Below are 72089 nucleotides of genomic sequence, written 5' to 3'. Positions count from 1 at the left end.
ATGTAGCTGCTCTTAAAATCCACACATGTTGGGTGATGTTGCTTCTTAGCTGGATAAGTGAATATAATTATTTACGTTACACCCTGCGCTTCTGTAAGCTAATGCGCCGATTCCTTTCGGCAATTCGCGTAGCTATCAGTACATTCACAACTTCGGCTGTGAAGTCGAATCTCCTTTCCCTCTCCCCATTTTCCCTCCCCCATTCCTACCTCACCTCCAGCTTTCTCCACCCTCCCCCCCCCACCTCCCTCCCCTTCCGTATATTTCGATATCTAGTTTCACTTTGCAGTGCTAATTTTGAATGCGATCAGTAACACCATACGTATCCATTCCTGTAATCATTTATTTTGGTTGGTGGCCTTAATTTACCTGTATAAATTACGCTTGACCCAGGAGGAAATTCAGTTTTGTTCGGAAGCTAGGTAACTAACGTAAGAGTAGTGTATTTCCCGTTCGTGGTCAGTAACCTACACGAAGTTGGTTTTATAACATTTTATGTCCCATTTTCATGCCCATGAAGCTATTTTTAAGGGTAATGTACTATTTCAAAATTCTGTCACAAATATCCTTTTACATTAAAATATAAATGTTTTATTACTAATATCGCTCTACATTCATTTTTTTAAAGTGAAAAGAATGGATTTTCACAATGGGAAAGATGATTTGCAACGAGTGTGAATATATGCTCTCTGTTGCGAGTACAGCGAATTGTTACCTTGAATTCAAAGACAAATGTACTTCTAATATTTATACGTTACGTTTCATTACCTCAGGTACTTGGTAATGGTTTTACATGAGGGTCGTTCAATAAGTAATACCCCACATTTTCTCATAACATATTTATTGTTAAGAGTCAGAATTTAACGACAATACACATGAACGTGTCTGGTCCATGTCCTATTTTTGTACATAGCCTCCATCACGTACTATGGCCGTACGCCAGCGTTGTGGAAAAGCATGTATTCCCTGCGGGTAAAAGCTCTTGTCCTGTAGGTGTAGCCACGTTTTCACTGCATTTCTGACACTCTCGTCACTTTCAGAGTGTGTTCCCCGTACAGAATCTTTAAGCGGCCCAAAGAGATGGAAGTGCGAGGATGCCAGGTCTGGACTGTAGGGTGGATGAGGCAATGATATCCAAACCAATTTGCGATGTGTTCCCGGGTCCTCACACTTGTGTGTAGGCATGTATGATCGTGTCTGGGCAAGATTTATGCTGGATTCTTGTCCGATTGAACACGTCTGAAACGGTTCTTGAGTTTATTCAGAGTCTTCACGTATGCCTCTGACTTGATGGTTGATCCTCTTGGCGTCACATCCACGAGAATGAGGCCATCACAATCCCAGAAGGCTATTATCATGACTTCTCCGGCTAAGTGGGTTGTCTCGAATTTCTTGTTTTGTGGTGAATGAAGATGATTTCACTCCAAGAACTACCTTTATGTTTCCGGCGATAACGTTTCGTGACAGAAAGGCCTCTCCGTCGGTCTCAGAACGCTCCAGCAATTCAGATGAAGTGGCCTTTCTTTGAATCTTGCGGTCCGTTATGAGCATTCGTGGAACCCATCGTGAGCACTTCTTTAATTATCAGAGACTTTCTATCACTGCAGACGCACTTCCAATGCTGACCGACAACTGTAGAGCCCATTGTCGAGTTGTGATGCTCCGGTCGCCAGGAAAAGTGTCATCCGCACGATTCAGCACGTCTGGAGCAATGGCTGTGAGAGGACGTCCCCAGAGTGGTTGATCATGCAACTCTGTTTCTGAATTTACTGAGGTTGTAGCTTTCTTTACCCATTGCCCATATGTACTCCTGTCAACTGCAGCAGCGCCATACACTGTGCACAAGCGTTTATGGGTGTTCAACATGGTTTCTTTTTCTGCACACAAGAATTCAATAACAGTACACTGATTGTAACGTGAGTCGTTTGTAGACACCATTTTGATGCTGTACTACGGCTCTGTCATTTGCTAGACCGGTTCGAAACTTCACCGGCGCACAGAACAAACATCAAACGTGAAGCACCAACAAGGAAGTTTGTCTGTGTGTATTAATGGCTTTTTTTTTAAAAAAATGGGGGGCATTACCCTCGTACATGGCCGTATATTTTTATTCGTCTTGAAGTTCGTTATCTTACTATGTTGTACTTGGTTGTCTTTTATTCACGACTGTATGGAAAGGTAAAATATTGACGATGCGGTTTTACCACTGTTTTATGTGTGACGTTACGTAATGGTTTAGTATCTAAATGTGGTTTCAATACTTCTGGGGTTTCTCATCTTGACACATCGTACTAGGTTGTCTGTAAAAACTGTGTATAACTGTGTTTATTGGTGTTTTGAAAAATTGTTTTCGCATCACTAGCTTCGTCGGGGCGTTCAAAAATTGTTTCATAGGTGTGTAAAGTATGGCGCTAGTATGATGACTTTCGTTGCATATTGTAGCTTAAACGACTTCTTGTAAAGATTTTTGCTGTATTTGAAATACGCATTTTGCAGTGCTTGTTATCGCACGTGGTTAATCACTCTATAAGAAACTGAAAAGAGGGAGGAAGAAAGGAAAATCATTAAATGATGTTGCTGCTAGACGGCGCAGTTCCGCTGAGCGCCCAAGTCTTCCTGTTACCTTCCACACTGCGATGTCTCCGTTAGGTGAATAAAGTTCGGCCTTGCATGAAATTTACAAGATGTAATTAACTGGAATGAATAAGCAGATAGCTGTCGTAATTGATGTTATTGGGTAGTTTAGTGTTATGTATTAATTGCCATCAGTTACCTTTGTGGTGTGCACTGTTTTGGCAATGTGCAAAGTTCTTACTATTTGGGTACTTACTGTTTGGTTTCTGTTTTCTACGATGGTTTGGAAATGAATTCAGGCTCTAAACTAGTCATCAAAGAATTTAAAAAAATATCGGATGGTTCTCTGCAAGTTATCCCAAATTTGGTCATTGAATTGAAATTATAAGATTTTCGTGAAACGACCACTGTATCTATCTATTGAGTTGAAGCTGGTTTTTGTTAAATTCGGTATTAATTTCTTTTGGGTAAAGTAGTCGTCAGAACTAGCCACTGAATTCAAACTGTTGCTCTTGTTGTAGTGCTTATTGCGTTTCAGGCAAATTCTAATTCTAAAATATTTACTAATGTAACCATAGGACCTAGACATTAAATTGAAATTTTGAAACAGTTCGTTAAATAGCCACTGCGGCTAACTCTGTGTTTGTTTTAACTGTGCCCAGTAATGGGGATCTGTTCTAATTTTCCTTTTAGTTTAAGTTGTTGAGAATAACACACTCAACCAAGCAGCCCTTCAACTGTCCATTCACTCACATTACTTGATCTTACCAGCCCCATACTCCAGGTCTGTTGTGGTACTGTTGCCAATAAATATTCAGTTTTTGTCAAGTAATTGTGAAGACCCAGCGTTCATGTTCCTCTTTTAATTTCCAGAGCATGTACTCAGCATCACCCTGGTCTTCTGCTACAATGACCTGATCCCCACGCTGTACAAGATTTCATCTGCTACAGGGACTCGCATGTCTTTACATTAGCTCTTTCTGGCTTTAAGTGCTAGCTTCATATAGATTTTAAATAGTGTCGCTTCTACAACACACCCTTGGCACAGCCTATTCGTAACAGGAAACTCAGGTGATACTGATTTCCCTACTTTGACAGCACTCACGTAGTCCATGTGGAACAGTTTAACTGCTTTGATGCAAGTAGTTGACACGTCACTGTCTTTCATGGTTCCACAAATTTGTTTCGTGGTCCAGTATTTAAAAAAATGGCTCTGAGCACTATGAGACTTAACATCTATGGTCATCAGTCCCCTAGAACTTAGAACTACTTAAACCTAACTAACCTAAGGACATCACACAACACCCAGTCATCACGATGCAGAGAAAATCCCTGACCCTCCAGTATTTCAGTCTTTCCGCACACCGATGAAGACTAAATGGGTATCTGTCCCCCTGGTAATTCTCTTATTGTCATTTTCTGTAATGTGAAGATTCCCTCAATACATGAGCGCTCTGATCTAAAACCATTCTGTTCTTCAGATATTTTTACCCCCGCCTACATCCTTTGTTTTCGGATATTCCGTATATTCGTGCTAGAAATGGCATCACAATTATCCCCCGGTAAGTTTAATAGTCCTGCGTACTACCCTTCTTACAGACTGAAATAACAACGGGCTTTTCCATTCTTTGGTTACCCGGTCGCCTTTCAAACAATTTTTATATAAATGCGACCAGATATCATACACAACCATAGGGGCTGCCTTTATTTATTTTTATGGAACCCGGACTCCATGATTTCCCATTTATCATGTGCTTCACAGCTTCCAAAATTATTGCGAGGTTATTTGTTGTTTACGTGAACGTACGTCTACTTCCATCAAATTTCACAGTCCTTGTATGAATTCTTTCCCTTCTGCTTGAGCAAGGCTAGGTGAACTTTACTAATAATTCATGCTAATTAGAATTATCAAAGCACAATCATTTTATCTTCAACCCTCATCGTCTTCACTATCTTACAAGTTCGGCTTGCACCAGTACTGCCACTTTCTTTCTATATCGTCTCTGGCTCGTTTTGAGCTTTAGTAATGGCCCTGACTGTTTACTTCCGTTTAGGTCCGTATGTTTTTCGGTCTTCAGGCCGAATACTCAGCCGTTTAATATTGATACTCTTCTTTATCTTCAATAAATTTCGCTCTATCCTCATTCCACCACAGATTCACCCTATGTTTTCCCAGTTATATTTTTTTCCGCAAAACTTCAAAGGCCACCTAATCCATCATTGATTAAACTTATTCTCTACAATATTATCTTTGCTGTGTGATGTCTTGGCTACCAGTGTATGTCGACAGCGGAAGTGTGTTGAATCCTCCTGCCGAATTAAATGGTTATACAGAATTTCCGAAGAATTCACTGTTGCCAACTCTTCACCTATTACTTCATTCCGTCTGAAGGGTACGGAAAATAGACACTTGAAACCCGTTAGTTATGGTATGGCCCATATTCAAAGGGCCCGTTAACCTTTCACGTCCTTTATAAACAGCCCCGTTTGTTTGCAGTGTTATCACATAGTCTTTTATTGATCTTAAGATACGAGTCCCATGTTCCCACGTGTACTGATGTAATGACTTCTTCCTGAACCATGAATTTATTACCCTCAGCCTATTCCCATTGCCATTTACCACATGTTTCCCATTCTGACCGACAATGAGGTCACTAGTTGTTCACCCATTATCTCATTTCAAGTTTTAATCTTTTTTCGATCACTTGATTCGCCAGTGATCCCGTCACGCATACAAAATGTCTTTTTCCACCGTCTTGGCTTCATCATTTGGTACATTCACTGCAATGATCAAGACTAAATGGCTTAATAATTCCACTTGCACTTGCACAATGCTTTCAAGAATCTCATGCTAGGGTTTTATATCTATCTTGCATTTATTTCCTAGTAGCTACGGAGATCCCATTTCTGGCACTTTCCTCGTTAAGGACCAGTGTAGACACGGATATAATCGTTCCATTCTTTCGTACCTTTGCCCTTTTTCTTCCGTTCAGTTAATGCTACAGTGTCCATATTGCACGCCTTTGCATCATTAAATACTTCCTCTTCTTTACTGACAACCCGTAGAGTACTCCACGTACCGATATGCCAAATTTAGTTTCCCAGAAAGACCAAACTGTTCATTCGAGGCTATTTAACGGGAGAAATTGCCTAGCAATTTTTTTTTAGGTAATGGATTGCAGACCCGACCCTCCAATGCACTTCCTGTACGAGGGAGTAATTTTCACTTATTATTTGCTTCTACTAGATCGTTTGTATTTCTATGCCTGGATAGGGTAAAACCCTCAACTATGTCCATCAGTATCTGGCGAAGGATCAGAAGGCTGAAGATTCGAATCAGCTCTTCCAACAATCCTGCTTCCACGTCCAAGGAGGCACGAGCCACGCGCTCTGTGGACAATTCATGACGTTCAGTTGTGGGTGATGACGTAACAGAACTGGGTGAAAGGCGAGCTCCTTGCGTCTTTAAATAACAAGAGCCTAACGGCATAGAGGAACCAGTTACCTCAAGGGATTAGGAGGATAAGCAACAGTCCAGTGTTCGAGAGGATTTCGTGAGGGGAGGACAGCCCGAAACCCGTTGCACAGAAAAGCGGACGGATACTGCTACCACGTAGTCTAAAAAAAGACGACTATTGGTTCTGCGTACTGCATTACTTTGAACGTATCGTTGAACACAGACCAGAGTCGTCAGTCTTCTGACTGGTTTCATGCGGCCAGCCACGAATTCCTCTCCTGTGCCCACCTCTTCATAGCAGAGTAGCACTTGCAACCTATATCCTTAACTATTTACTGAATGTATTCCTGTCTCTAATTTCCTTTACAGTTTCGGCCCTCTACAGCTCCATCTAATACCACGGAAGTCATTCCCTGATGTCTTAATAGATGTCCCATCATCCTGTCCCTTCTCCTTGTGAATGTTTCCCTCATATTCCTTTCCTCTCCGATCCTGCGAAGAACCTCCTCACTCCTTACCTTATCAAACCACCTAATTTTCAACGTTCGTCTGTAGCACCACATCTCAAATGCTTCGATTCTCTTCTCTTCCTGTTACCCAGAGTCCATGTTTCACAACCATGCAATGTCGTGGTCCAAACGTACATTTTCAAAAATTTCTTCCTCAAGTTAAGGCCTATGTTTCATACTACTAGATTTCTTTTGGACAGGAATGCCGTTTTCGACAGTGCTAGTCTGCTTTTGATGTCCTCCCTGCTCCGTCCGTTATTGATTATTTTACTATCTATTTATTATAATTCCTTTTCTTCATCTACTTCGTGACCATCAATCCTGATGTTAAGTTTCTGCTGTTCTCGTTTCTGCTACTTCTAATTAATTTCATCTTTCTTTAATTTGCTCTCAGTCCATACCATGAAGTCATTAGACCGTTCATTCCATTCAGCAGATCAAGATATTCTCCTTCACTTTCACTCACGATAGCAATGTCATCAGCGAATCGTATAGTTGATATCCTTTCACGTTGAATGTTAGCTCCACAAATAAACCTTTCATTTACTTCCATCAATGTATCTTCGATTTACATATTGAACGGTAGGGCCGAAAGACTACATCCCTGTCTTACATTCTTTCTAATCCGAGAACTTCGTTCTTGATCGTCCACTCTTATCGTTCCCTGTTGTTCCTGTACGTGTTGTATATTAACCGTCTCTCCTTATAGTTTACTCCTATTTTTCTAAGATTTTTTAACATACTGCACAATATTACATTGTCGAAAGATTTTTCCAGGTAGACAGATCCGATTAAGATGTATTGATTCTTTGTAGCTTTGCTTTCATTACCAACCGCAACGTCATAATTGCCTTTCTGGTGCCTTTACCTTTCCTAAAGGCAGATTGATAGTCATCTAATACATCCTCAGATTTCTTTTACATTCTTCTATGTATTATTCTTGTAAGTAACTTTGATGTATGAACTGTTAAGCTGATTGTACAATAACTCTCGCACTTGTCGCCTCTTGCAGTCTTCGAAATTGCGTGGATGATTTTTCTTTGAGAGTCAGAAGGTATGACGCCAGTCTCATACATTCTACACACCAATGTGATCAGTGTTTTGTCCCCACTTCCCACAATGATTTTAGAAATTCTGATGTAATAATATCTATCCCTTCTGCCTTATTTGATCTAAAGTCCTCCAAGACTCTCTATATATTGTGATTCTAATACTGAATCCCCTATCTCTTCTAAAGCGACTCCTGTTTCTTCTTCTATCAGATCAGACAAATATTGACCCTCATAGAGTCCTTCAATGTACTATTTCCACTTATCCGCTCTCTTCTCTGCACTTAGCAATGGAATTACGGTTGCGCTCTTAATATTACCACACTTGCTTTTACTTTCAGCGAAGGTTGTTTTGACTTCCCTATATGGCGAGTCAGTCCTCCAGACAATAATTTCTTTCTCGATTCTTTCACATTTTTAAAGCAGCCATTTCCTCTTAGCCTCCTAACTTTCCTATTTATTTACTTCATTCCCCAGCGACTTTTATTTCTGTAGTCCTCCAGACAATCATTTCTTTTTCGATTCTTTCACATTTTTAAAGCAGCCATTTCCTCTTAGCCTCCCTACATCCCTATTTATTTCATTCCACAGCGACTTTTATTTTTGTATTCCAGAATTTCTCTGGACATTATTGTAATATCTTCTTTTATCCATCAACCGAAGTATTTTTTCCTCTCACCAATGGTTTCTTCTTCTCAGTTACGTTTTTTGGATCTATGTTTTTCTTTCCGAATTTCGTGATTGTGTGTTTTAGAGACGTTCATTCCTCTTTCACTGTACTGCCTACTATTCCATTCCTTATTGCAGCATCTATATCCCAAGATAACTTCAAGCGTATCTCGTCATTCCTTAGTACTTCTGTATCCCATTTCTTTGCATATTGATTCTGCCTTACTCATCTATTAAACTTCAGCCTACTCTTAATCACTTGTACGTTGTGGTCTGAGTCTATATCTGCTCCTGCGTACTCCTCAATCCAGTATATGATTTCAGAGCCTCTGTCTGACCATGATATAATCTACCTGAAATATTCCCGTACTTCGGCCGTTTCCAAGCATACCTCCTCCTCTTGTGATTTTTGAACAGAGTTTTCGCTATTACTAGCTGAAATTTATTATACGACTCAGCCTTTCTCCTTTGTCTTTCATTGTCCCAAGCCCATATCCTTGTATGACCGTTTCTTCTACTCCTCCTACAAATGCATTCCAGACTCCATTATTATTAGATTTTAATCTCCCGTTACGTACTGTATTATCCTTTAAATATCCTCATATACTGTATTTGTTCATCTTCAGCATTCGATGCCGGTATGTATACTCAACTACAGTTGTCGGTGTTAGTTTGCTGTCGATTCCGATAAGAACAACACTATTACTCAACTGTTCACAGCAACACAGTCTCTTCCATACCTTATCATTTATAGTGGATTTGACGTCCGTATTAGCATTTCTTGCTGATGTGGATATTATCCTATACTCATCCGACCAGAAATAAGTGTCTTCTTTCCATTTCAATTCACTGACTCATGCTATACCTAAATTGAACCATTTCACTTCACTTTTCACCACATCAAAAATGGTTCAAATGGCTCTGAGCACTATGGGACTCAACTGCTGTGGTCATAAGTCCCCTAGAACTTAGAACTACTTAAACCTAACTAACCTAAGGACAGCACACAACACCCAGCCATCACGAGGCAGAGAAAATCCCTGACCCCGCCGGGAATCGAACCCGGGAACCCGGGCGTGGGAAGCGAGAACGCTACCGCACGACCACGAGATGCGGGCTTCACCACATCACTTTTAAATTTTTTAGCTTCCCGATCACATTCAAGTTTCTGACATTCCATCCCCTGACTCGTAGAACGTCATCCTTTCGTTGATTATTCAATCTTCTTCTCATGGTAACCTCTCCCTTGACAGTCTTCTCCCGGAGATCCAAATGGTTGACTACTGCGGAATCTTTTGCCAATGAAGAGATAATCACGGTTGTTTTTCAGTTAGAAATCACATGTCCTGTGGATACAATTCATGTGTCTTTATTGCAGTGGTTTCCATTGATCATAGCTAATTCTTCCACCATTTCGGGCAAATTTCCCACCACAAAGACAAGAAAGTGCCCTTAACCTTCTTTGACAAGGCCGCTGGCAGAATGAGGGTGACTTCTTATGCTTAAAGTTACCAGATGGCTTTCATTATATGATGGTGGGAGGAGTCATTGACACACAATATCTGGTTAATATAGACGTTAATCTGGTCAGCGGCCGTTGTATTACTGTGGCGTCAAAGCGTCTGCGCTGTATCACTGAAACGTTATACACTACTAGCCATTAAAATTGCTACACCACGAAGACGACGTGCTACAGACGCGAAATTTAACCGCCAAGAAGAAGATGCTGTGATATGCAAATGATTAGTTTTTCAGAGCATTCACACAAGGTTGGCACCGGTGGTGACACATACAACGTGCTGACACGATGAAAGTTTCCAAGCGATTTCTCATAAACAAACAGCAGTTGACCGGCGTTACCTGGTGAAACGTTGTTGTGATGCCTCGTTTAAGGAGGAGAAATGCTTATCATCACGTTTCCGATTTCGATAAAGGTCGAATTGTAGCCTATCACGATTGCGGTTTATCGTATCGCGACATTTCTGCTTGCGTTGGTCGAGATCCAATGACTATTAGCAGAATATCGAATCGGTGGGTTCACGAGGGTAATACGGAACGCCGTGCTGGATCCCAACGGCAATGTATCACTAGCAGTCGAGATGACAGGCATCTTATCCGCATGGCTGTAATGGATCGTGCAGCTACGTCTCGATCCCTGAGTCAACAGATGGGGACGTTTGCAAGACAACAACATCTGCACGAACAGCTCGACGACGTTTGCAGCCGCATGGACTATCAGCTCGGAGACCATGGCTGCGGTTACCCCTGACGCTGCATCACAGACAGAAGCGCCTGCGATGGTGTACTTAACGACGAACCTGGGTGCACGAATGGCAAAACGTAATTTTTTCGGATGAATCCAGGTTCTGTTTACAGCATCATGATCTTCGCGTCCGTGTTTGGCGACATCGCGGTGAACGCACATTGGAAGCGTGTATTCGTCATCGCCACACTGGCGTATCACCCGGCGTGATGGTATGGGGTGCCACTGGTTACACGTCTCGGTCATCTCTTGTTCGCATTGGCGGCACTTTGAATAGTGGACGTTACATTTCAGATGTATTACGACCCGGGGCACTACCCTTCATTCGATCCCTGCGAAACCCTACATTTCAGCAGGATAAATCACGACTGCATGTTGCAGGTCCTGTACGGGCCTTTCTGGATACAGTAAATGTTCGACTGCTGGCCTAACCTGCACATTCTCCAGATCTCTCACCAACTGAAAAGGTCTGGTCAATTGTGGCCGAGCAACTGGCTCGTCACAATACGCCAGTCAGTACTATCGATAAACTGTTGTATCGTGTTGAAGCTGCATGGGCAGCTGTACCTGTACACGCCATCCAAGCTCTGTTTGACTCAATGCCCAGGCTTACCAAGGCCGTTATTACGCCCAGAGGTGGTTGTTGTGGGTACTGATTTCTCAGGATCTATGCATGCAAATTGCGTGAAAATGTAATCACATGTCAGTTATAGTATAATATATTTGTCCAATGAATACCCGTTTATCATCTGCATTTCTTCTTGTAGGAATTTTAATGGCCAGTAGCGTATTTCAACAACATAACGCAATAGCTGACAAGTGCATGAATTACCGCACAATCAGCTTGTCCGCTCGTTTATCCAATTTGTTCACGAGAATAATATACAGAAGAATCGAAAAGAAAATTGAGGGTGTGCTAGATGACGATCAGTTTGCAATTAGAAAACATAAATGCACGAGAGAGGCAATTCTGACGTTGCGGTTAATAATGGAAGCAAGACTATAGAAAAATTAAGACACGCGTGTAGGATTAGTCGATCTGGAAAATGCTTCGGACAATGTAAATGGTGCAAGATGTTCGAAATTCTGAAAAAAGTAGGGATAAGGTATAGAGAGAGACGGGTCGTATACAATATGTACAACATCCAAGAGGGAATAATAAGAGTGGACGACCAAGAACGAAGTGCTCGTATTAAAACGGGTGTCAGACGAGGATGTAGCCTCTCGCCCCTACTGTTCAGTCTATACATCGAGGAAGCAATAATGGAAATAAAAGAAAGGTTTATGAGTGGAACTAAAATTCGAGGTGGAAGGATATCAATGATACGATTGGCTGATGACATTGCCATCCAGAGTGAAAGTGAATTACGTGATCTGCTGAACGGAACGAACAGTCTAATGAGTACACACTATGGATTGGGAATAAATCGAAGAAAGACGAAGGTGAACAGAAGTAGTAGACATGAGAACAGCGATAATTTCATCATCAGGACTCATGGTCACGAAGTAGATGAAGTTAAGGAATTCTGCTACCTAGACAGTAAATTAACCAATGACGGACGGAGCAAGGAGGACATCAAAGGTATCCTAGCAATGGCGAAAACGGCATTCCTGGCCAACAGAAGTCTACTAATATAATAAATCGGCCTTAATTTGAGGAAGAAATTTCTGAGAATGTACGTCTGGAGTACAGCATTGTATGGTAGCTAAAATGTTGCTGTAATAGAACTGGAACAGAAGAGAATCGAAGCATTTGAGATGTGTTGCTACAGACGAATGTGGAAAATGAGGTGCGCTGGTAAGGTAAAGAATGACGAGGTTCTTCGCAGATTCGGAGAGGAAAGGAATATGTGGAAAACACTGATAAGGAGAAGGGACAGGATGATAGGACATCTGCTAAGACATGAGGGAATGACGTCCATGGTACTAGAGGGAGCTGTAGAGGGGAAAAACTGTAGTGGAAGACAGAGCCTGGAATACATCCAGGACATAGGTTGTAAGTGCTACTCTGAGATGAAGACGTTAGCACAGGAGAGAAATTCGTGGTGGCCGCATCAAACCAGTCAGAAAAATGATGACCCCGCCGCTCCCCCCCCCCCCCCCCCCCCCCCCCCCAAAAAAAATAAACCGCAAGACCACATGACGCTCATGCTGTGCTGACCTTGTCGATACGGAGGGTCTTTCAATGCTGCTCTGCCAGTAAATTCTTGAAATTACTCACTCAATGAAAATATTAGGTCGTAGGTTGCATTTCCAATACTCATGCGCGTGCATAAGTGTACAACTTCTCTCAAGAGGAAGGTAGAATATTCAGGGAGTCGACAGATACGATCATCCGAAATAAAAACGTGTAGTCAACAATGCTCACTTTAAGAAATACGAGCACTTGTTCTTTCTCGCTACTGTTTAGAAAGTGCTAACAGCTCTTCAGGTATTCGTTTTAGACCCCTTTAATAGCAGGCCACATTTTATTGTTTTGGTCCATACTATCGCCACCAAAAATATGTAAAGAGAAGAGTTTGGAGTATATTTGTTTCATAGTAACGAAGATGATGGAAGTTCTCTTAAATTATGTATTTTAGACCAGTCTCTTATCAGAACGTTTTTTTCTTGGTTAGGTCCTTCTAACTCCTACCAAAATACAGATTCCAAAGAGCTTGCAGAGGAAGAGGTTTGTTTCACATTATCGATTACGAGCAAGTGCTCGTAGCTCTTGAGGTACGCATTTTATAAACCATGTTTACTATACGTTTTTGCGTCGTATGATCGTTCTTGCCAAAGCCTTGACTACTGATCATTCCTCCGGGGATGGCCTGCATACTCTACGACCATGATACATTGACTTTACCGAGGTGGAATCTCTTGTATACCTCAGCGACGCCATACCTCTCTGTCGGTGCACCCACAGCGGAAGGGTACGTGTGGAGAAACCAGACAAACCTGTTGTGGTTCTCTAAGATGGGAAGCAGTCTCGCCAGTAGTTGCAGGCGCAATAGTGTGTATAACTGACATAAGTAACTTGGTAATAGTAGCCAAAATGGCTCTGCTATGCAGGTACTGCCAACAGCTGCAAGCAAGGCGGAACTACAGCCGCTATTTTTAACAGAGGGCATGTAGGTCTGCTCTACAGCTTAAGGACGACGACATCCTCTTGGGCAAAGTACTCCAGAGATAAATTAGTCCCGCCTTCCAACAGTCGAGCGGCGGATACTCATGAGGGTGTTGTCACCAGGAAAAATAACACTGGTATTCTACAGGTAGGTGTTGCAGTGTTGGACCCCGTAATCAGGTAGGCATGTTAGGGAATCTGAAAGAGAAATGGTTAGGCTCAAGTTATATATGGTCGGAATGAGCGAAGTGTGTTGGCAGTAATAGTAGGATTTCTGGTTAGGTGATTACAGGACTATAAACACAAAATGAAGTACGAGACATGCACATGTAGCTTTTAATAATAAATAGGAGAGTCCCTATATTGTAATGATCTATGAACACCGTTACGGACAAATTATCCTAGCAGAGATAGACACGCAACATGTAAATAAAGGAATGGAAATATGTATTATGAGATGAAATAAGTTGTTCATATAGTTCAGGGAAACGAAAATTTAATTGTGTTGAGGGATTGGAGTTCTTCAAAAGGAAGAGAAAGAGAAGAAAAAAAGTAGGCGAACATGGGCTGGAGAAAAGCAATGACAGAAGAACCTACCAATAATTGTAGAATTTGCACAAAACGTAATTCAATCACTGCCAACACTTCCTTTAAGAGTCATTAAAGAAAGTTTCATATGCGGAAGAGACCTGAAGAAACATGAGATATCTGAAAGGTAGAAAAAACGTATGCAGATGCTCTGCAAGGAAAATGAACTTCAAAACAATATTACAAAAAGTGATGAGGCAGTAAATGAAGATGAGATGGAAGACATGATATTGAGTGAAGATTTTGGCAAAGCACTAAGAGACCTAAGTGGAAACAAAGCCTCACGAGTAAACTACATTCCCACAGAATTATTGAGGGTCTTGGAAGAGACGGACACAGTTGTCTCCCTAGACACGCAGGGCATATGACACAGGCGAAATACCCTCAGACTTAAAGAAGAAACTAATAATTACAATTCTTATGGAAGCAAGAGCTGACAGGTGACAATACCACCGAACCGTCAATTTCGTAAGTCACGGTGGCAGACAGCTGGTATGAATTATTTACGAAATAAAGGAAAAAACAAGGAGAAGCCTGCCTCGAGGAAGATCGGTTTACTTCCGGAGAAATGGAAGCACTCGCGAAACCATACTGAACTTACGACTTACCTTAGAAGCTCTACTTTTATGGCATTCCTCATTTAGATGACGCTTTGACAAGGTCGAATTTTGCAGGTAACATGGATAAAATACCGAGAGCGAAAACTTATTTACAACTTGTACTGAAACCAAAATGCAGTCATAAGGGTCGAAGGACATGAAAGTGAAGCAGTAGTTGGGAATTTAGTGAGGGTTGTAACAACAGGCCGATGCTATTCAGTCTGTACACTGAGCAAGCAGTAAAGGTAATCAAACACGAATTTGGAGAGGGAATGAAATTTCATGAAGGTGAAGACAAATTTTGAGGTTTTCAGATAACCTCGTAATGCTGTCGGAGTCAGCAAAGGACTTGGAAGAGCATTTCAGCGGAGATGATGGTGCCAAAACGTTGTTGTATGACTAGCAAGGAAAATAAAACGAAGGTAATGGAATATATTATAATTACAACCGGTGATGCTGATGGAATTAGATTAAGAAATGAGACACTAAAATTAGTAGATGAGTCTTGTTATTTTGACAGCACAATAACTGATGACGGCTGACGTGAGAGGATATAAAGTGCAGACTATAGTAAGAAGGAACTTGTTGTCAAAAGAAATGTAACTGTTACGAAATCTTTTCTGAAGCTATCTGTCTGGAGTCTAGCCTTGTAGGAAAGTGAAAGCTGTTCGATGAACAATTCAGGCGAGTGGAGAGCAGACGCTTTTGAAATATAATACTATTTAAGTCTGTTTGAGATAAGATGGAAAGACTGGATAACTACGGTGAAGGCACAGAATCGAACTGGCGAAAAAAGAAATTTGTTGCATAAAATGACTAAAGGAAACAAAGGGTCGGTAGAACACATTCTGAAGCATGAAGGAATCGTCAGTCTGATAACGTGGGAGTGTGTAGAAACTAAAGATAGTAGAGAGAGAGAGAATGAGGCATGAATGCAGTACATTGGTTCAAATGGATGTAGGTCGCAGAATTATACAAAAAACGGAGAGGATTGCTCATTATAGACTACCGTGGAGAGCTGCATCAGACCATCATTCGATCTGATGACGACGACAACAACAAAAACAAGAACCAAATTGACAACAGCCCAAGTATGTAATACTTAATATATACATAACCAAAAGATAGGTCATCACAAATCTTATTATCGGCGGTAACTGACTATTTGTATTTTTATTTCTTATATACTGGATTGAACGAAAGATTGCATTAACTTCCCTTGCCGACCATCTTGCCTCTAGTTTTTAGCATTCCGATGTCATTCCTGTTGTACCCGAAAAAAATTCACATTCAGAAATCTGTGTCGAAAAATAATTTTATTCAGCTTTCAGATCAAGTGTTCCTGTGGAAATGAAACCAGCAAAGCAGAATAAGATGGTAAGGAAAACTTTTCAGCTCGAAGTTTGAACAAAAAGAAGAGGCCGAAAAACGTCCTCACCTATAAATTAAATTATAAATGAGGACCAAATATAGGTTCGGTGCAAGCTAAAGATAACTACAAAATTCCAGTCCGCCTAATAGCGTCCTCACTACCAACGAGTGCAGTTGCTTCCAGCAGCATATAATTAAATGGATACTGTGCTAGCAGTTTTCGCAGCTGTTCTTGAATCTGCTTCCTGCAGTGTTTCATCGGTGGAGACCGAAGAGAACTTCCACGTGCATTCACCTCGACATAATTGCCTGACATAGGGTGGTGCTGGGCGTTATTTACTTCAACCCCAAGGAATATTTGGATGTTGGTCGAAACCCAACATCACTGTAAGCAGCACATTGATCGTAGTTTGGTGTCGGATTTCTCATGTGCATTATTTTACCCACGTGAACGCGTAACAACTTACGATAGAGAATTTGCTTACAGCAACTAAATAACTTCAAAGATTTCAAACGAAAATGCTGCTACACACATACCAGAAATCTTTAATTCCCTTTGAATCCTCATTGACCATGATGAGAGTTAGGATTTTTAAATGCACCGTTTCTCTTAGGGTAAGTTAAAATTCTTCGATAAAGTATCTCAGTGAGTAATTTTCACTCTGCATGTGAAAAGACCAAATGTTTTCAATCCCCTTTCTCCCTTTTTTGGGACCTTTATTCCCTTTTTCCTACAACCATGCATCTAATCCCTTCTATCCTTTTATTGTAGATTTTCAGTAAGCTTCATGAGCGCATTTTATGTATATAAGTGACATTTCTTGCGAGTTTAATTCTCTTCGTATATGACTTTGAATCATAAAAAATTTTACATTCAATTGAGGTCTCCTCGGGTAACAATGAACATGTGAAAAAGGAAACGTATCTCTTCTACTAACCGCAGGTCAGAAAGCACCCCTGCGACAGTGGATAATAATTGTGTTTAGAGTGTGTTCTGTTTCTCTTACATTACGGCCATAAACAGCTTGTAACAATGCAAACTACAGCGAGCGTATTTTTTTCTATCCTTTTAATTTTATGAGGATCAGTAGACTGCTGTTCGTGAATTTAAGTTAGCTACTTATCGAGTGTATTAGCAGATTTTAGCACGCCTAAGGTGTGTGTTTTTGGTCCGGCTCAGGAATTTAAACACGATTCCACAAACACTAATGAAATTTTCATATGATGTAGTTTTTGCCATTTCGAAATTTTGTTGGATAAAGAACGATAACGACTTCCCATCAAACAATACATTTCCAGCTTTAAGATCAAAAGAACAAGACACCAAACAAATCGTGGCACCCTCTATTACGAAATGCATTTGAGCAGTGTTCTTGAAAAAGCGAAAACTTGAAGAAATTCAACACTGATTTGTGTACAGCTCTTACACAAACAGAAATTCCACTCAATAACTTGAACCATCCAGCCATTACGGGATTTATTCATAAACAGAGGAAAATGTCAATGAGCGATGAGGGCAGCCTGCTTCAAGGAAAATGTAAACGTAGCCAGTTTACCAAAAAATCATACAAAGATTCAAGGAGAAAGTGTCTGTTTGCTGCGTGGGAATCATTCTGGATGAAACCAGACACTCAGTGGAGAATATGTTTTGAAAATTTCACGTCTTCACTTAGCTGCGGAGAATGTTTAGCGCTTGTTTTTAAAAATGTGTGATCTGTAGAAAGAAAATGTCAATACAGTAGTGAAATCACTTATGGATTACTGTGAAACACTATCGGCTGGTGGTATAATGTTCTTACCAATGGTTACGGACCACGCTGCATGCATGGTTTCAGCTGCGAATCAACTGCAGCCTTTGTTCCCTAAGTTTAAGCATGCGACACGCTTGGTGCAACCCTTCCAGAGTTTCTGTGACTCCATAAGGAACCAATAATACATCGCAAATGAAATTATCTCTTCCCTGAAGAAAGTTCTGCTTAAAACTCTGAGTCGTGCTGTTGCCTACAGAGTAATGACTGGCTTGTTCCTTCCAGATTTACGCTTCATTGTTCACTGGAGATCCCGGACTGAGTGTGTGACTACGTTGTGTGAGAACTTTGACAAGGTTAAAGAGATTGTGGTCTCTTTCGATTCAGCCAACGCAATTGCAATTTCAAAAGCACAGAAACTTGTGCTACCATGGAAAATACATATCGGGTGACAGGCGTATTTTGTCTCAGTAATTACAGTTATATGGCTGCAGAACCTTGAAACGATTAGAAGAATAAGCTATTGAAGAGGAAAAACTGTTGGATATTTTCTGTGAAGGAGCAGTTATATGGCTTCGCCAACAACAAATTTTGAGTATGGTCTTCATAAGATACTACAAAACCGGGAATTTGCCACATGTATGGGGTTGCCATTCCGTGTGGGTACGAAGTTTGCCCTGGTGGTCTCTGTGGACATCGAAAGGAACTTTGACATCTAAAAGGACATTCTATTTCTAATAGAAGGAGACTTATTTTCAAAAAAATGTTTAGATGCTTCATGCCTTGAACTACAACAACTCCCTGTATTTTCCCTCTTATAAAAAAAATGGAAACGGGCGAATGGCATCGTTGGCCAGGAGGCCCCATTCGGAGAAGTTCGGCCGCTCAGTGGAAGTCTTACTCCATTAGAGGGTGAAAGGATAATGAGGACAACACGACAACCAGTCGCCGGGTGGAGATATCTCCAACCCGGCCGGGAATCGAACCCGGGACCGCCTGCATGGGCGGCGAACACGTTACCACCCAGCTAATCAGGCGGACACCTTCTTATATTTATACTCCGATTAAAATTGTTTGATAGCTGACGTCTGACACTTTGCGCTACAGTGTTGCAACATAGGCTGCCGCTCGGTTATAGGCGAGACGCAAACATGGCAGGCCACTTAAGAAGTTCTAAAATGCTGGTCATGGAATGCAGAGTAATGTTGGAAGCTGCTGCCATCATGTATGGTGGGAACGAGATGATCTGTCCAAGGAGATTTTAAATAACTATGACTGAACTGCGGCAGACAACGCGTTTCGTAGCCCCGAAGCTACACTTGTGTCCTCTCTGTAGCCTCTTGATGTGCAATGTATCCGAGAAAATAGCGGTCAGCAACCTGCAGTAGAAATATTAATCACGAAAGCCTCGGTCACGATGATTAACGCTGACATGTAAACTAAAGACACAAAAAAAAAAAATCGTATCAGCTCTAAAAGCGACTGTAACTTCTCGCTTTTGCTACGCTATCTGACGCGATAATGACCTATGAGCCGTCCTGCTTAGACGGTTGTAAACGACACAGGCCGGTCGGAGTGGCCGTGCGGTTCTAGGCGCTACAGTCTGGAACCGAGCGACCGCTACGGTCGGAGGTTCGAATCGTGCCTCGGGCATGGATGTATGTGATGTCCTTAGGTTAGTTTAATTAGTTCTAAGTTTTAGGCGACTGATGACCTCAGAAGTTAAGTCGCATTGTGCTCAGAGCCATTTGAAGCATTTGAACGACACAGGCAGATTTCAAAGGAAAAACAACGATAGAATGGAAAATCAGAACAAATAAAAAAGTCAGGACGATGGTGAAAATGACTCGATAAAAAATCAAATATAAAAAAATTACATAATTTAAAATAATTAAATTTAAAATAATAACGATGGTGAAAATGACTCGATAAAAAATCAAATATAAAAAAATACATAATTTAAAATAATGATAATATGTCATTTTGACGAAGATTTAAAAAAATAAAACGTTCTCTCCTAACGAATTTCGAACCCACGACTTTTTGGTGAACCGGTCTGTAATTTTAGCGTCGCGCTACCAAGGACCTTATGGTTACAACTTCTATGATGAAGATAACAAGGAATATGTGTAGCAGAATCGCGTCTTGTGTGCAAGAATCCAGTACTCTTTGGTTCAAAATGGTACAAATGGCTGTAATCACTACGGGACTTAACATCTGAGTTCACCAGTCCCTTAGAACGATTTAAACCTAACTAACCTATGGACATCACACCCATCCCTGCCCGAGGCAGGATTGGAACCTGCGACCGTAGCAGCAGCGCGGTTCCAGACTGAAGCGCCTAGAACGGCTCGGCCACAGAGGCCGGCAGTACTCCTTGGCTAGTGGTGCGTACTATATGTGCGTTATTTCGTTACCATGTGTGATGAAATGCAAAAATAAAAGAGCCAGACCAAGGATTCGGGAATCCAAACACAATAAGAAAAATTGCCAGATGCGGAACTGGTCGTGAACTGACCGTTCGTTGTGGTAGTTTGGCAACGACGAATAGTTCGAGCATGACGACGACCGCTCCGGTTGGGGGAGAACACCTGCAACATATGAAGCTCCAAGTATTAAGTAATTTTAATCAGAATATAGTGATGATGTATTTTTAACTCAATAAACTGGAACATTAAAAAGATAATTTATTGAATTGGTTGAGTAAATCACCACCTTTTCCTCTGAAATTTGCCCCTAAAAGTCCTAACCTTGGTAAAAACCACTTAATTTATAGAACTGTCGGATTATTAGCCGCATGTTCGTACCAGGAAAGAGTGAGAGAGAGGGAGAGAAAGAGAGCGAGACGGCTGCCGTGGGTAACGGCGCTGTTGTGCCAGGGTGAAGGCGGCGCGCTCAATGGGATTAATCTGCGCGCGGCCACGGAGCGCCTCCACGTAGGCAGCCCCCTACACGGCCCCTCCAGCACATGAGTCAATTATCGGCTGCGTGGCGGGCCTCTGTGGGCCTCGGCGGTGCCTGTTGAGAGTCCGACCGCACTCAAAGGCCGAGGCCGCCGCCATCAGCTGGCGGTCGATACCCACCGCACGGCCCGCACTGAGTACCACCCTGCAGTACAGAGCCACGGCGTATCAAGGGCACGTCACTAACAGCGCGGAAAGCGCACGTAAGTACCACTACGTTCCAGGCGTTCAGTCTTATTCACTGAAATTTTCTTTAGTTCGTGCAGTTGCTATTTCAGTTACAGGTTTGCCTCAGTGACAGCTTAAAGAATAGAAATGGGTAGCATAAACTTTCAATTATGACATTGACTTATCAACATTAGGTGCAAAATTCTTTACTTGTTTGTGGCTACATGTTTGCAGTTCTGGTACACACTGAAGTCCGTGCGCTGCAGTACCGTATGACGCCGACAGGGAGGAGAAAACGAAAACGCGTAGTCAGCTGATAAAATGGGTTATGAAGCGGTAATTCGTGTGTTTTTCTTTTTTTTTTTTTGCATACGAAGCGCTATAACAGTGCGTGGTCATTAGTTGGAAGTAAGCACCACCATATGAGACAATAGTCAGTTGACACACGCTTCCAGTATGGTCAAACAAGTCTGGATGTCAAATACTGTAGAGACAGGCTATCTCTCCATCAAGAACCACGAATTGTAAGAGTAGGGGATACAGCTGTGTTTGAAGATCAGTGTATCACTAAAACGTCCCCTTAGAAAATTTTGTGGATGACTGTGCTGATAAACCTCTTACATTATTTGATTTTCAAACAGCTGGGCAGAACTGAACGTACTCAGACATTTCACTCTTTACCTATTCTGATCAACATGTTCATCGATCATTTGTAAATATCTCGCACGGCATTTTGAAATTTTCAGGTCTCACATCCCGCTGAGTTCCCTGACCGCTCACACACATTCAAAATGTGAGCCGAACCCAGGCAGTCGTGGGAAAGGTGCAGCTTTGTCAGGGCAGTTCACTGGGCACCTACAGGCTGACTTTACCTCAGTGGAATAGTGCTAGCTGTAACACTATGGTACAGAGACGAAGGAAAACAGCAAACAATTGAAACTTGTACGTTTACTAAACACAGGCCAAATGAGGTGGTGGTCCTGAGGGTATTTTTGGAGCTGTCGTAGTCCGATACAAACAGATTATGTTCACAGTGGACAAACAGTCGCAGGAGCATATTACGAAAATCTTCTGACGATGTCACGGGAGATTTTCAGGACGAAACGTCATGGGAAGCTCACCTAAAGCATGTTTGTACTCTATGAAAATATCTCTGCTCATTCAGGACAGGGCATAATCCTGCATGTTGTTTCATTGGGATATCCAATTTTGCGAAGCTTCTGTATTCCTCTGCCGTGGCAACCAGTAGCTTCCCACACTTTCCTCGGACGACGAAACCAGAACGAAGATGAAGTGATTTTGCACTTGTAACATTTTATGAACTGCCAATATACAGTATTCTACACCAAAGATGTCTGTCAACGAATATGTACAAAAGTGTGCTGCATCTAATGGAGAACATTAAGGGCAGAATGCATCTCATAGTTTCATTGTCGCAGGCTGATCTCTCGGAGTTACACCATAATACTGCTATATTACTCTACATCTGTAGTTAAAAGCATCCACAGACAATACACAATCTTAAACAGGTACGTGCTACGTAGAAAGGCACCTATAGGTATATAGGTATAAAAACCTATATACTATTCTGATACTTGACAGTCACATCCAAAGTATTAATGCTTAGTACAGATGATTGTGTTATCGATATTTCTCCCAATTGTTCTAATAACGTAACGTTAGTGATGCTTAAATACTAGTTTTCATACAAAGCCATAACAATAAAATCCCCTGAAGCTAGACCACGTAATTCTGAATGTGACTGAGGAATTACGATGAATATTACTTCAGGTCAGTATTGCATAAGTGGAGTATTTCGTAATTCATTAACCACATACGCATGAGTGGAAGAGAGGTGGAGAACCAAAAGTTAAAAAACTGTACCAGTCCCTACACATCGGAAAGCGGTCGAAACAGTACACAAAAGAAGTGTCATCTAAAAGTGTCAAGGGGATCTTCCCGTCTCGGAAAATCAGATCGGGACTAGACTTCACAGGTTAGTAGTGTACGTCAAGAGTGTCCATCCATAAAACTTGTAAAGTGCACCAGACAGAAAATTCCAAGAAAAAGGACTAACAAGTTTTACGCGTTGCTCATATGGTCGTCAATTTACACGGTCTGGCGGCACACCGAAATTGATACGTGTGCAGCGAAGTCGCATGCGACATGGGCGATCCAGTTTCGGTAATACCTTCAGGAAAATTTTTATACTTTTCTAATTGTTTTCATAATAATAACAAATTTTATGTAAAGTTAATATAATCAATTAATCCATGTAGAAATTTATTTTATGTATGAAATGATTGTTACTGTTGTCGCTGAAATCTTGTTACTAATCTAACGACAGTATAAGCTATGGTGAGGTGAAAAATAGTCATTGTAAATTTGTGGCTCCTGTTTCTAAGTGCAAGAGTAGAGAACTGTTGTTGCCGTGTTGTACATGCAAATGCGTAGATGGTCAGGAAATGCCAAGACGCTCACGGAACTAATCGAGCAATGCTCCTTACCTGATATAGTACGATACTTACACGTCTATCCACCCTTATTCCTCTAGAAACTCGAACTAACGTGCCAGTTCACTCTTGACATTCACAGAAATTCGGATGGACAAGCAAAGCCTGAATTACTTGACATATCTTTCAGGATGCCATAAAAACAGCGACATGTACAATTAGAATGATTCCTGAAAAAGCACACCTTTGGTTCAACTTTGTGACGTCTATTCTTGTAGACAGGCGGAAAAAAACTATCAAAATGTACAGAAATTCCGCTTATCTGAGTGTAAACAATAGATAAATAAATTTCCGTGAAGACTGTATAAAAATGCATTCGATACTGCATCACCAACTGTTATCACCAATTTTTAATGAGATGATCGGATATGGCTGGTACGTTTCCAAGGATTCTGGTAAAAGAGCAGTTTTCGTGAGTGTTAACGGGGTACGTTTTCCAAGAAATCTTTAAAAAAAAACAGGTTTGTTCCTGCAAACAAGCGTCCTTCACAAATTGTGCAAGATGTCAAAGAATATTTTTGTTTTGTTTTCAATGTTTTTGTTGTACTTGCCATTCTGGTGCTTTTGTCGAACATAGCCGGCCGGAGTGGCCGTGCGGTTCTAGGCGCTACGGTCGCAGGTTCGAATCCTGCCTCGGGCATGTATGTGTGTGATGTCCTTAGGTTAGTTAGGTTTAAGCAGTTGTAAGTTCTAGGCGACTAATGACCTCAGAAGTTAAGTCGCATAGTGCTCAGAGCCATTTATTTTGTCCAACATACGATGTTGATAAATAAAGATGATACTGGCAGTTTTTTTGTATAAAAAACCCTACCAGAAATTTCGTTAGAGTGGTAATGAAAGCTGTGATTTACCTTCATGAAAACTGCATTTGGTATTATTTTACTTTCAAAAAAGCAATTACGAATTACAATTTTATGCTAATTAGATATAACAGTCATTTTATAAATAAAATAAACTTCTGTGTGAGTTAACGAATAATAATTTAAATTTTTAACTTCATTTAAAAATTGTTATAACTTTTGAAACAATTAAACAAAGAAAATAGAAAGTTACCCGAAAGTGGGATAAAACCTTAATCGCCCACATGGCAAATAAATCCACTAGGTGCAGCCAATTTGCTGTGCTGCCATAGTGTACAAATGAACAGTGCATAGAAAGTTAGAGCTCTTTTCCTCGGAAGCTTCTTGCTAGTGCACAGTAACTTTTAAGGATGGACACCCTTAGGTCTACTACTAACCCGCGAAACCTCTTCCCAAACTGAATTTCCAAGACCCCAAGTTGCCCTCGTTGGTGTACTCCATAGATAATCAGGATGATTATAATTAAAGTTAAACTTTCAAAACGCTCTAGAAATAACACGACTGATCTGAATGAAATCAAATTCCAACGGAATATTATCGGAGAACGGGAAAGCGTATGGAGAAAGAAAAAAAATAGTGTGAAAATTGATTAATAGATGGCGCTGTATGTGTCAGAATGCGTAATTGAAAACACCTGTCAAGACCCACTGAAGTTGGTGAAACCACGGCGGGTACACGGCTTTTCCTCCTTTTACGTCTGCGCGTTCACCATGACTGTCCCAATGCAAGATCGTGCTCTGCTTGTAAAGCGGTATTACAAGAATGATGACTGTGCACACGTCGCTCCGCTGAAGTTCCAGACACTGAAGGGTTTCGAAAAAGTCGTTGGTCCGATGACTGGCATGGGTCTGGAGAAAATGATTCGGAAATTCGAAAAGATGGGTTCCTTTCGTGTGCAACCTGGTACAGGGAGGAAACGATTTGATTCGACGTCAGTAAAAGCAGCAAAGCAGGAGGAGACGAGTGGTGGTGTGCAAATGTGTAGTGCACGGATAATTGCCCAAAAATTGGACATAACCGTGAGCACGGTGCGTAAAATCCTATGAAACATCCTTGTTCGCCTATTCATTCAAAATTACCCATGTGCACGAGTTCCTGCCTGTTGACCTGCCAGCAAGAGACATCTTTGCTTTAGAATTTCTTGCTCGCATGGAAATGGACAATGATTGGTAGTGGAAGATTTTGTGGACAGGTGAAGCCCACTTCCATCGACAGAATTGTCGAATATGGGCAACGGAAAATCAGCACGAAAATCAACCAGTACAACTTCATCCTGAAAAAGTCACTGTGTGATGCGGGTTTACGGCATCATTTATCATAGGGCCACATTATTTTCGAAGAGACAGGTGCTTCTGTTCCTTTTACCTGGACCGTCACTGGTAAGCGCTATGCACAACCACGTCGTTCCAGCTCTCCAACAAAGTGGATGTATGGATAGAATCATTTTTATGCAAGTCCAGCTAAGCTGCTGCTGAAGAGCCATTTAGGAAATGATAGAATTATCAGTCGGCATTTCCCTACAGGCACTTGGAAGGGTCACCATCCGGGCCGAAATGCGTTGTTGCCATTTTTCGGGGTGTACTCAGTCTCGTGATGCCTATTGAGGAGCTACTCGACCGAATAGTAGCGGCTCCGGTCACAGAAAACCATCAACACGACTGGGAGAGCGCTGTTCTGACCACACGCCCCTCCTATCCGCATCCTCAACTGGGGATGACACGGCGGTCGGATGGTCCCGATGGGCCACTTGTGGCCTGAAGACGGAGTGCATTTCCCTACAGCCTGGCCGTCCCGATCACCTGATCTTAATCCGTCGGGCTTCTGGTTGTGGGGCTGTCTGAGGGACGTTGTGTTCAGTGTTCCTATTGCAAACTTAGCTGCGTTGAAGGCATGCATTGCGCAACACATTCTAAAAGTGACCCAGGAAACAATTAGATCAGTTGCGGGACGTGCTGTTTCTCGATTTCAACTTCTTGCAGAAAACGGTGGAGAGCATATTGAACATGTTTTGCCCCAGTCACACGAAAATTATTAATCCGATTTGATTTTGATTGGTGCTTTTTATACGGTTTTTGGCTTCAGGACAGTTACAAATCGATGTGACTGATGCCTTTTCTGCGTTTTTCGGCCTCAGATCAATCAAAATATTATGTGATTGGTACTTTTTATGCAGTTTTTGGTCTCAGGATAGTTAAAAAGCTATTTTTCCCATTCGATGATATATGACCTTGCCATGATCGATGGGCATATATAACTAACAATATCACACTTCTACACCCATGCACACTGAATGGTACAGTTCGTTTAACGTCGAACGTACACCTTAGGTATTGTTGTATGATTCTTTTGTCGTTTTTAGTTGACCCCTATTAAATTACGATGCTTAGTCTGCCCATGGTAGCTGAGTGGTCAGCGCGACAGACTGACAATCCCGGGTTCGATTCCCGGCTGGGTCGGAGATTTTCTCCGCTCAGGGACTGGGTGTTGTGTTGTCCTAATATTATTTCGGCTGGGTCGGAGATTTTCTCCGCTCAGGGACTGGGTTCAAAATTGGCTCTGAGCACAATGCGACTTAACTTCTCAGATCATCAGTCGCCTAGAACTTAGAACTAATTAAACCTAACTAGCCTAAGGACATCACTCACATCCATGTCCGAGGCAGGATTCGAACCTGCGACCGGAGCGGTCGCTCGGCTCCAGACTGTAGCGCCTAGAAGCCTAGAACCGCACGGCCACAGGCAGTGGGTGTTTTATATATATATATATATATATATATATATATATATATATACACTCCTGGAAATTGAAATAAGAACACCGTGAATTCATTGTCCCAGGAAGGGGAAACTTTATTGACACATTCCTGGGGTCACATACATCACATGATCACACTGACAGAACCACAGGCACATAGATACAGGCAACAGAGCATGCACAATGTCGGCACTAGTACAGTGTATATCCACCTTTCGCAGCAATGCAGGCTGCTATTCTCCCATGGAGACGATCGTAGATATGCTGGATGTAGTCCTGTTGAACGGCTTGCCATGCCATTTCCACCTGGCGCCTCAGTTGGACCAGCGTTCGTGCTGGACGTGCAGACCGCGTGAGACGACGCTTCATCCAGTCCCAAACATGCTCAATGGGGGACAGATCCGGAGATCTTGCTGGCCAGGGTAGTTGACTTACACCTTCTAGAGCACGTTGGGTGGCACGGGATATATGCGGACGTGCATTGTCCTGTTGGAACAGCAAGTTCCCTTGCCGGTCTAGGAATGGTAGAACGATGGGTTCGATGACGGTTTGGATGTACCGTGCACTATTCAGTGTCCCCTCGACGATCACCAGTGGTGTACGGCCAGTGTAGGAGATCGCTCCCCACACCATGATGCCGGGTGTTGGTCCTGTGTGCCTCGGTCGTATGCAGTCCTGATTGTGGCGCTCACCTGCACGGCGCCAAACACGCATACGACCATCATTGGCACCAAGGCAGAAGCGACTCTCATCGCTGAAGACGACACGTCTCTATTCGTCCCTCCATTCACGCCTGTCGCGACACCACTGGAGTGTGTATATATATATATAAATACACACTCCTGGAAATGGAAAAAAGAACACATTGACACCGGTGTGTCAGACCCACCATACTTGCTCCGGACACTGCGAGAGGGCTGTACAAGCAATGATCACACGTACGGCACAGCGGACACACCAGGAACCGCAGTGTTGGCTGTCGAATGGCGCTAGCTGCGCAGCATTTGTGCACCACCGCCGTCAGTCTCAGCCAGTTTGCCGTGGCATACGGAGCTCCATCGCAGTCTTTAACACTGGTAGCATGCCGCGACAGCGTGGACGTGAACCGTATGTGCAGTTGACGGACTTTGAGCGAGGGCGTATAGTGGGCATGCGGGAGGCCGGGTGGACGTACCGCCGAATTGCTCAACACGTGGGGCGTGAGGTCTCCACAGTACATCGATGTTGTCGCCAGTGGTCGGCGGAAGGTGCACGTGCCCGTCGACCTTACAGCGCCATCTATTGCTACATTTTGTAACTATTAATTTTTCTTCTGCCATACCTTGTCCTCTTTCGATAATAATCCGTTGGAATTTGACGTTATTCGGACATGTAGTGTTATTTCTACAGCGGTTTGAAAGTTTAACTTTAATTATGATCACCATCTATACTAATTAACAGGATCCCTGTTGGAGTCCAAGTGTCACTTTATTTTAACTTAAACGGAAAGGGGTCAATGCACAATTATGAACTCGCCGTTACGAAACATATGAGCCCAGCCCCAAACACACAACCGTACAGTACCAAAAAGTTTCATAATCAGTTATATTAATTTTATTATTAATTAATTCCTTTGTGGCAGTGGATTATAAAACTTTAAACAATACAGCAACTAGTCACTTTGTGTGTTCCTTTCTCTACACCAAAACACGTTTTCAGCTTTTGTCCATCTTCAGGCGGGGTACATATTTTTAAATCTTCAATTAGTACATTGTTAACGAGATAGGTGGCACAGTGGTCAGCAAATTGGACTCGAATTCGAAGGGACGAAAGCTTAAAACCGCTTCCAGCCATCCTGGTTTAGGCTTTCCGTAATTTCTAAATCGCTTCAGGCAAATGCCAGGTGGATCCTTTGAAAGGGTATGGCCCACTTCCTTCCCTAATCCGATGGAACCGATGACCTCGCTGTTTAGTCCCTCCTCCAAATCGATCAACCAACCAGCATAACACAGAATGCAGTTTAGATGCTGCAGCATCCTTGTGCAAAAAAAGAAATTGATTTCTCCACTACAGTTCACGAAATGTGTATTTACGATACATTAGTTTCCATTCCAACAGTTGTTTCGACACTTTTTAGTACTCTTCCATTTGCTACTTTCTGTGTCAGCTTAATTTTTTCTTTAGCAGCTACATATCTCATATTGTTCCATCATTTATTTCCACAGTTAACCGAATCTACACATTTCACATCCAAACGGTGTGTGAGATAGCATCCGTGGTCTAGGTGTAGCGTCTTTGACTAGTAATCAAAACGTCCTCGGTCCAGTGTTCGAACCCCTTAAACGTTCGTTAACAATCAGAATAGGCAGCCGAATACTTCCGGCATTAGAAGTCATCCTCATTCTGCCAAAGGCCTTGTCAAAGAGGACGGAGGAGCAAACAGAGGTTCAGGGCACTCTCATGTCCTTGTGGTGGGAAACTGCCCTAAAGGCGGAAGAATTAGCAATGACCAACGGCATGAAGATACAGAAGGCAATAGACACACAACGTGTATCCAAAGGACAAGTGGCCTGTAACTGAAAAAGTATCGTGGTGATCTCTCCGGTGGCAAAATATTCCCCATACGGATCTCTGGCAGGTGACAGTCAAGGCGGGGCTGAACATGAGATAAAAATCGAATGATCAAGAAAAGTGAACTTTCTACGAGTCGGGGCTGGAATGTCAAAGCTTGAATGTGGTGGGGAAGCCAGAAAATGTGATAAAGGAAATACCAAGGCTCAGTCTAGATATAGTACAGGTCAGTGAAGTGTAAAGGAAGGAAAACCAGGATTACATGTTACATGAGTATAAGGCAATATAAACAGCAACAGAATAAGGTACAACAGGAATAGGATTCGTTATGAATGGGAAGGTAGGGCAGAGAGTGTGTTACGGTGAACAGTTCAGTGATAGAGCTGTACTTACCACGATCGACAGCAAACCAACACAGTTAACGATAGCTCAGGTACACACGCCGATGTGGCATGAGATAGATAAAGGTTAATACAGTACGTACAGGGAGATGAAAATCTAATAGTCATGAGGGACTGGAATGCAGTTCTAGGGCAAGGAGTAGAAGAAAAGTCTACAGGATAATACGGAATTGGAACAAGGAGCGAGAGAGCAGGAAGACTAATTGAGTTCTGTAATAAATTTCAGCTACTAATAGCGAATACTCTGCCTAAGAATCACAAGAGGAAGAGATACACTTGGAAGAGGCCGGGTGATATGGAAGATTTCAGTTAGATTACGTTATTGTCAGGTAGAGATTCCGATATCAGATACTAGGTGGCAAAGCATACCCAGAAATAAATATCCGAGCTGTAAAAATCAAAACGCAATTAACTGGGATACGGAACTACTAAATGACGAGATATGTTCGAAGTAGTCAAAGGTCATAGAAACAGCAGTAAGGAATAGCTCAGTAGGCAGTACAGCTCCATAGGAAAAAACACTATTCAGAAGTACCATCACGTATGTGGGAAACAAGATCATAACTACAAAGAAGATAACTGCGAAGAAATCGTGGGTAACAGAAAAAATACTTCAGATGATCGATGAAAGGAGGAAGTACAAAAACGTTTCAGGAACTCAGGAATTCAGACATACAAGTTGCTGAGGCATGAAATAAACAAGACGTGCAGGGAATCAAAGACGATATGACTGTATGAGAAATGTGAAGAAATCGAAAAGAAATTATTGTCGCAGCGACAGACTCAGCATACACTTAAGTCAAAATAAACCTTCGGTGACATTAAAAGCAAGGGTACTAATATTGAAAGTGGAACGGGAATTCCACTATTAAATGCAGAAAAGAACTTGGATAGTTGGAAGGAATTCATTGAAAGACTCATGAGGAGGAAAATTTCTCTGATGTGATAGAAGAAGAAGCAGGATCAGTTTAGAAGAGATAGGTGATCCAGAATGAGAATCAGAATTTAAAAGAGTTTTGGGAAACTGAAGATGAAATAAGGTAGAAGGGACGGATACCACAGCATCAGAATTTCCAAAAACATTGGGGGAAGCGGCAACAACACGACAATTCTCGTTGGTGTGTAGAATGTATGAGTCAACCGACATACCATCTGCCTTTCTGAAAAAAGTCATCCACCCATTTCCGAAGAGAGTAAGAGGCTACAATCAGAGTAATAGCTCATGCTTTCAAGCAGCTAAAATAAAATGTCGTGTGACTAGGGCCTCCCGTCGGGTAGACCGTTCGCCGGGTGCAAGTCTCTCGATTTGACGCCACTTCGGCGACTTGCGCGTCGATAGGGATGAAATGATGATGAATAGGACAACACAACACCCAGTCCCTGCGCGGAGAAAATCTCCGACCCAGCCGGGATACGAACTAGTCGAGCTGACCACTCATCTACCGAGGGTGGACATCCAAGCTGCTGACAAAAATAGTTTACTGAAGAACGGAAAAGAAAGCTGGGTATTGCTAGACGACGATTAGTTTGTTTTTAGAAAACGTAAGGGCACCAGAGAGGAAATTCTGATGTTTCGGTTGATAATGGAAGCAAGACTAAAGACTAAAGAAATATCAAGACAAATCCATAGGATTTGTCGACCTGGAAAAAACGTTCGACAACGTAAAATGGTGCAAAATGTTCGAAATTCTTAAAAAAAAATAGGATTAAGCTCCGGGAAGACACATGTTAAGTACAATATGTTCAAGAGTCAAGAGGGAATAATAAGAGTGGACGACGAAGAACTAAGTGCTCATATGAAAAAGGATATAAGATAGGGATGTAGTCTTTCGCCCTACTGTGCAGTGATGGAAATAAAAGGAAGGTTCAGGAGTGGTATTAAATTCAATGTGAAAGGATATCAATGATATGACGTTGCTATCCTGAGCGAAAGTGAAGAAGAACTGGCTCAGATGGATCAAATGGCTCTGACCACTATGGGACTTAACTGCTGCGGTCATCAGTCCCCTAGAACTTAGAACTACTTAAACCTAACTAACCTAAGGACATCACACAAATCCATGCCCGAGGCAGGTTTCGAACCTGCGACCGTAGCGGTCACGCTGTTCCAGGGTGTAGCACCTAGAACCGCTCGGCCATTCCGGCCGGCGAAGAAGAATTACATGATCTGCTGAATGGATTCAGCAATCTAATGAGTACAGAATACGGATTATGAGAAAATCTAGGAAAGGACTAGCAGACATGACAACAGCAAGGAACTTAACACCAGGTTTGATGGTCTTGAAGAAGGTGAAATTAAGGAATTCTGCTACTGGCTGGCTCTGAGCACTATGGGACTCAACTGCTGAGGTCATTAGTCCCCTAGAACTTAGAACTAGTTAAACCTAACTAACCTAAGGACATCACAAACATCCATGCCCGAGGCAGGATTCGAACCTGCGACCGTAGCGGTCTTGCTGTTCCAGACTGCAGCGCCTTTAACCGCACGGCCACTTCGGCCGGCAATTCTGCTACTAAGGCAGTAAAATAACCAATAGCAGACGGAACAAGTTAGCCGAAAATTTAATACTCATGAGCTATTGGAAATCGGTAGTAGGAAAAGGAAAAGAAGGAAAAGTAGTAGTGGAATATTGACTGGGGGAAAGGAAAGAAAGAAGAACCTGCCTGGTAGAAATTTGCACAGGGCATAATTGAATCATAACGAACACTTGGTTTAATTATCATGAGAGTAGGTTGTATAAGTGGTAGAGACCAGGAGACACCGGAAGTTTTGTGATCGGTTATATAATGGTTATACAGAGATTTAGTATAACAGATTTTAAACTGTAAGACATTTCTAGGGGCAAATGTGACTCTGACCACAGTTTATTGGTTATGAACTGCAGACTAAAATTGGAGAAACTCCAAGAAGGAAGGAATTTAAAGAGACGGGAGATGGATAAGTTGAAAGAACAAGAGGTTTTAGAGGATTTCAGTCAGAGCATTAGGGAACGATTGACAAGAGCAGAGGAAAGTAACACAATAGAAGAAAATGGGCTAGCTTTGAGAGATGAAACAGTGAAGGCAGCAGAGGAGAGAGTATTTAAAAATACGAGAGCTAGTAGACATCCTTGGGTAACACAGGAGATATTGATTTTAATAAATGGAAGGAGAAAACTATAAATAAATGAAGCAGGCGAAGTGGAATACAAACGTCTAAAAAATGAGATCGAAATGCAGTGAAAAACAGCTAAGCAGGAATGGGCAGAAGACCGACGTAAGTGTGTGGAAGCATATATCAGTAGGGGTGAGAAAGATAATTCGGAAAGGAAACTTAGAGACCTTTGGAGAAAAGAGAACCAACTGTATGAATGTCAAGAGGTCAGTTGGAAAACCAGTTTTAAACAAAGAAGGGGAAGCAGAAAGGTGGAAGGAGTGTATAGAGAGACTATCCAGGGGATCAGCACTTGCTAGCAGTTTTATGGAAATGGAAGAGGACATAGAGGAAGATGAGAAGGGAGATATGATATTGCGTGAAGAATTTAGCAGAGCTTATGAAAGACCTAAATCGGAACAAGGCACTGGGAGTAGACAACGTTCCGTTAGCGCTACTGATGGCCTTGGTACCGGCCCACGCATGACAAAGCTCTTTCAACTGGTCAGCAACATGTTTGAGACAGGCGACACAGCCCTAAACTTCAAGAAGAACATAATAATCCCAATTCCAAAGAAATCAGGTACTGGCAGATGAGCCGGCAGCTGTGGCCGAGCGGTTCTAGGCGCTTCAGTCCGGAACGGCGCTGCTGCTACGGTCGTAGGTTCGAATCCTGCCTGGGGCTTGGATGTGTGTGATGTATTTAGGTTAGTTAGTTTTAAGTAGTTCGAAGTCTAGTGGACTGATGACCTCAGATGTTAAATCTCATAGTGCTTAGAGCCATTTGTGAACTGACAGATGCGAAAATTACCGTTCTATCAAGCTACATAAGTCACGGCTGCGAAAGTACTAACACGAATCCTTTACAGAAGAACGGAAAAACTGGTAGAAGCCGACCTTGGGGAAGAGCAGTTTGGATTCCAGAGAAATGTAGGAAAACGCGAGGCCATACTGATTCTACAACTACTCATATAAGATGGGTTAAGGAAGGACAAAACTACAAAGCTTTTTACAATGTTGACTGAAAAACGTTCTTCCAAATTCTAAGGGTGGCAGGGGTAAAACACAGGGAGCGAAAGGCTATTTACAATTTATAAAGAAACCAATGGCAGTTAAAGAGTCGATTAGCACGAAAGGGAAGCAATGGTTGAGAAGAGAGTTGTCCCCGGTGTTATTCGATCTGTATAACGAACAAGCAGTAGAGGAAACGAAAGAAAAGTTTGGAGTACGAATTTAAGTCCAGCGAGAAGAAATAAAATCTTCGACGTTTGCCAATGACGTTGTAATTCTGTCGGAGACAGCAAAGGACTTGGAAGAGCAACTGAACGGAGTGGACATTATCTTGAAAGGAGGATATAAGACGAACATCACAAAAATAAAACGAGGATACTAGAATGTAGTCGAATTAAATCAGGTGATGCTGAGGGAATTAGATTAGGAAGTGAGACTAAGTAGTAAATGAGTTTTGCTATTTGGGAAGCACAATAGCTGATTATGGTCGAAGTAGTGAGGATATGACACGTAAACTGGCCATGGCAGGAAAAGCGTTTGTGAAGAAGAGAAATTCGTTAGCATTGAGTATAGATACAAGTGTCAGGAAAACCTTTCTGAAAGTATCTGTGTGGTGTGTAACCATGTCTGGAAGTGAAACATGGACGATAAACAGTTTGGACAAGAAGAGAATAGAAGCTTTTGGAATTTGGTGCTACAGACGGATGTTTAAAATTAGGTGGGGAGATCACATACCTAATGAGGAGGTAGTGAATAGAACTGAGCAGAAGATAAAATGGTAGTACAACCTGACTAAAAGAAGGGATCGGTTGGTAGGGAAGATTCTGGGGCCCAATGGATCATCAATTCAGTATTGGAGGGAATTGTGTGTGAGTGTGTGGGGAGGGGGGGAGGCGTAAAAATCGTAGAGGGAGACTGATAGATGAATACAGTAAGCAGATTCAGATGGATGTAGGTTGCAGTAGGTGCCTGACTCAAGTGGAAAATACAAGCATTCATTAATAAAATTACCTTCACTTTTGAAAATTGTTTTCCCCTTAAGGTAACTCAAATCACACAGAAGTCACCAAATAAACTGTGGATTACACAAGGAATGAAGATATTATGTGGGACGAAAAAGATACTTTATCTACTACCTAGGGACAGCTCTGATGTTATAACTGTAATGCATTACAAAGAATACAGCAAAATATTGAAGCAAGAAATCCAGAAATCGAAGCACATTTATTATGAGAAAAAGATAATTACATCAGGCAACAGAATAAAAACTGTATGGGATATAGTGAAGACAGAGACAGGTCGGGCCAAAAAGGAAGAGGAACAGATAGTTCTATAAATATATGAGACATTGGTAACAAGTACATGTGGTGTTGCAAATCTCTTAAACAAGTACCTCATTTCTGTTAGTGACAGTTTGTAGTTTATCAGGTTTGTTGAACAGTGCAATGGAATATCTGAGACCAGTCTTCAAAAACAATTTCAGTAAAATGGAAAGAAGTAACATCCATCATAAAATCCTTAAAATATAATTATTCCAATGACTTTCATAACATATCAACGAAGTTAATCAAAGAGTGCTCATGCGAGTTGGGTTCTGTCTTAAGTTATTTGGGTAATCAATCTCTTACCAGTGGAACATTTCCAGACTGGCTAAAATACGCTAAAGTTAAGCCTTTTTACAAGAGGGGGGATAAAGAGACACCATCAAACTATCGATGGATTTCACTTTTTCCGGCTTTCTCAAAAATATTTGAAAAGGTTGTGTTCAAGCATCTCCCTAAGCATCTGACTGCTAATAATATATTGTCCAAGTCACAGTTAGGATTTCTTAAGGCTTCTGACATAGAGGAAGCTATTTACACTGACAGTGAGAATGTACTTAATTTACTAGATAATAAATGAGAGGCTACTGGCATTTTCAGTGACCTGTCAAAAGCCTTTAACTGCGTGAACCGCAGCATTCTCTTAAGTAAATTAGAATATTATGGTGTCAAAGGCAATGCAGCAAAATGGTTTGTGTCTTAACTGTCTTAACAGGGAACAAAGAGTGTCGTTGCGAAATACCTGTGCAGTAAGCAGTCAGTCTTCAACTGACTGGGAATTAATAACATGTGATGTTCCTCAAGGTTCCATCTTGGGTCCATTGCTTTTTCTTGTTTACATTAATGACCTCTCATCTGTTACATTGGCAGATGATAAGTACGTTTTATTTGCAGATCATACCAACATTGCAGTAAGTAGCAAGTCAAGTACAGATTGAGAAATAGCTGCTAATGAAACTTTCACTGACATTAATAAGTGGTTTAAAGGTAATTCAGCCACGCGGCTAGGGCGCCTTGTCGCGGTCAGCGAGGCTCCTGCCCCCTCCCCCCGTCGGAAGTTCGAGTCCTGCCTTGGGCATGGATGTGTGTGTCGTCCTTGGCTTAAGTTAGTTTAAGTTAGATTAAATAGTGTGTAAGCTTAGGGACTGATGACCTCAGCAGTTTGGTCCCACAAGACCTTACCACAAATTTCCAAAAAATTTCCAAAAGCTAATTCATTGCCATTAAAATGTGAGAAGACCTACTAAATGCAGTTCAGAATCGGTAAGAGATTTCCTTCCAGCATTTATATAACACAGGAAGACATGTACATCGAAGAGGTTGACAGCGTTAAATTTCTGGGATTACAGCTCTGATAATAAATTCAGTAGGGATGGGCATACCACAGAATTACTTAAGCGCCTAAGCAAGTCTATATTTGCAGTGAGAATCATTTCAGAAGTAGGAGATATAAATATAAGAAAGCAAGTCTATATTTGCAGTGAGAATCATTTCAGAAGTAGGAGATACAATTATAAGAAACTTGCATCCTTAGTTTACTTTCATTTTTTTATGTCACATGGTATCATATTCTGGGGCAACTTATCAAACCGAGCAAAAGTTTTAAGGGTGCAAAAGGCTGTGATAAGAACCGTTTGTGGTGTAAATTCAAGAACATCATGTAGAAACTTGTTAAAGGAACTTTGTGTTCTAAGTACTGCATCTCAGTGTATTTATTCCCCGATGAAATTTGTTTAAAGTGATACATCTCTATTTCCAACCAATAGCTCGATACATAGTATCTTTATCAGGAATAAGAAAAATCTGCATAAATACCTAAATCACTTATCTTGGTCCAAAAAGGGGTCCAATATCCAGGAACACACATTTTCCATAAGTTGCCGGCAACCACTAAAAACTTGGTGTCAGATAAAGCACAGTTTAAACAGAGTTTGAAAGACTTTCGCTGGGCAGTGTGGCCGAGTGGTTGTAGGTGCTTCAGTCTGGAACTGCACGACCGCTACGGTTGCAGGTTCGAATCCTGCCTCGGGCATGGATGTGTGTGCTGTCCTTAGGTTAGTTAGGTTTAAGTAGTTCTAAGTTCTAGGGGACTGATGACCTCAGAAGTTAAGTCCCATAGTGCTCAGAGCCATTTTTCGAAAGACTTTTTGATAGGCAGCTCGTTCTACTCCATAAATGAATATCTTAACAGAGACTGTTAACGCAGCTTACGTAAAAATATCTGTTATATTTCAGTTTTGACAGCACTTGGTCACAACAGTCATGATTAGATATTAATAGTGCATAACGATGTTCCATTCTGACAGCGTGCTTGTCCTGTAAATAATAGCTGTTCCAGTTGGCCGCATGGTATTCGCCTATTTCGACAATCTCTTGACAAACGATCGGGGCAGTAAGTATTATATTCAAATGTTATATGTTTTTATATTATACTTTCTGACATGTTCCGCACCCGTGAGAATCATCTGATTTTTTGGGTCTATTCCACGAAAACTGAATCTAATCTAATTTCTTGGAGATGAGGCTTGCACAGGATAGAGTGGCATGGAAAACGGCATCAAACCAATCTTTGGACTGTAGTCCACAGCAACACATGTGACACCAAAAGCTCTTTTGTTGATGAAAGCTTTCTTCGCATATACCAGTCTACTCCTCACATCGACCTAGCTTTAATTATGCTGTGCAGTCTTGCCTCTTTGACTACTGTACACTTCTGATGTTAAGCAGGTTGTTATTTTCCATTATATTAATTTTTATTACCTTTTTCTTTCCATTAGTTTAACCTTAAACCGTATCCTGTCTTAAATAAGTTCTCGATTCTTTTTACCAAGTGTTTAAAGGTTTCCTTTGCATTGCTACACTTCTCTAACTGTCCAGATTGTTTTAGCTGTTAGCAAATGGTTGTGCGAGAACACCCCTCCCCCCCCCCCCTCCCCTTCCCCTCCAAACAACCATACAATTTCTCCAGAAATGTCGCAGTTTAGCCGGTAAGTCCGCACAGTGTGGTATAAGTTGCGTAGAGTATAACAGGCCATACTTTCCCACCTGAGTGCTGCTATAAGTGACCCCATCTGTCCTTGAACTGACTTAGTGAGCCGCCACGTACGGAATCCTCGTATCTGTTATATGAAGATACTCTAGTAGTATTATGTCCCGTTGCAGAGCCGTAGCAGCGCCATTGGATTCTGGAAGTGCCATACTACTGTCCATATTTTATGTAATGAAGCGGGAAGAAGTTTTTGTGCGAATAAATTTTACATGGGATGCTACTATGGCGCATTTATTTAAGAAACACCGTAAAATGAACTTGTTCACGCTGATTGAAAGCTAACTCATAACGGCACGAGAGCACGGTCTCCCACATGACTAGATGGAAGGGCATCCTATCGACGACTGCCGACTATGGCGCACAGTCTGTATATAATTTGTGTATGATCGTACATCTTCGGTTATGCCAAAGTTATTCATTTATTTATTAATATTAACGTCTCCTGGTATTGTAAATTACTAGAAGATGGTATTGAGGACTCGTAGCCTTCTTCTGATGTCTGAGTGGCAACAGGCAACATTTGTTAGAAAATATTTCATTCGTGCCAGAATAGATGTAATTTCTCTACTAATCTCTTAGCTGAAGTCACGAGCGATTAATATATCGGCATCTCACCCTACTGGCTCTGAAAGCACCAGATGGCCAACCGACTCTGCTAGCCAGTGTCGCTCGCTCCTTCAGCCCTACGTACTGCAGAGCTGATACATTCACTTCACGTATGTAAAACAGCAAAACTATAAGTAGAGTGAAATGCGCACTTATTAGCAAATTAGGGTACCTTACGGGAGCTTAAAGTCTGTGGGACCGCTGGAAAGAGACACTCATTGGTAGCATGAATTTTTTAATATAAAATTCTTAGGATAATGTTTGAGCGATCTCTCGAAAGACGGGCTGGTTAGATGGACTCCAAAGAAGACAGTGACATCAATATTCTGTTGACGTCAATATTCTGGGATCGCTGTTATGGGAAAATCGGCTATGCAAAAGAAGTACAGTAGTAAGCATGGAATTAAATCACGAAACGTTCGAACGACTTGTGATTTAAAAAAAGTAAAGAAATTGTTTATTGAGTGTGAGAACAGGGCTTCATCAATAGACTCTGATTTGCGGTGATCTGATGATAGCTTTAAGGACACGGACGAGAGGCGGTGGCTACGCTCCGCATCAGACGCAGAAGAAAGGACAGGAGTGACGCCGATGTGGCGCGTCGCTGCCAGTGGGACAAGCGATCCTCTGCTTCTCCCCCCGCACCCCCCCTCCCTTCCCACACCGCTAAGCCACGCTACGCTCCGGCAGTGGGGCGTTATCCACCTGCTGCCGGTGGCGACGTTCTTTTGTGCGGCGCCATTGTCAGCGCTTCTAGGGTGCGGCTATATCGACCATTGCACGGCCGGCGTCCCTCTCGCTGACACGCCGATCAAGGCATGTGACGTCCATATTCTTCTGAATGCTTCTGAGATATTGATGTGTCAATCTGTTCTCTGATGTGTAAAGCGAGACATGTACTGCTGCGAGTAACAGAATAAATGAGGTCTCAGTAAAGCAGGTAATCACAAGTTCCACTTACGTGATAGTAACCATTTCGAATGTGATATTCGTCCTTGACCCACGCAATACAAGGAGGTCAGCGGGGGTACTATATGCCCACATCTTTAAAATATTATGATCTAATTATGTACTTCGTATTATAAAATAGGAAAAAATAGTTATAGCTTTTAATTATTACGTAGCATATTACGTTGTATTGCCTTAGTAGTGAATGTGACTTGTTGCGACAATGGTCAGTTTGTATTTTCAAGTTCAGGACACTCCCTAATTATACATATGAATAAAACTATTTTGTTTTGATTATAAAGTACAGGTCCTTTCTCTGTACACATTATAGAGAAGAGCGTTGGTACAGCTAAGATTGTGTTAAAGGATATTTTCTGATTCATGGCCCTACTTAACATCAGTACCTATCTCTTGACAGTAAAACTTAACAGCAAATCACTTTTTTTTTTTTTTTTTTTTTTTTTTTTTTTTTTTTTTTTGTGGGCTGCAGTAGGTATGAAGACAGTAACTGTTGGCGACACGAAAATTTGCACTGGACCGAGTCTCGACCCAGATTTCGCACTCGTCACGAATGGTCACCTCAACGACTTGGGCTGTCTGAGCACGATTCCGGGACGGAACGAAACTTTCATGTCATACTCTCTATGACCCTATCGCTCGCAGTTTTACTTGAATTTCTGCCACAGTGTTTCAAGGAGACGAACGTACTCAGCATTAGTCCCAGTGCAACATGGAAGTATGGGTCCGTCCATGGAAGTGGGCTCAGGCAGTTAAAGTGGTTTAGGCGACCACTAGTGACAAGTGGAAAATCCGGATTGGAGCTCAGGTCTGGCACAAATTTCATGTCATCAATAGGTAATATCATCCTACCTAATGCACCTAATATCAGAAAGACTCCGTGGTTTCACAAGTTTATTACAGCTGCATTATCGTCACCTGTCGTGTAACGACGTCAATGCGAGTCAATAGTTAGCGCGCTAGGGCAAAACTAGTGGGGCAGAATCGGTCGGGTGAACATGCTAGTAGTAAAAGAGCGGTAAATCAGAGTCACTCGAAGACGGATTATGAAGTGTTTAATACAGCTATGAGGAAAATATGTCACTGGACTGGAAATGTAGAATCATAGGTGGCGTTTTTCGGAGACACTGAACTTTAAAATACGTCAGTACCACCAAAACGAATGAGCGAGATATAGTTAGAAGTGTTTTCCATTGTTTGGAAATGAATAAAGTAAGTTAAAAGATGTCATCTGTTATTCCTAAGGAACCTTACCATCTTTTACGGTTGACTTTGTAGGAAATAACTACAGTTATACCAAACTACAGACAGGCTGTAGTTTCGTTTTTTAAGTGGTCGTGGCTGAAGTAAATCTCTGTGTCCATACTTCGATAGTCAACCAATAGGAACACTGTTAGAAATCTTGAAATTACGAGGTGAGAGGTTATGGTTTTCAGAAATGACACTACACTCGTAATTAGGTAAGGACCTTACTCTCTACCAACACTTATAGCATCATTCTAGGAAATTGTCTATGCTGATGCAACACTGAACAATCTGTGAACGTTGTGATGTAAACAAAACAAATAAATAAAGCAGTCTGTTCAGTGCTTCTGACGTGTTAAGATGTAACTGAAGATTCTAGTGCTACAACTAAAGCAATGGCGATGAATCTTCGACGTCGAAATATACGTTGGAAAAGTGAAAAAGCTATTGGTACGACATTAGAAGGATTCTGTTGTTGAATTTTCGATTCATTTCACTGTCCCTGGTAATGCCGAAAGAGTTGCTCTGGCTACCTTAAAAATTAATATTTGTCTATCACAGATAACGGAAAAATTTAGTGGCTTTTCTGTCTGTTGCATATAGTTTACGGTTGAAATATTCGTTAGGTGATAGTGTACAGTTCCAAAGCAAATACCCTGAAACAAGATTGGCAAAAATCAACTACGTCCCCTTTCTGCTAGAGATGCTATAGCCTTCCTTAAATATTAATGTTCTATTGGTTATATGAAGTCATTAATTATACAATCAGTAATTGTCGAACCGATCTGTGTAACATATCAGGCGAACACTGTAACGCATTCCCTCGAAACAATTGTTAAATTCCAGCTTTAAATTTGTTGTAGTAAAACCTAGCAACAAAATCGACGGAAAGCAAATGTCGTAAAATACCAACACATTCAATTTTTTATTGCTATTTCCAAGGAAAAGCTTTAGAAAGTCACGATGCACAGATTGTTTGGATACAGGATGATATTGTCAGTGAGTAACAGCTTAAATAGGGAAAAACCATGAAACAAACAAGTTTTCATCACCTTGACAGAAGATACTTTATAACAGGTTTGAATCATGATAGCTGTAACAGTGAAAACAATGCACCTCTGATACCTGTCTGTTAACAGAAATAAGCACTTTGCTCTGTTTTGAGTCCTTTCTTGATCCAGATAAGCATTAAAGATTTTTCCCTGTCAGAAGAAAAAAAGCAGTTATTCAACAGACAATTCTTTTTATGGGAATCCTTGGTGATATCAGCAATTCACTGAAAACAAAGCTACTGAAATGTTTGTATATAACAGTAGATGGTTCTTGACCAATGAATTTTTTATTTTATAGCCGGCCGCGGTGGCCGTGCGGTTCTAGGCACTTCAGTCCGGAACCGCGTGACTGCTACGGTCGCAGGTTCGAATCCTGCCTCGGGCATGGATGTGTGTGATGTCCTTAGGTTAGTTAGGTTTAATAGTTCTAAGTTCTAGGGGACTGATTACCACAGATGTTAAGTCCCGTAGTGCTCAGAGCCATTTGAACCATTTTTGAAACGCTGCAGCTGGAAGCAGGGATCTGAATCAAACTCCAGAGACCGAGTCGACAACAGCTTATCACGCCTCCAGGACGAATTCACTGTCCCATCACTGCCCCTTAATGCTGCCCCTGACAACCAGAATGTCCAACTTATTTGTCCCTACCTCGCCGACTGCGTCTCCCTGTATCTCCCCTGAGTTCTCACGTAGCTCTTAGACCGCCTGAACATTCCGTCATATCGACGTTGTCATCGGTAGGACAAATTTACAATTTACGATTGAGGGATGGTTGGCGTATGAATTACGAACCCCAGTCCTGTTCTCCCGTGTTCTATGTGGAGAGATTTCTCAGTGCTGCCTGTAATCTGCGCTGCGAATTGTTCGTGTTATGGGCTGCAATCCTGAGTTATCAACGTAGCAGACATACAACAATAAACATGCTTGTTTGTAACAGGAAGGCCTGGGCTTTGTTCATGTGTCTGCAGGAGTCTGTGACATAATAATAGCCGTCCGATGATTCCTGCTGTCTGTCAGATGTTACCAAAAGGAACCAGTCGCGAGAGAGACATCAACTTAAGAAGCTATCGTTGTGTGATGTCACAAAATGTCTCACGCAACGTCCCAATTGTCCACAGCCCCAGCTGCGAAATGCTGCATTAAATACAGTGAACGTCTTACCACAGTTTGTGAGAACATGTGGCTATTATCAGTCAATAAGGAAATAAAAATGTACATAGTGTTCTGCTTTAGGTCTTAATTTATACCACAATTGTATCAGAAAGACTCACACTTTAAATCAAATGAAGTGCCTTAGATCACTTGCATTTGAAATATATTTTATTGCAGCTGTAGTTGATTTGCAAATTAACTTATTAATTTATTCTACACATTAAAATTATTTATAAGGAACAGAATAATTTCACTGTACTGAATCGCATTGCATGAATGCTTCTGGTACTTTTTTTAGAATGTCCTGCAGGGGTTCCCAAAAAATTGTATTTTTTTAAAATTACATAAATTAATTTCAGCCTAGTCATTATCAAAATGCTACTTTCACCAACAAATGGGAAAGAGCCGACTGCGTGAGTGTAAAAGTAGGTCTAAAACAGCAGATGTCCTATCATCTTGTCCCTTTTCCTTGTCACGGTTTTTCACATATTCTTTCCTTTTTGATTCCATACCTTATGAGTCTACCTAATTTTCAACTTTCGTCCGTGGCACCACGTCTCAAATGCTTCCATTCTCTTCTGTCCCAGTTTTCCTACAGTCCTAGTTTCACTATCGTACAATGCTGTGCTACAGACGAACAGTCTCAGAAATTTCTTCCTCCAAATAAGGTCTATGTTTGACACTAGTAGACTTCTCTTGGACAGGAATGCAGCTTTGGCAATGCTATTGAGCTTTTGAAGTCCTCCTTCCTCAGTCCGTTACTAGCCATTTTACTGCACAGGTAGCACAATTCCTAAACTTCATCTACTTCGTGACTATCCAAACCTGATGATAAGTCTCTCGTTGTTCTTATTTCTGCTACTTCCCATTACAGTCGTCTTTCTTCGATTTTCTCTTAGTCTATATTCTGTACTCATTATATTGTTCGTTCCATTCAGCACATCAGGTAATACTTCTTCACTTTCAGTCAGGACAGCTGTGTCATCAGCGAATCGTATCATTGATATCCTTTCACTTTGAAATTTAATTCCACTCATGAACCTCTTAATTTATTTCCATCAGTAGTTCTTCGATGTACAGATTGAACAGTAGAGGCGAAAGACTACAACCCCTATCTTACAGTCTTTTTATGCGTAAACTTTGTCCTTGGTTGTCCACTCTTATTATTCCCTCTTGGCTCTTGTACATGCTGTATATTATCCGTCTCTCCTTGTACGTCTGCCCCACTTTTCCCAGAATTTCCAACATCCTTCACCATTTTACATTATCGAATGCTTTTTCTAGGCCGACAAATTCTATGAATGTGCATTGATTTTTCTGTAGTCTTGCTTCCATTATCAACCACAACTTCAGAATTGCCTTTCTGGTTTCTTTACCTTTCCTAAAGTCAAACTGATGGTCAACTAGCAAATCCTCAATTTTCTTTTCGTCTATATGTTTTTCTTGTAAGCGACTTTGATGCATCAGTTGTCCAGCTGATTGTACGATAATTCTCGAACTTGTCGCCTCTTTCAGTCTTAGACATTGTGTGGATGATGCTTTCCCGATTTTCAGATGGCATGTCGCCTGACCAATACATTCTACGTACCAACGTGAATAGTCGATTTAGCGCAATTCCCTCAATGATTTTAGAGCTTCAGACGTATTTGAAGCCCTCCAAAGCTCTTTTAAATTCCCTTTCTAATACTGGCTCCCCTAGCTCTCATAAATCGACGCCTCCTTGGGTTGCTTGAGGCTTTCGAGACGGACATGTTGTATATATGGTTCTCGGGCGAGACGTCGGATGTCATTGTGCAAACACCACAATATTTCGTCAGCGCAACTGGCCGACATCTTCAGGTGCGACGAACACACTGCTATGGCAGGTTTTTTTTTTTTTTTTTACTTTATTGTTATTTTAAAACCTGTACAACTCAGGTAGGCTGGCAGCGGCACACTACGCCGCTCGTCAGCCATAGCGTTTTACAAGAGTGTAAAACATGGTGAATGACAATGAACAAAGTGACGGGCAAAAGAGAGAGGTCACAGAGACATAAAAAACACGGAGTCGTTCACATGTGACGATAACAACACTGAAAACACGTTGGCACGGCGCACAAAACACTGATGAGTCCGACGGCACAAGTGAACGTAGGAGTGGGACGGCGGACACCAAAAACACTATACGACGTCACACACACGAGACACAGAAGGCGACGATCTCCGGCGCGCAAATGTTCACTATACGTGTGCGAGTCCGGGGACCTGCCAAGAGAGGAGGAGGAGGAAGGGGAGTGGGAGAGCGAGAGGGGAGAGCAGAGATGCCACGGGCAGGGGAGATAGGGGGGAGGGAGGAAGGGGGACAGGAAGCCCGGGGGAAGGGAGGGGACAGGGAGATGGAAAAAGAAGGGAAGAGAAGAGAAGGGAGGGAGGGTGCCGACAGGAAAGGACACGGGAAGTGGGGGGCGGGGCAGGGTCAAAGTTGACAGGAGGGGTAGATGGAGGGGACGAGGACATCATCAGGGAGAGGGAGCTGGCGGAAGCCACCTTGGGAGAGCGTATGGAGGGTGGAGAGATGGAGACCGGGTGGGGCGTGGGAATACAGGCGCGGCAGCGGGCGGGGGTGGGAGAGGATCGGGGAAATGAGCGGGTGAGGAGGATCAAGTTTACGTGAGGTGTACAGGATACGTATCCTTTCAAGGAAAAGGAGGAGGTGGGGGAAGGGGATGAGATCATACAGGATCCGCGTGGGGGAGGGGAGACGGATGCGATAGGCAAGGCGGAGAGCATGGCGTTCAAGGGTTTGGAGGGATTTATAGAAGGTAGGGGGGGCGGAGATCCAGGCTGGATGGGCGTAACAAAGGATAGGGCGGATGAGGGATTTATAGATGTGGAGGATTGTGGAGGCGGCTATGGCAGTTTTTTTTTTTTTTTTTTTTTTACTTTATTGTTATTTTAAAACCTGTACAACTCAGGTAGGCTGGCAGCGGCACACTACGCCGCTCTTCAGCCATAGCGTTTTACAAGAGTATAAAACATGGTGAATGACAATGAACAAAGTGACGGGCAAAAGAGAGAGGGCACAGAGACATAAAAACACGGAGTCGTTCACATGTGACGATAACAACACTGAAAACACGTTGGCACGGCGCACAAAACACTGATGAGTCCGACGGCACAAGTGAACGTAGGAGTGGGACGGCGGACACCAAAAACACTATACGACGTCACACACACGAGACACAGAAGGCGACGATCTCCGGTGCGCAAATGTTCACTATACGTGTGCGAGTCCGGGGACCTGCCAAGAGAGGAGGAGGAGGAAGGGGAGTGGGAGAGCGAGAGGGGAGAGCAGAGATGCCACGGGCAGGGGAGATAGGGGGGAGGGAGGATGGGGGACAGGAAGCCCGGGGGAAGGGAGGGGACAGGGAGATGGAAAAAGAAGGGAAGAGAAGAGAAGGGAGGGAGGGTGCCGACAGGAAAGGACACGGGAAGTGGGGGGCGGGGCAGGGTCAAAGTTGACAGGAGGGGTAGATGGAGGGGACGAGGACATCATCAGGGAGAGGGAGCTGGCGGAAGCCACCTTGGGAGAGCGTATGGAGGGTGGAGAGATGGAGACCGGGTGGGGCGTGGGAATACAGGCGCGGCAGCGGGCGGGGGTGGGAGAGGATCGGGGAAATGAGCGGGTGAGGAGGATCAAGTTTACGTGAGGTGTACAGGATACGTATCCTTTCAAGGAAAAGGAGGAGGTGGGGGAAGGGGATGAGATCATACAGGATCCGCGTGGGGGAGGGGAGACGGATGCGATAGGCAAGGCGGAGAGCATGGCGTTCAAGGGTTTGGAGGGATTTATAGAAGGTAGGGGGGGCGGAGATCCAGGCTGGATGGGCGTAACAAAGGATAGGGCGGATGAGGGATTTATAGATGTGGAGGATTGTGGAGGCGGCTATGGCAGGACCAGGGCCCCTATTTATGCCAGTTTTACGCAGGAAGTGCGCATGCGTGGAGGCGCCAAATTCGATGGCCAATAGCGACGATATCAGCTGGTAGCTGGATGGACAGTAACGCCACCTACAGGATGAAGAACCAAATACTTCGGCGCACGCGCGGAGGCTGCCGCCGCTGCTCTGCGCTGCCATCGGCCGCCCCAGCGACCTCTGTCGGAAGCCGCAAGCGCGGAGGCTGCCGCTGTTACTCTGCGCTGCCATCGGCCGCCCCAGCGACCTCTGACGGAAGCCGCAAGCAGAACTGCGCGTCCACGTGGGCGCCTTGATTATTCTCCCGTTGTCAACAGAATATTTATGTTGCTGGCGAATCGTCGTCAGTCTCATGACCAATAGTAATCCTCTCTGCTCGAAGCGACTTCAATATGGCCAGTGCTGGATCCCAAGCTGTATTAAGCTGAAAGCCCGTGTCTCTGTTTACAAGATTCGTCGAGCTACGTATTTCCACTGCTTCCTTAATAACACTGTCTCAGTACGAACTCGTCGATGCGAGGATTTTTGTATGTTGATAATTCATAGAATGGCCTGTACTGAGAAAATGCTCGGCCACTGCAGACTTTTCTGGTTGCTCCAGACGAGTGTAGCGTCGTTGTTCAGTGCATCTCTCTTCTACAGTGCGACAAGTTTGTCCGACGTACGACATGCCGCAGCTACAAGGAATCTCGTAAACACCGGGTCTTCTTAGGCCAAGGCTGTCCTTAGATGAGCCCAAGAGAGCTCTGAGTTACGCCGGCGGACGAAAAACACATTTAACTTTATGCCTCCTCAATAATCTTCCTATTTTTGAAGAGACACCACCGATGTATGGCAAGATGACCATCCTCCTTTGTTCTTCGCCATCTTCCACTTCCTCACGTTGGGAACCCGCTTCGGTTGTGAGGCACGGCGAATCTCCCGTTCGGAATATACATTTTGTTGGAAAACGGTACGCAGAATGAGAGTAGCTCATTGGATAAGCTGTCGGAGTCTGATATGGCTCGTGCTCTGTGGACCAACGTCCTCAGTACGCCACTTTGTTGCGAAGGATGGTGACAGCTGGTGGCCTGTAAGGATAAGTCCGTATGCGTTGGTTTACGGTACACTGCGTGACCCAATGTGCCAACTTCTTTTCTCCGTACCAACACGTCCAGGAATGGAAGTTCGCCGTTTTTCTCCATCTCCATCGTGAAGTTGATGTTAGGATGAAGCGAGTTAAGACGCTCAAAGAAAACATCCAGCGATGCAATGCCGTGAGGCCAGATAACAAAGGTGTCGTCCACATATCGCTAAAAACACGTAGGTTTCAAAACCGACGTCTGGAGTGCTCTCTCCTCGAAGTCTTCCATAAAAAGATTAGCCACAATGGGTGACAGGGGACTACCCATTGCGACGCCCTCAGTCTGTTCAAAGTATTGTCCATTAAATAAAAAGTATGTCGAGGTGAGCACATGTTGGAATAAGTCTAAAAGTTCCCCATCCAGCTTCTCGCTAATGAGCAACAACGATTCCTGCAATGGTACTCGAGTAAAAAGTGAGACTACGTCAAAACTCACGAGTATATCTGATGGTGCGAGTCGTAAGTTCTTGAGCCGACGAATAAAGTCTTGTCAGTTACGGATATGATGCTCACACTTTCCTACTAAAGGGCTCAATTGCGCTGCCAGATGTTTCGCGAGATTATACGTTGGTGCCCCGATATTACTCACAATAGGCCGCAGTGGCACATTATCCTTGTGAAATTTGGGCAATCCGTATAGCCTGGGAGGTACGGGTGCCTGTGTACGTAGTCTCTTAGCAACCACATCGGAGATCGTGCTGTTTTTGAGGAGCTCCAAAGTTTTTCGCTGAATTTTTGCAAACAGTGAGTTTTGACGTAGTCTCACTTTTTACTCGTGTACCATTGCAAGAATCGTTGTTGCTCATTAGCGAGAAGCTGGATGGGGAACTTTTAGACTTATTCCAACATGCGCTCACCTCGACATACTTTTTATTTAATGGACAATACTTTGAACAGACTGAGGGCGTCGCAATGGGTAGTCCCTTGTCACCCATTGTGGCTAATCTTTTTATGGAAGACTTCGAGGAGAGAGCACTCCAGACGTCGGATTTGAAACCTACGTGTTTTTAGCGATATGTGGACGACACCTTTGTTATCTGGCCTCACGGCATTGCATCGCTGGATGTTTTCTTTGAGCGTCTTAACTCGCTTCATCCTAACATCAACTTCACGATGGAGATGGAGAAAAACGGCGAACTTCCATTCCTGGACGTGTTGGTACGGAGAAAAGAAGATGGCACATTGGGTCACGCAGTGTACCGTAAACCAACGCATATGGACTTATGCTTACAGGCCACCAGCTGTCACCATCCTTCGCAACGAAGTGGCGTACTGAGGACGTTGGTCCACAGAGCACGAGCCATATCAGACTCAGACAGCTTATCCAATGAGCTACTCCATCTGCGTACCGTTTTCCAACAAAATGTATATTCCGAACGGGAGATTCGCCGTGCCTTACAACCGAAGCGGGTTCCCAACGTGAGGAAGTGGAAGATGGCGAAGAACAAAGGGGAATGGTCATCTTGCCATACATTGGCAGTCTCTCTTCAAAAATAGGAAGATTTTTGAAGAGGCATAAAGTTAAATGTGTTTTCCGTCCGCCGGCAAAACTCAGAGCTCTCTTGGGCTCATCTAAGGACAGCCTTGGCCTAAGAAGACCCGGTGTTTACGAGATTCCTTGTAGCTACGGCATGTCGTACATCGGACAAACTTGTCGCACTGTAGAAGAGAGATCCACTGAACACCGACGCTACACTCGTCTGGAGCAACCAGAAAAGTCTGCAGTGGCCGAGCATTGTCTCAGTACAGGCCATTCTATGAATTATCAACATACAAAAATCCTCGCATCGACGAGTTCGTACTGGGACAGTGTTATTAAGGAAGCAGTGGAAATACGTAGCTCGACGAATCTTGTAAACAGAGACACGGGCTTTCAGCTTAATACAGCTTGGGATCCAGCACTGGCCATATTGAAGTCGCTTCGAACAGAGAGGAATACTATTGGCAATGAGACTGACGACGATTCGCCAGCAACATAAATATTCTGTTGACAACGGGAGAATAATCAAGGCGCCTACGTGGACGCGCAGTTTTGCTTGCGGCTTCCGTCAGAGGTCGCTGGGGCGGCCGATGCCAGCGCAGAGTAACAGCGGCAGCCTCCGCGCTTGCGTCTTCCGACAGAGGTCACTTGGGCGGCCGACGGCAGCGCAGAGCAGCGGCGGCAGCCTCCGCGCGTGCGCCGAAGTATTTGGTTCTTCATCCTGTAGGTGGCGTTACTGTCCTTCCAGTTACCAGCTGATATCGTCGCCATTGGCCATCGAATTTGGCGCCTCCACGCATGCGCACTTCCTGCGTAAAACTGGCATAAATGGGGTCCCTGGTCCTGCCTTAGCAGTGTGTTCGTCGCACCTAAAGATGTCGGCCAGTTCCGCTGACGAAATATTGTGGAGTTTGCACTATGACATCCGACGTCTCGCTCGAGAACCTTATATACGACGCCTCCTTATTCTTCCATCACATCTGACAAATTTTCCTCCTCACAGAGGCTTTCAGTGTATTCTTTACACCTATCCGTAGCTCCTCTGCGTTTGACAGTGGAATTTCAGTGCCACTCTCAGTGTTGCCACCCTTTTAATGGCACTGAAGACTGTTTGGACTTTCTTGTATGCTGGGTCTGTCCTTCAGACACTGATTTCTTTTTCGACTCTTTCACATTTTTCCTGCAGCCATTTCGTCTTAGCTGTCCTGCAACTTCGTATTTGTTTCATTCCTCAGCGACTTATGTTTCTGTATTCCTGAGTTTTCCAGAACATTTTTGTACTTCCTTCTTTCATCGTTCAAATGAAGTACTTCTTCTGATACCCATGGTTTCTTGGCAGTTGCCTTCTTTGTACCTGTGTTTTTCTTACCAACTTCTGTGATAGCCCTTTTTAGGAGACGTCCATTCCTCTTCGACTGTACTGCGTATCGAGCTTTTGCTTACTGCTGTATCTATAACCTTAGAGAACTTTAAGCTTATCTCGTCTTCCTTAGTACTTTCGTATCCCACTTTTTTGCATATTGATTCTTCTTGACTACTTTCTTAAACCTGAGCGTACTCTGCGTCACTACTATGTTGTGATCTGAGTCTATATCTTCTCCTGACTACGCCTTACAATCCAGTATTTGATTTCGGAATCTCTTTCTGACCATCATGTAATCTAACAGAAATCTTCAAGTATCACTTGGCCTTTTACAAGTGTACCTCCTCCTCTTGTGGTTCTTGAACCGAGTATTCGCTGTTACTAACAGAAATTATTCACAGATAATTAGACTTCCCTCTCTCTTTCCTTGTTCCAAACCTACATTCTCCTGCAATTTTTTAACCGCGCGAGGTAGCCGAGCGGTCTAGGGCGCCTTGTTACGGTCCTCGCGGCTCGCCCCGTCGGAGGTTCGAGTCCTCCCTCGGGTACGGGTGTGTGTATTGTCCTTAGTGTAAGTAAGTTCAAGTTAGATAAAGTAGTGTGTAAGCTTAGGGAGCGATGACCTCCGATGTTTGGTCCCAAAAGACCTTAACATAAATTCCAAATTTCCTGTAACCTTTTCTTCTACTCCTACAACTGTACACCAGTTCCCCATGACTAACAGATTTTAATCTCCCTTTACCTATTGTATCACTCCTTCAATATCTTCATTTACTTCCTCTATCACTTCAGCTTGCTACTTCAGCATGTGAACTATCTTTGTCGGTATTGGTTTGATAAGAACAACCCTATCACTCGACTGTTCACAGTAACACATCCCTGCCCTACCTTTCTGTTCTTAACGAATCATACTCCCGGTATACCGTCTTCTGCTGGTGTTGTTATTACCCTTTACTCATCTGACGAGAAATCCTTATCCTCTTTCCATTTCTCTTCACTGGCCCCTACTATATATAGACTGAGCCTTTGCATTTCCCTTTCAAATATTCTAGTTTCCCTGTCACCTTCAAGCCCTTGAAATTCCACGCCACTACTCTTAGAATCTTATTCATTCGTTGATTATTAAATCTTTTTCTCATGCTAGCCTCCCTCTTGGCAGTCTCTCCCTCCCCCCCCCCCCCCCACCGCCCCAGCCCCCCGTGAGATCCGAATGGGAGACTACTTCGGAATCTTTTGGCAGTGGAGAGATCATCGAGGCATTTTTTCAGATTCTGACCACATGTCCGGTGGAAAAACATTACATGCCTTTAATGCAATGGTTTCCATTGCGTTCTGCATCCTCATAACGTTGATCACTGCTGATTGTCCCGCCTTTAGGGGCAGTTTCCCACCACTAGGACAATAAAGTGTCCTGAATCTCTTTCCGCTCTTCCACGCTCTTTGACAAGGCCACTGCCGTAATAAGGGTGACATCTTATGCCGGAAGTCTTCAGCCGCCAATGGTGATGATTAATCAAAACTAAGCACTGGCGGAATTCGAACGATGGACCGACGACTTTTTGATTATGAATCAAAGACGCTATCCCTAGACCACCGTTATAGGGGTGATAGAACAGTTATGTTTGTCAATAAGCATAACAAGGCTTCATTAACAACGTAGGAACTGCCGACGTAGCTACAGGTCAGAAAAACTTCCATCCCGAAGTGTCATGATTGTCGCAACTCATAATTCGTGGCCGCTGAAAGCTGCTGATCCGCCACGCAGATACCGTTACCAACATCATATGAGTGTGTCATCACTGGAGTTGCGGAGCTTAGAATTATGTAATTTTTATCTATTTCTCAGCTGTGAGTCACACACATTATGCAATGATGGTTTAGTGTTCATTAGCGAGTCATCACTACATGTGATGTGGGGAAAGGAAAAAGAAGTAGATAATTAAATATTTGAAAAAAGTTTTTTCAATACTTTTGTAAACAACAATATGCACTAGAATCAGTCACATAGAGAATCGTCGACTGAACAGACGAAGATAAGCACTCACACTGTAAGGTATCTGATCCCTGAATGCTGCAACATAAGCCGACAGTAAACTGTGTAATAGAGTGCCTGTCTAAAAGTGAAGCTCCCAGATGACATGGCCGGATTTCAATGTGAATTCATACACAAACAGGTCTTCATAGGCTGTACAGGGTGATTCAAAAAGAATACCACAACTTTAGGAATTTAAAACTCTGCAACGACAAAAGGCAGAGCTGAGCACTATCTGTCGGCGAATTAAGGGAGCTATAAAGTTTCATTTAGTTGTACATTTGTTCGCTTGAGGCGCTGTTGACTAGGCGCCAGCGTCAGTTGATGCTAAGATGGCGACCGCTCAACAGAAAGCTTTTTGTGTTATTGAGTACGGCAGACGTGAATCGACGACAGTTGTTCAGCGTGCATTTCGAACGAAGTATGGTGTTAAACCTCCTGATAGGTAGTGTATTAAACGTTGGTATAAACAGTTTACAGAGAATGGGTGTTTGTGCAAAGGGAAAAGTTCTGAACGGCCGAGAACGACTGATGAAAATGTAGCACGCATCCAGCAAGCATTTGTTCGCAGCCCAGGAAAATCGACTCGCAGAGCTAGCAGAGAGCTGCAAATTCCACAATCAACTGTATGGAGAGTCCTACGAAAAAGGTTAGTTATGAAACCTTATCGTCTGAAATTGGTTCAAGGCAGACAGCCCGTGACAGAGCACTTCATCACTGGCCTCCAAGAAGCCCTGATCTTACCCCCTGGGATTTTTTCTTATGGGGGTATGTTAAGGAAATCGTGTTTTGGCCACCTCTCCCAGCCACCATTGATGATTTGAAACGAGAAATAACAGCAGCTATCCAAACTGTTACGCCTGATATGCTACAGAGAGTGTGGAACGAGTTGGAGTATCGGGTTGATATTGCTCGAGTGTCTGGAGGGGGCCATATTGAACATCTCTGAACTTGTTTTTGAGTGAAAAAAAACCTTTTTAAATACTCTTTGTAATGATGTATAACAGAAGGTTATATTATGTTTCTTTCATTAAATACACATTTTTAAAGTTGTGGTATTCTTTTTGAATCACCCTGTATATGTGATGAGAATCACAATTCTCTCTCACAGAAAGAATGGGCACCAGCAGTGTGTTAATATTACTCGTGTTTAGTGTCGTTACTAGTTCTAGCAGTGTATATAAGGGTCCTGCACCAGTTGTTGGGTGATTACATTAAAGACCACGGAGATGTCTAGTACTCTTGCCACCACATTATCAGCAAGTGGCAGAGTTGGAAAGGAGCCTCATTGTGGGAGTCCATCTAGCCAGCTGGTCGGATCTCGCAGTATGCAGTTTTTTGACGCATTCGGATGCGACATTGGTCAGCTGTTCGACTGCATGGGAACGTGACTTCAGGCATACTCGTGGCCGTGAACTAAGTCTGACGACCAAAAGGGAGTATTGCCGTAGTATGCTTGAAGGAAGCCCTTTACATCTGCGCCTGCCATCCGAAGACAAGTAACGGACTCTGTGCAATATTCTTTGCCATCCTGAATCGTTAATCACACTAGTACAACCGGAATAGGGAATTAACGGCCCGTTTCAACTGGTGTCGTGACCGGGAAGATGCCGATGAATTGCGTCGCACTGTGTTGAGCGTCGGATATCAGTATTGCACGACCTCGGATCACTCGCGCAGATTGATGGTGATCTAGCGACACAACCCGCTCTTCCAGTGTCGTTACTGGTGGCGTTATAGTATGGGGAGCCATCGGTTATTTCAAATCACAGGTGGTGGTGACGAAGGGAACTGTGGCAGTACAAAGGCAAGTTCTGACGTCCGGCGACCTCCATGTGTGTCCTTTCCTGCAATAAAATCACGGTGGCGTTTCTCAAAAGGACAGTGCTCGTTCATACAGTAACATGCCCCTATAAACCGTTTGAGTGATGTCGAGGCATTCACATTGCCAGAAAAATCCCCGGATCTGTCCCAGATAGAACATACGTGCGGCTAGATCTGACGTCAACTCACTCCCAGTGCCAGTAGCTACGATATCAAGGACGATTTAAGCTTTATGGCACCCTTTCGCACAGAACAAGCGTGTGAATCCAGGCTAGAGGGAGTGCAACAACATACTGACAAGTGGGTTCATTAGAGTTTATAGTCAAGTCTGTAGCTATCGAAATAGCAACACCCCCTCTGTGTGATTCACTTCTTTTTAGCCAGGCCGTTCAGTAAGTTATGCGACACATTTTATTTCTCAGCCAGTTTCACGACCAATAAAGAAGCAAAAAAGCTCATTTCCAACACTGTGTTCAAGATCACGAAGACTAACAGAGGTACCCAAAGGCACTGCGTGCATCCCAGAGTGCTCCTGAGAGCTACAACACCAAGAAGAATCATTTCTCGACTTTTGGCAAGATCAATGTGTAGGATTTTTTGGGTTCAAGGTGACATAAATAAAACACTTTATAGATTCAAGGTCAATAATTGCCTATAACACAACATACAGTCTCCTACAATCTTTATCTTACAATTGTTATTACCTATTTTGGCCTAAATACACAAATACTCGTCAGAATTAAGCAGCTTCTTACTTCTAGTTGAGATGGGAAACGGCTTGTCTGTAACTAAAGTACCATAAGGTATCTTCTAGTAGAAACCTGGTAGTCTCTGTTACGCTCCAAGTCTTCCAAGCCAAAATGTTTGCATCAGGAAAAGCTTCAAGGCCGCCATAGTCTGAAAGAGTTCCCCATACAACAGCCAAAGTCAACCATGTACTGCCACTAAACACTGCTAATACGTCAGATGTGAAACCCATTTTAAGTCCGCGAAAAACACTGCTACCACCATCAATCTGATGCTCATTAAATTAGCCAGTAAGGTAAATGTTCATTGCTTTCAATGACCTATAGACAGGAACATACCGCCTAAGGCGACGACGATAATAACGTCGACGAGGCATTGCAGTAGTACGTTAACACAAAAACGAGTCTCTTGTGTGACATCGTGGAATATTTTCGCTTCAGCCCCTATACTTTCTTGAAGCACCGATAGGTGGTGGCGCTAGACTAGCATTTGCCACGGAAGTACGTCACTGCATTTCTTTGCCGGAAAACCAGAGCATCGAAATTATTCGCAGGAACTTGCAGAGTGTCTACGTAGATCCGGCAGTGAACAAAAGTACAGTGGGTCGCTAGGCGAGGCACCTGTCATCATTGAAACACCGGCACCTCCCAAACCTCTCCCATCTCCTGCTGCGACTTCTTTGGAAAGTGCAGACACTCTCATTCGAAGTGACTGACGGGTCACGAAGACCTCTTCGCACAACTAGATGTCTCTGGAGGCAGTGCCACCACACTCGTCCACCAGTTGGGGTAGTCAGATGTTTATGTCGCTAGGTAACTCGCCACCTAATGGCAGATCATAAAGAGCAACGAAGGATCACGTATGCCGAATTGCTCGTGCGTTGCAAGGGTGATCGTGACAATTTTATGTCGAACACCGTCACAGGCTATGAAACACGGATCCATCTGTTCAAACCGGAAACGAAACATCAATCCATAGACTGGCGCCACACCACCTTAACCCCAAAGAAAAAATTCAAAGCTGCGCCCTCAGTGGTAATGCCATGGCGACGGTCCTTTGGGACTCTAAATGGGTTAAAAATGGTTCAAATGGCTCTGAGCACTGTGGGAATTAACATCTGTGGTCATCAGTCTCCTAGAACTTAGAACTACTTAAACCTAACTAACCTAAGGACATCACAAACATCCATGCCCGAGGCAGGATTCGAACCTGCGACCGTAGCAGTCGCGCGGTTCCGGACTGAGCGCCTTAACCGCGAGACCACCGCGGCCGGCTAAAGGGGTTATTCTGTATCGTGCCCTCCCTCATGGTTCAACGATAAACTCTGAATAGTGTTGTGCTACGTTCAGGAAATGCAAGGAAACGACTTCAGTAACTTCGTCGCCATAAAAATGCAAACGAACTTCTCCTTCTCTATCACAATGCAAGAACTCACACAAGTCTGCACAGCCGAGAACAGCTCACCGATCTTTATTGGGCTGTTCTTCCTCATCCACTCTGTAGGCTAGATCTTGCACCTTCCACCTTCCATCTATTTGGCCCAATTGAGGATACACTCCAAGGGAAACAGTAGGTCGACGAAGCGAGGTTATTGCAGCAAGACGTTGGCTCCTACGTCGATCTGTAGACTGGTACCACACGGGCATACAGGCCCTCCCAATAACGTGGCGTAAGGCTGTCGCAGAGGATATAAAATGTAGACTGGCAATGGCAAGAAAAGCGTTTCTGAAGAAGAGAAATTTGTTAACTTCGAGTATAGATTTAAGTGTCAGGAAGTCATTTCTGAAAGTATTTGTATGGAGTGTAGCCATGTATGGAAGTGAAACATGGACGGTAAATAGTTTGGACAAGAAGAGAATAGAAGCTTTCGAAATGTGGTGCTACAGAAGAATGCTGAAGGTTAGATGGGTAGATAACATAACTAATGAGGAAGTATTGAACAGGACTGGGGAGAAGAGAAGCTTGTGGCACAACTTGACCAGTAGAAGGGATCGGTTGGTAGGACATGTTCTGAGGCATCAAGGGATCACCAATTTAGTATTGGAGGGCAGTGTGGAGGGTAAAAATCGTAGGGGGACACCAAGAGATGAATACACTAAGCAGATTCAGAAGGATGTAGGTTGCAGTAGGTACTGGGAGATGAAGAAGCGTGTACAGGGTAGAGTAGCATGGAGAGCTGAATCAAAACAGTCTCAGGACTGAAGAACACAACAACAACAACAAGGCTGTCGCATTATTATTATGTTGAAAAATAGAATTTTGTAATAAAAAGATTGGGGACTAACATGGTGGGCTGGAATCCCGAATAAAACCAACCTGTTTTCAGAAAAAAAAACGATTTTCATTACTTATTGAATACCCCAAGCAGTGTAACGCTGGTAACTCTGAAATCACATAGAAAGTGTTAAAAATATTCGCAATACGAAACTGATTGTAGACTGTGAGAGGAAGTCATCTCAAAGTCAAAATTAGGAAATAGGTAACTAGTGGTGTATGTAAGCTAAATGTACCCTAGATCCTAGATGGGTAACATGTGCTTGGAGACGCGACCAATGATCTCCAGACTAGTAGCTGGTAGTCTCAAGTGTACACTAACATCCCGTAGTAAAACAACTGCAGAAGGCGGCCGCGGTAGAAGATCGGTTTTAGGCGCTTCAGGCCGGAATCGCGCGACTGCTACAGTCGCAGGTTCGAATCCTGCCTCGGGCATGGATGCGTGTAATGTCCTTAGGTTAGTTAGGTTTATGTAGTTATAAATTCTAAGGGGCTGATGAACTCAGATGTTAAATCCCATAGTGCTCAGAGTCATTTTAACCATTTGAACCACAACTGTAAAATGAATCAACTATTAGATACGCGCGAGCTGACAGAGAAAGGAATAGGAACAAAGAAAGGCAAGTGCAAAAAAAATAGTGAGCAGAATCATAACAGATCAGAAAATACAGGAACACTATATATGAGTCATTCGATTTGCAATCGCAGCGTTATGCAAAGCATCACATGTACAAATAAGATTGATGCAGGAATATAACGGTAAACTCACAAAGTTTGCATTTTCCACTCTATAGATATTTTGTGAGTGCTCTTTTGGTCACACACTACATGTCCTAGCCGTAGTCAGTTTTTCCATACTTATGCAGCAACGTCCTGTCAGCACTATTAGTTAAGGTCTTTAAATCCAAGGAATTTGGAGGTATCTCATTCCATTCAGAGGAACCTACCCCGTGATTAATATTGCACTATTGTTTTACTTAATTTACTTGTTTGTATACCTCCGCTATCAGAGAATCTTTTTTAGAGTTCTAATTCTATTTATTTATAATTATGAAATATTTCATTTCAAGGTGCAGTTTATAATTAAGAAGAGTGGGTTTATAATGGATTTGATGGTGAAATAATGGCCATTCCTGCAGCACTGCTGATTTCCATGTCCTTGGTTTGCGCCGACTGCTGATTTTTTTGGTCTGCGTGTGAAACATACCCTCACCCACTCCACTGTCGCATGTGGCTCACTTTGTCCATTGACATTCTTTTGTTACAGAAAAAAAACCAGTGCGCTGAATTGTCTATATCAGCGCACAGAGCTACACTCCGAAATTCCCTCTGAATGGACGCTGCACTCTCGGAACAGATAAAGATGTCGCATATTCCAACACACTAAAACAATTTTTTTTCGCTATCGTTGTTCTGTCAAGGCACTGCACTCGCAACACCAACTGGTGGATATAAGGCAGATTCGTTGATTTCGTGGTTCAGTTCACGCATCAGTCATATTTGTACATGTAATACTCCGGAAAACCTAGAACTCTGAGAACGAATTTATTGCATATAGTAGCTCTGTACTTCTAAAAAGCCTTTGTTAGGGGATTCGCTATGTTCTTTTAACTTATGTGGGCATATTTAGTTAGTTCACGCAATTTCTTTGAAATATTGGCCGCTGGATTGTGAGGGCCAAGTAAGAACCCGATAGCGTCCCAGATGTGTTCCATCGTGTTCAGGTTAGGCAAAATCTGTGGCCGACAGATCGTCGTTTATTCACTATGATGCTCTTTAAACCACCGTACCACAACTATGACGTGATGGTACTGAAAATTATGAGTTATCGTGGTGCAAGATGCCCCGACGTCGCGGTAATAATCATAGGACGCCTTCCCTTAGAAGACAGCTGCCTTAGTGCCTTTGATTACTACCGTAGGTCCCATCAGAGTCTAGGTGAATGTCCTGCAGAGCACAATACTGCTCCTATCGGCCTGACGCATGTTTCGGGCTGGATGAAAGACAGTGTTTCCGCGCACAGACATCGATCTGCTCAACAACAAAAACCCATTCCATCGATTCCCATGGACACAATCCTTATGATGCTGTGGCCACTGTAGTCGTAATTAACGATGTGTTTCCTGATAATGGCAGCAAGCAGACATCTGCTGAGGAGCCCCATGTTAATCAATGTGCCAGCATTAACAAAACCCCTATCGCCAAATCTACCACAGGTGGACACCTATCCGGCTTTACAGAACGGGTAGGCCTCCGATCTTCACTTTCTGCTATGAGTGTGGACGTGCAGTTCCTTGTCACCTATGCGCCACTTCAGGGTACTTCAACCACTTTCCGTAGATGACCACGATACTAGCACAGGAATAGCTGGGGTGAACGAGATATACCGGCGCTGTGGCGTACGTCGCTGCACGTCGGGCTACAGGTCTTACAAGTTGCAGCGACCGTTTGCTGCGGGAACCGAGTTACTGTTTCAGACCATTTAATACTTTGCAGTTACGCGTTTATATAAACTAACACTCTGAATAATACATGACAAGGTTATGGACTTCACTGGTTACTTTTTCAGTAACGTACTGATATATCGCCTGGGTCCTGGAATAGCCAACCATGTCAGCCGTTTCCGACAAGACCGTTCCCAGGGGGTTGGGCAATAACAGTTTGGTCTTTGCCAAAGACGGTTATGTCAGTGGATTACCTCATTTGCCCGTATCGTGCTTTATGATTCCCCATTCGTCTCTACACTGCTTACATGCCGGGTGGTCATAACTAAAATGTAGGTACTCACAGACGCCCAGTGTGGACTGTAATATATTGTACGACAACGAAACTTGATGCGGAATCAATTCAAGCTGAAAAAAATTAGTTCCAGTTTTGGTCGACGGGTGCAAGTCTCGCGCTGTGTATGGAAAAAAAGACATATAGAAATGTTTCCATATGTAATGGGTTAGGAAGGGGACGTGGGCACCATAGATGTCGATGAGAAGTAGGACAACACCAGATTTGGACTTAGTGGACAGAGTTGTAACCAATTTTTTTCCAACGTAAATCAGTCCTGCGTTAACGCGTTAGCATAATAGTAGCACAGCCTTTTTCAAATAAATGTTCTCTACTTTTATCCAGCAGGAGAAATAGGTCGTCTTTAGAATGAAGTTTTCACTATGAAGCAAAATGTGCGCTGACATGAAACTTCCTGGATGCCTAAAAGTGTGAGTCAGACCGGAACTACACCCGGCAACTTTGCTTACACAGACAAGTGCTCTACCAACTTAACTAACTAAATGCGACTCACGACTCGTCCTTGGAAATTTATTCTCGCCAATACTTCATCCGCTACCTTGCAAAGGTCCCGGGTTCGGCATCTGGTATTATTCCCTCAAATACAGCATGGCACCTTTATCAAAAGCCCCGGGTTCGATACTCGGTCCGACACACAGTTTTAATCCGCCAGAAAGCCTTATGTCTTATTTGTTCGATGGATTCTCACGTTCCCTGACTGTTTATATGACCCGTTTGCATGGAATAGGTTTCATGTATTTGCCCCAGCAGCATACCTCACAATTCGTTCGATGTACCTCGTCACGCCAGTTTTATAAGCACTCCAAACACTGGTACACTATTCCAGAGTCTTTCGGAAGACTGACCGGATTATAATACATTTGCCGCTGTCTGACGACACTGGTAAAATTGCCGCAACGATGTTACCGCTTTGACTCTAAACAATAACACAAAAATTTAATTTGAATGTTTTCACAAAATTGGCCAGCAGACCGGTTATCTGAAACTACATCCTCGCCTACGACATCCTCTGCCTTAATGAAGACACTTCACCACGCCATCACAAAGGTTTCGGTTACAAGGTAAGCGGTTTATTTTGCACAAAAACTTTGCTTCTGGAATGCGAGGCCGATCACAGAATGAGTGCTAAGTATCTGAGGAAGGAATTTTGACTAAATTTGTATAAAAGAAAATGATCTGATAAGTAAATGATGCAGATGAGTGAAATATCTGTAGTGCACCTTCGTGGTTATAGAGGACGAGGGAACAGCTTGCTTCGTAGCACGACTGTGCTTAATATAAAACTATGGAAAGCTCATTCCCATTCTTTTGGTTTATCGCGTTGTGTGGAAGATTTAATTTCAAAACCGTGAATCATTTCTTCAGTGTGGATTTTCTGTCCACTGTCTGAATCAAAGGTCCCTTTGGAAACAGTGCAGAACGATTTGTTATTGCGAAAGTCTGGAATTTACAAAATACCCTGTCAATGTGGTACCGCTTACACAGTCTAGAACACGCGTACCGTGGCAGAGCCCTGCATCGAACATGAGCGCTACATTCGCCTATAGCAATCAAACAAGCCCGGTATTGCTGAGCGTTATACCCTCACCCATACTAAATGTAGGATGATGATAAAATAATATTACCCACCAGAGCTTTCTGGGACACCATTACTAAAGAATCCTTGAAAATAAAAATGGCGGAAAGTACGATGATCCTTGACACCAGGTAACATTTCGATAAGAAGTGGGACTTCATCGTTTCCACGATTTCCTTCAAACGAAGACGACACAAAACGCATATATCTATCGCGAACAGAAAATATGGGCGTTGCTGAGATCCACAATTCCATCGGATATGACGCTGCCTACCGGATAATCCGGTCACGTTCGTTGCCGCAACCCTTGGAGTCTCAATAAAATAACACAAAGTTAATATAAATTTTTTGACAAAATGTATCTCTATCATCATAGTAAGCAACGAATACAAGACGAAACTGGCAATAGTAATTGGAATATAATTTCAATTTTTTTCTAAAAATTAACTTTTATTATCATTGTCAGCAGAGAATACAAAAATAAATTGGCAAAAAGTAAACAATCAATTGTTGTAAGGAGGTGGTTTTACTTTGGTACCACTGCTACATATGGTTTTCACCCACCCATCATTTCATGAGATATACACTCCTGGAAATTGAAATAAGAACACCGTGAATTCAATGTCCCAGGAAGGGGAAACTTTATTGACACATTCCTGGGGTCAGATACATCACATGATCACACTGACAGAACCACAGGCACATAGACACAGGCAACAGAGCATGCACAATGTCGGCACTAGTACAGTGTATATCCACCTTTCGCGGCAATGCAAGCTGCTATTCTCCCATGGAGACGATCGTAGAGATGCTGGATGTAGTCCTGTGGAACGGCTTGCCATGCCATTTCCACCTGGCGCCTCAGTTGGACCAGCGTTCGTGCTGGACGTGCAGACCGCGTGAGACGACGCTTCATCCAGTCCCAAACATGCTCAATGGGGGACAGATCCGGAGATCTTGCTGGCCAGGGTAGTTGACTTACACATTCTAGAGCACGTTGGGTGGCAGGGGATACATGCGGACGTGCATTGTCCTGTTGGCACAGCAAGTTCCCTTGCCGGTCTAGAAATGGTAGAACGATGGGTTCGATGACGGTTTGGATGTACCGTTCACTATTCAGTGTCCCCTCGACGATCACCAGTGGTGTACGGCCAGTGTAGGAGATCGCTCCCCACACCATGATGCCGGGTGTTGGCCCTGTGTGCCTCGGTCGTATGCAGTCCTGAGTGTGGCGCTCACCTGCACGGCGCCAAACACGCATACGACCATCATTGGCACCAAGGCAGAAGCGACTCTCATCGCTGAAGACGACACGTCTCCATTCGTCCCTCCATTCACGCCTGTCGCGACACCACTGGAGGCGGGCTGCACGATGTTGGGGCGTGAGCGGAAGACGGCCTAACGGTGTGCGGGACCGTAGCCCAGCTTCATGGAGACGGTTGCGAATGGTCCTCGCCGATACCCCAGGAGCAACAGTGTCCCTAATTTGCTGGGAAGTGGCGGTGCGGTCCCCTACGGCACTGCGTAGGATCCTACGGTCCTGGCGTGCATCCGTGCGTCGCTGCGGTCCGGTCCCAGGTCGACGGGCACGTGCACCTTCCGCCGACCACTGGCGACAACATCGATGTACTGTGGAGACCTCATGCCCCACGTGTTGAGCAATTCGGCGGTACGTCCACCCGGCCTCCCGCATGCCCACTATACGCCCTCGCTCAAAGTCCGTCAACTGCACATACGGTTCACGTCCACGCTGTCGCGGCATGCTACCAGTGTTCAAGACTGCAATGGAGCTCCGTATGCCACGGCCAACTGGCTGACACTGACGGCGGCGGTGCACAAATGCTGCGCAGCTAGCGCCATTCGACGGCCAACACCGCGGTTCCTAGTGTGTCCGCTGTGCCGTGCGTGTGATCATTGCTTGTACAGCCCTCTCGCAGTGTCCGGAGCAAGTATGGTGGGTCTGACACACCGGTGTCAATGTGTTTTTTTCCATTTCCAGGAGTGTATTTGAAACCAATTTCCCATTCTTCTCACAGACAATTCCACATCTGGAAACTTCCACGCACTCATTACATGTAAAACAAATTATAATCTTAAATAATGAGCAAATATGGGCCTAAAATTTAATAAATTTGTATCAAAAGTACATACTGTGCAAGAGATTCCATTGCGCAGCCACTAATAAACGCAGTAGCACAAGCCGAAATTTATGTTACAATAACATAAGGAATACTCACTTCCATTGTGACTCACCTCAATATGATCGCTATAAAAAAACCGCGTGTCACAACCTTCTGCAATCAGATAGCACAGTTTCCGTACCGACTGTTGCTTCCTACGCTACAAGTATTTGCTGAAACGCACTACATTCGAAGAAATATCTCAGTGTACTACCTGATGTCTGTATCTTGCTGCAGCATGCGTCGTCATGCGAAAGGAACTGGTACTTTAAGAAAATAATAATAAAAATTTCATTTCAGGCAGAAACCAGTGGAAATCGGAAGGTTAAAATCACGCGCGAAATACTCACAGCGTGCTCATAAATTGCGGGATGCGGGAAGTCTTCGTCTGAGTGCAATGGTCCACTTGATAACTGGCAGGTGCCCAGTCGAAGTATCGTATGGTGTAGTGCATGACGACCGGCTGCACAACCGAAGTTTCTTTGAAGACCACTCGTTCAGAGCAGTAATTATTGACAAGGGGGCTGATCTAAATTCATTAAAGTAATATCTGTAATGCGAAACATTTGCACTACTATACTACTTGCAGTTTCGTAAATGAAACAGTATGTCGGACAACAGATCAATGTCTGTGTATTTGCCTCAGAACACACTGAGGTATCAGATCAGGTCCAACATAAAAGACAATGAATACTTACTACATTACCATCTTGTTTCACTGCACTTGTATTGGCCATGTTTTGAGATAATTCAGTAATAATATGTGACTCTGTTTTAACTACGTTGTTGTAGTCTTTCTGTTGGAAATTCTGACAGAGCATTTCATTTACAATCTCTGAAAGGTATTTGCTGAACAAGCAGTCAGCGCGTGCCACTCTCATTTTCTCCTGTTTACAATGAGGAAGGAAATATTTTGTCAGTTTCATCGTGCAGTTGTTAATATAAAGGAAGAGAGACTGACGTTGCATTACGCTGTGACTACGGAGAGAAGTTTCCCGCTAGATTGTCGAGCGCAGCTCAGCCGCGAAGCCGTCCGGTATTTCGGACAGACAGACGTTGCGGAAGTGCGCTTCCAAATTTTAATTCGGCGCCAGTTACAGCCGGGGTTGGAGGTACAACTTTTAATTAATTTCGGAACTCTGCCGCATTCCCTGCTGTCAGTCAAATGCTCCCATTGTATTAGCAGCTGGATGATCGTTTTGAACTGTCACAGTACTTCAGTGGTACTATCTGTCCGTATTGTCGCATTGGTATTGCAGCTATCCATTTCGAAGTATAATATGAAGCAATATTAACAGTACTAACGAACGAATTTTCTTATATACGTTACAGTTATTATCTAATATTAGCAGCTGAAAACATGGAAAAAAACGAAGAATATTGTTAAACATGACGTTGACGACGAAATTCTCTAAAGTGGGGCCAAGTTCGAAAGTGGTCGACAATCGAGAAGGAAAATGGCTGTCTTACTTTTAAGGCAAGTGACTGTGTGATACAATGAAACCTCTTTAAATACAGGGTGTCCATAATTAAAGTTCTAAATTCAAAACGCTGTAGAGAGAGAGAACGACTTCTCAGAACAACGTCAATTTTGATCAACGTATTATTGACTCCTGGAGAAACGCAATGGAAAAAAATATTTCACGAAAATTTGACCGACAGATGGCGCTTTAAGCGTCAGACTGTGCACACAGACAGACAAGCTGCACACGGCTGGTGCTCAGTTTGTGTCCGAGACGCCAAACGTCATTGTCTCTAGTAAGGATCACTCGCTGCTGGCAAAGCACTTTTACAAACACGGTGACTGTGCGCCAGTAGCTATGCAGAGCGTCTTGACACTCAAGGACATTAAGAAAGACTTTGGTCGGATATCTGCTAAGAGTATGGAGAAAATGGTTACAAAATCAGAAAAGACGCTCTTTTGAAGTGCAGTCAGACAAAGGGAGTTTAACAGTTCATCCGACGTCTGTCGAAGATGTGGCCACAGCATTTCAAGAGGATCGAGAGGTGATGTGGAATCATGCAGTGCACAGCAAGTTGCCCGGACGTTGGACATGCCTGCGAGCACGGTGCATAAAACCCTGCGTAACGTCTTGCATTGCTATCCACATAAAGTTACCCATGTTCAGGAGCTGCTTCCTGCTGACCTGCCAGCGAGACAAATGTTTACCTCTCGCTCTCACGGAAGTGGAAAATGAATGACCATGGAACATAGTGTGGGCGGACGAAGCCCATTTCCATTTTATTGACATGCCAATAAGCGGTATTGTGTAACATCGGCCATGGTAAATATGCTCCTATATCAAGAAGTACGTCTTCGTTCTGCAAAGATGATTGTATGTTGCGGGATGATTGTACCGTTTATCGTAGGGCCGTATTTTTTCGAGGATATAAGTCCTGCGGGTCCTCCTACCTGTAGCGTCACTCGTAAGACGCTGTCAGAACCTCTTGTGAACCAATGTCAATCCAGCCCTTCAATAGCGTCGATGTGTGGGTAGGATCACTTTTACGCAAGACGATACGCCTTCGTATCATCGCACAGCCACTGAAGCAGGTGCGTCAGAGGCTCCCAGCCGTCATTTTCCTTTAGCCTGCCCGTGCAGATCACCTGCATTTAATCCGTGTGACTTCTGTCTTTGGGGTATCTGAAAGACGTGGTGTTCACTCCAATCACGAACATAGCTGGATTGAAGGCACGCATTGCGCAACGCATTCTGAACATGACACCCGAAACTCTGATCGATTGTGGCACATGCTGTTCCTCTGCTTCAGCTTTTAACATGTCTTGCGTCTGTCTCACGACGGTTAAAAACCGTTGCCATTTTGTTTTTTTACGCCGTTTCTTGCCACAGGAAAATGAAAAGCCTGTTTTTCCCGTCTGACTTGGTAGGACGTTGTCGTTGTAGATGAGCTTACCTAAACGACAGTGGCGCTACTGCTGACTGCCGAACTTGTGCAGTCACGCACATTGAACGGTACAGATGGTATGATATACAACCAAAGCCATCGTATTGCGATTCAGCTTTAATTTGTAGCCGACTCCATTTACGTTAATATGTTTACAGCGGCATCTGTTGGTAAGACTTTTGTTAAAGCCATTTTGTTCCATGAAGTTTCCCCTTGCTTCGGTAATACGCTATTAAAGATTGATGTCATTCTGAGCAGTTTTTCTCTTTCTTCTGCGTTGCAAAATTGTAACTATAATTATGGGCACCCTGTACACACCGACCAGCCAAAACATTACGACCACCGCCCATCGCGACGTTGGATGTCGCCTGCATTGCGGACACGTGAAGCTGTAAGAAAAGGATGTACACGGAGCAGACATGGACGGGGAATTATCCTAGCAAAGACATGGACTGTAAATGGGAAAATCCATTGAAATAAACGATTCTGACAAAGGATAGATTACTATTATGCAGAGCCTGTGAACGAGTATCTCGAAAACGGGGAAGCTGCTCGAATGTTTACGTGCTACTGTTGTGAGCATCTACGGATAGAGGCGCTAAATGGTTGGACGTCCACGACTCTAAGCTGAACGTGTGGTTCGGAAGCTAGTCAGCCCTGTAAAGGGATGATATGTGGCATCTCTGCCAATAGAGCACAATGCTGGTGCACGCACAAGTGTTTTGGAGCACCCTGTTCACCGTACATTGTTCAGCATAGAGCTCCGCAGCAAACCACCCATATGTATTTACAAGCTGACCCAACGACATCGTCAATTACGATTGCAATGGGCACGGAACCACCGGGATTCGACTGTCAATCAACGGAAACGAGTCGATTCTTCCGGTGAATCGAATTTTTACTGTACTAGGTCGATCGTCGTCTCAAGAAACTTCATGATCGAGATGAACGGCGGTTCGAAACCTGCAGCGCACCACGGACACAGGCTGCTGAGAGCTGTATTAGATATGGGAGACATTCCTGGGCTTGCATGGAACCTGTGGTAGTAATCGAAGACACGATGACAGATCCGAATCATTTGCCTCCCTTCATGCTTGATATTTTCCTCGACGGCAAGTCATCTTTCAGCAGTATAATATCATTGTCTCGGAGCCTGAACCGTGCTACAATGATCTGAGGAACATTATAGAGAATTCATGTTAATACCTCGGTGACCAAATTCGATTGATGTAAAACCTATGAAACCCATATGGGTCGCTATCGGGCGGCCTTACCGCGGACGCAAATCAACAACCAGTTGTGTACGCGAATAACATGACGTGTTACACACCTTCACAAACCAGCCAACAACTGTCCGATCCCTGATACGCAGTTACGTGCTCCGTTCCAAATACGAACAAATAAATGGTTCAAATGGCTCTGAGCACTATGGGGCTTAACTGCTGAGGTCATCAGTCCCCTAGAACTTAGAACAACTTAAACCTAACTAACCTAAGGACATCACACACACCCATGCCCGAGACTGGATTCGATCCTGCGACCGTAGCCGTCGCGCGTTCAGGACTGTAGCGCCTAGAACTGCTCGGCCACCCAGGCCGGCAAATCGCAAGGGAAAATGGCATGATCCGGAGTAGTGTTGTTCGTGTTCTGCATTGCCATACAATCATCCTTACCATATCAGTCACCACCAAGAATTAAATGGCACTGATTGTATGGGACGCACTGAATTCTGCCGATGGGCTCAACTACAGATTCAGAGGGATGACACATTTATTAATTTGATTTTATTTACTGACGAGGCTGCATTCACGAACCATGGAAATGTTCATTTGCATAAAATGCATAATTGGGCACCTAAAAATCCATGTTGGCTGAGGCAAGTTGCACACCAAAAACCATGGTCGGTGAATGTATGGTGTGGGATTTTGGAGGAGAGAATTGTGGGCCAATATTTCATCGAAGGAAACCTTAATGGTCGGAAGTACACCACATTCCTACAAGAAACATTAGGTCTGTTATTGGAAGAAATACCTTTGAAGCGAGGAAAAGTATGTGGTATAAACGCGATGGGTGCCCGGCACATATTTCGCTGACGGCTAGAAGTGAGTTACAGAGATAATTCCCAAATCGATGGATTGGACGCGGAGGAGATGTGTCGTGGCCATCTCCTTCGCCAGACTTCACCACTCTGGATTTTTTGTTGTGGAGATTCGCAGAAGACATTGTTAATGAAAACGCTCCAATTACACCTGAAGATATACGAGAGGGAGTTGTCAGAGCATGTACTTCGATAAGTTCTGAAGTGATGAGGAATACCACTCAGTCCGTTATAAGAAGATTGCAGCACTGCATTGATACCAAATGTCATCACTTCGAACACCTTCTGTAAATGGACGTTCATACCACCTTTGTAACCTTCGTTGACCTTCGAAGACCTTACTGTTAAACATCGTTGTATTCTTCTCAATAGCCACTATCATAAAGTAAGTACCAAACTATGGCATACCATTTTAAAAAACAAAGTTGACCTTCATATCTCTGACGCGACCCCCCTAGTAACAAAAACCAACGTCATATCAAGGCCCCCCGTTGTCCCATGCAACATCTGTCCCACAAACTTTTCAGTTACTGTCTACATTCAGAGTTGTTCTAGGTGGCAATAGTTAGTGACTCACCATGTAGATCTCAGAGGCCGTAACTTACTACCTTTCACTGCCTGCCTCTGAGCCTTCCATCAGCACACGCCCCCCATGTCGCGCAAGCGTGATGCAGTTTTAAAGGTACCTGGAACAAGAGGTAGTCAGAGACAGTAAGCCTCTTCGGCAATCGCACCAGCAACTTTGTTTCACACATTCTGATTTGACTTGGTACGCAGCGCTACATTATCTACTTGCCGTATCTTTGCTGCAGGAGGAGTGCGATCCAAATGTCCCGGAAAATCTTATCTCCTGGGTGTATGTGTGTAATGGTAATATATCACTTTGAGAGATACAGCAGGTGAACTATTTCTGGTTGCAAGGTCTCTCATCTACTCTAGTGGACTCAAGGTAGCAAACTATTGGAGGACACGTTTGACGCTGAAGCGGACATACAGATTAGAGTTACAGAGGACTGCCAGCGCTCACTTGTCTTCAGCTTAGAACAGTGGCCTCGCTAATCCAAGTTCACTCGATGGCGTAGCAGTATTTAATCTCTGACTTGTAGGTGGGATACCAGTACTAATAGCACAGAGAATGTGCCAGTAAAATAATAGCACATAGAGTACCTGTACTCGCTGTCGCGAATCAAGAATTCGAGGAACACAGTTATTGGTGTATTTCTGATAGTGGTTAACCTGCGATCACCAAAGGGAAAAAGGAAGTACTACGGTGCGCAAGGCTTATTAATGCACGTGATCAAGATTTTCAGAAACTGCCAAGAACACAAATCGTCTTACTATCGTGCTGGCGCCGGCCAGTGCGGCCGAGCGGTTCCAGGCGCTACAGCCTGGAACCGCGCTACCGCTACGGTCGCAGGTTCGAATCCTGCCTCGGGCACGGATGTGTGTGATGTCCTCAGGTTAGGTTTAAGTCGTTCTAAGTTCTAGGGGACTAATGACCTCAGAAGTTAAGTCCCATAGTGCTCAGAGCCATTTGAACCATTATCGTGCTGGCAGACACGATTTCCTACGTGAAGAGCGCAAATGGGTGTGCCACCAGTATCCTCGAAAGAGCAGGAGCAATCACGCTGAAAGAGGGTTTATATAAAATACTATAAACACAATTCTCGACTGGGTACTTTACATAGCTCCAAATCCCGCATAATGTCTCAGTGGAAAGAGAGTCCCGAAGAGAAAAGTGTCATTGCGATCTATGTTTCTTTCCACATTTTCAGGAACGAAAAGTTTTGTTTACTGTGGAGAAATTCACTGTAACCTTCCAGATTAATAGGAAAACTTTTTTTTGGAAATTTTGTGGTAAGGTCCTATGGGACCAAACGACTTAGGTCATCGGTCCCTAAGCCTACATACTACTTAATCTAACTTAAACTGACTTACGCTACAGACAACACAACACCCATGCCCGAGGGAGGACTCGAACCTCCGACGGGAAGGGGCCGCACGGACCGTGACAAGGCGCCTGAGACCGCGCGGCTACCACGTGCGGCA

The sequence above is a fragment of the Schistocerca americana genome, chromosome 1 (genome assembly GCF_021461395.2).
Source record: "Schistocerca americana isolate TAMUIC-IGC-003095 chromosome 1, iqSchAmer2.1, whole genome shotgun sequence".
In the NCBI taxonomy this organism is placed as follows: domain Eukaryota; kingdom Metazoa; phylum Arthropoda; class Insecta; order Orthoptera; family Acrididae; genus Schistocerca; species Schistocerca americana.
This window is presented reverse-complemented; position numbering follows the sequence as displayed.